Source organism: Papaver somniferum, chromosome 2 (genome assembly GCF_003573695.1).
Source record: "Papaver somniferum cultivar HN1 chromosome 2, ASM357369v1, whole genome shotgun sequence".
NCBI lineage: Eukaryota > Viridiplantae > Streptophyta > Magnoliopsida > Ranunculales > Papaveraceae > Papaver > Papaver somniferum.
The window spans coordinates 213,468,242-213,540,330 of record NC_039359.1 but is presented as its reverse complement, the minus strand read 5'-3'; the positions used below and the strand labels follow the sequence as shown (position 1 = coordinate 213,540,330).

The 72,089-nt window shown below is 36.2% G+C and overlaps 3 protein-coding genes and 2 long non-coding RNA genes across 7 annotated transcripts; 2 read left to right on the top strand and 3 right to left on the bottom strand.

Moving 5' to 3' along the window:
* Positions 1-7,180: 7,180 nt before the first annotated feature.
* LOC113354520 lies at positions 7,181-9,683 on the bottom strand. 2 transcript variants are annotated; one of them, XR_003361927.1, is made up of 4 exons: positions 9,442-9,683; positions 9,129-9,352; positions 7,700-8,838; positions 7,181-7,486 (listed from the first exon to the last, which is right to left on the bottom strand). XR_003361927.1 is itself a non-coding variant. In XM_026597832.1 (4 exons), exons 2-4 carry the CDS (start codon positions 9,322-9,324, stop codon positions 7,828-7,830), a joined length of 306 nt encoding a protein of 101 aa, XP_026453617.1. In that variant the 5' UTR covers positions 9,325-9,352; positions 9,442-9,683; the 3' UTR covers positions 7,623-7,827. The 2 variants fall into 2 exon arrangements, 1 of the variants encoding a protein (XP_026453617.1); XM_026597832.1 differs by lacking the exon at positions 7,181-7,486 and having other exon boundaries at positions 7,623-7,926; positions 8,722-8,838; positions 9,235-9,352.
* Positions 9,684-28,561: 18,878 nt separating this feature from the next.
* On the top strand, positions 28,562-29,599 carry LOC113354519. The gene is made up of 3 exons (XR_003361926.1): positions 28,562-28,657; positions 28,845-28,904; positions 29,542-29,599. It is a non-coding gene; the product is annotated as an uncharacterized LOC113354519 (long non-coding RNA).
* A 4,220-nt stretch (positions 29,600-33,819) lies between these two features.
* Positions 33,820-36,599, bottom strand: LOC113352797. Its single transcript, XM_026596569.1, has 4 exons — positions 35,170-36,599; positions 34,791-35,033; positions 34,575-34,659; positions 33,820-34,422 (listed from the first exon to the last, which is right to left on the bottom strand). The coding sequence occupies exons 1-4, from the start codon at positions 36,597-36,599 to the stop codon at positions 33,820-33,822; spliced, it is 2,361 nt and encodes a 786-aa protein (XP_026452354.1).
* Positions 36,600-45,696: 9,097 nt separating this feature from the next.
* LOC113350452 (ABC transporter G family member 22-like) lies at positions 45,697-50,576 on the bottom strand. Of its 2 annotated transcripts, XM_026594587.1 has the most exons (11): positions 50,479-50,576; positions 50,093-50,405; positions 49,440-49,507; positions 48,959-49,194; positions 48,682-48,837; positions 48,311-48,494; positions 47,871-48,179; positions 47,178-47,465; positions 46,757-47,041; positions 46,552-46,659; positions 45,697-46,273 (listed from the first exon to the last, which is right to left on the bottom strand). In XM_026594587.1, the coding sequence occupies exons 2-11, from the start codon at positions 50,403-50,405 to the stop codon at positions 46,061-46,063; spliced, it is 2,160 nt and encodes a 719-aa protein (XP_026450372.1). In that variant the 5' UTR covers positions 50,479-50,576; the 3' UTR covers positions 45,697-46,060. The 2 variants fall into 2 exon arrangements, with proteins under 2 accessions (XP_026450372.1, XP_026450371.1); XM_026594586.1 differs by having other exon boundaries at positions 50,093-50,562.
* On the top strand, positions 48,385-50,241 carry LOC113350453. Its single transcript, XR_003360849.1, has 3 exons — positions 48,385-48,506; positions 49,368-49,453; positions 50,121-50,241. It is a non-coding gene; the product is annotated as an uncharacterized LOC113350453 (long non-coding RNA).
* Positions 50,577-72,089: the final 21,513 nt, after the last annotated feature.

Genomic DNA, 72,089 nt, shown 5'->3' with positions numbered 1-72,089 from the left:
AGTCGTCTGTCTAATGTTGGAGAGGTACATGCAAATTTATCTCTTCAAATTGGAATCCGTCAAAAATGCATGAAGTCTGATAATATTATTTTTGCACATTTAATAGAGATAAATGTGCACGATTAGGAGTCTAAATTTTTTATGGATTGAACTTCTTATCACAATCACCAATAGTGTCAATTAATTTTTTACATTTGTTTTTCTTTTATTTTTTTAATTTTTTTTAAATTAAAATAAATATTAAAGGCCAGATTTTTATAGGGAGAAGATATATCAATAGTTGTAGTTTTAAGATTTGTCGGGGCGGGGCAGGAAAGAAGATGAAACCTATAAAAAACAATTGACCATATACAAGGTTATACGCGAACCAATTGTAATTGATTTAGTTTCTCATATCTCTCTCTATTCCCATTTTTTGTCATGATTTCTGTTTCTATCATTTCTCCTCGACTTCATGTGATTATGCATGATTGAGAAATAGTTCTTGATGATAAGTAAAGAGAGGAGATGAGTAGATAAAAAAAGAAATGGATCAAAAATTACAGATTATTAAACTTCGGGAAAATGAATAAACACAAATCTATTAAATTTGGAATAATTTATATCACCAAAGAGAGAAAAGTAATTCCTGAAGCTAACAGATTTTGTAAGATTAATCTGATTGATTTTGAAGTAATTTTGTGTTTTCAGTTTCCTTACAAATTTGCTGAACGACCTTTGATGATTTATTTCTTTTCGAAGTAGGGACACTACTTTGTTTTGAAGAAATGAATGAAGTAGTGTCCTACTACGCATATGCCCATAGGATTTTGAGGAGTTGATTAAAGATTAACCATTTTGTCCCAAAGGATTGTATGGATTACAAACATAATAGTAAAAGATTTGAGGCTAACGACATCTTTATTAACCAAGACCTCAAAAACAGTTAGACTTGGATCGACTGGATCGATTTTCCGCAAACATTTATGATAAATATGAAATACATACCCTTCTACATATGTAGTATCAATATTAACATGTAGTGGCAATATTAAAATCTTATCATAAAGCTCTACAGTCCATACATATTTCCAAGGCCGTGGCGTTATGGGTCAAGTTCTAGTAAATTACATAATAAACAAAGAAACACTTAGGAAATTTAACTAAATACAGTAAAATTTTAATAAATGAATAGTCTTGGGACTGCTAAATTCTATCAATTTAGCGAAGTATTAATTTATTGATAAATTAATAAGTTATTATTATATCGAAACATGCCAAGTTTAACTTTAAATTTATACAATAAGTGTGCAGTATCAAATATCTAGTGACTTTTGTCTTCAATTCTAAGTATTTTCTAATTATTTTATGGCATATTATGTGCATAAATGTATATGCTTTAATGTTAAAATCAAAATAAGAAAAAGAAAAGAAAATAAAATCATTTCGAAACTTCTCAGGGGAGTAAAAAACAATTAAAGATGAAGTCCAATGTATGATAAATGTGAACAAAAACAAATAACCTTGAACGCCTATTTTAATAAGCACCGTAAAAAAATGTTATCACACTGATTATTAATTTATATATTAGTTGAGACCTATTGGAAACTTAAAATTTTTATTATCTTATAAATTTAGCGGGGTTATTAATTTAGCACACTGGCCCAAGACGAGACTGACAAAAAATATTATCTTAGCGAAGTTATTAATTTATCGAGGATTAATTTAACGATGTTCTATTGTACAACCAAATAACTTGATCAAATGAAAAAAATTCACATCATAAATTATCATATTTAGTTAGGTTAAAAAAATATCAAATCTTCTCTACCATAATTGAAAAATTCTCCGTTTGTCTATCACCCAACAAATAGTTGTGTTCTTCCATACTTTTTATATTCCACGCCTTCATATACTACCAATTTAACAACTAAATATATTATTCAACTTTTTAAATTATTTTTTGAATTATTTAACACAAATACTATTATCGTAGAGGATAATGTCTTTTGCGTATCTGTTTCATTAATAAAATATTCGTATCTAATATCAATTATCCGAAATTTCAGATAATATTCTAAAAATTCGGAAGGACTAGGATGGAAAAATGCTAAGTTAGCCATTGAAAGATCTATTTTAGTTGTCAAGGTCTTTTAAGGAGAAGATATTTTAAGTTGTTTCAAGACAAAAGATTGATAGTTTTGTGAAAAAAATGTGAAAACTTAATTATAATAGTAGGATAGTCTCTAAAAACCTTAAATCTTCATCCAAACAGGCACAAATAAAGTAATAGATAACGATGAAACGAAAAGCTGAAACAATGTTCATTTAGTTATTTTATTTCCATGACCATGAGTACTCGTTTGTAACATCAACAACACTATTTGCCTATGGTAAGCAACATCAAAATTTTGAACAAACAATATTATGTGTATAGCTGGATCTTATATTTCACTCTGCATATATTGAGAGTGTTCGATCAAGTTCGTACGTAATCAAGCATTCACTAATCACTATGGCCAGGGATACACTAAATCATAAGCATCGCTATCCTTATTATTTTGATAGATACCGTCTCTGCGGACAGAATAGCGGCATTCGTTTTGGCACTTATACCAGTCTCTTTTCGCCGTGTAAATAGCATAACTACCTTCTGTGTATATTCCATTTACATCAGTCCACCACATTTTACACCAATATAGAGTTGTAAACCAAATATTTATCTTAAACTCCCAAACGAATTCATCACCATATGCTATTATGTGGTGTCCGAAATCTGTGTCTCTCGATTTGCACCAAGCATTTAACTCGACTCCTTGTGCTATATCATTCTTTATGGAGACGTGGGTGGGTTTCCAAACGGTAGGTCGAGATGAACACTCGCTCACCAACACTGCAAATATCACAATTGAGACAAGTGACGCACATCTCAGCATCCTGCTAGTAGTGATCATCATCATACTTGATGAGATTCAGATATACTTTTTTCTTCTGGTGAATGAGTTCCATGTACATGGGATGGAGTGCCTATAAATAGGCAAATGTTTTTCTCTCTCATTACATTTGTATCCAAAGAATCGTCGTCTTTATGCCTCAATTCAAAATGATATATGAAGATTCGTGATGTGCATGCCATAAATTCAAAACGAAGATTCCTTTTGGTTTCTTTCTTTGGTGTGTATTAGTAATATCATCATTTATCCATTCAAAATGAAGATTCTTGATATGCATGCCATAAATTCCCCGAATCACGTTTTTAACTTATACAAATGTACCCCAAATCAAGTGCATGTTTTAATTCTTCCCAGATCACTCCTTTTGACGCAATTTAAGACATTTGACATTCAAGTCAAAAATACTGGTCCGTAAAAGGGCTGAACTGAGCCAGATGTTGTGCACACTCCTTAAGGGAGTGTGCACGCGTTGTAAGAAGTGTGCAAGTACGCTTGATGTGAGTGGTAATACTTGCGGATCTTTGTCCTCATCAACCAATTCAAGGATCTTTGCCTTCTTCATTTTACCATTTTTCTCGCTTGCAGCATTTAAACCTCACACGCTGTCAACAAAATAACATTGACTATTCATTCTTTAATTTCCAACCTTAAAGATGTATTTTCTTGATTTTTGTTGAAATAAACTACAATCTAAAAGATTTAAACTCGCTTGATTTGAGTCCGACTATGTGCACCTCTAGTTAACCGGGGTGCACATTCCTCCCCACTCTATAAGCCGGATATTAACTGGGTTTTGAATTTTTCTAAGATTTCATTTTATTATAAAGTTTAATTCAGTAAATTGAAGTACAAATTTCTATGCCTTATTTTTATCTTTCTTTAATCCCATAATAACTTTTTATGTCTTTCCTTCCTTTCTGCGGTATGAATCAAAAATGAAAATAAAAACTAAGTAGAACAGAACATGGAGAAATGGGGCAAGATTATATTTTCGTTACAACTGGAAATGCTCAAAATCTAAGCCTGACGGGAGGTCCTCAAATGGTAATTGATGCTACGATGGTAGCTGTATTGGGTAAATTTAGGTTTTCTTACCATTGTTAGTAAACAGATTTCCTCTGAGATTATATGGATGGGATAGCTTGATTTGATTTACATGTTAATGGTTTTAGCTTTTCTTTGTATACCAAGATCAAATAGAAGATCTTTCTTTGTCATCAAAAGTCTTTGTTAGTCTAGTTGGATTCAATATATTCTGCATTTTTATTTCTCTTGGTTTTATCTCTTTTCTGCCTGGAATCAGTATGGACACGACAAAATCATGATCTTGATGATCAAATTAATCAATACTCAAAACTATAAGATATCAATTACAAATTTAGATTAAATGGCACAATGTTATTTTTGTTCAATAATGATGGATAACATAGTCTATTCACATTAGATCAAGTGGTTAACCATTTGACTACTAGCTATATTTTTATGCGGTGAATAACCTCGCATTTAGAAGATCAATGTCGTAGATTGTTTGACGGTTTTGAAAAATTGGAGATATTTTTTTTTTGAGTCGAATTGGTTGACCTTTGAAATGGCTCAACGTTTTATAATACGGTGACTTGGATAAATGAATTAGTATTTATTTGTGTTATTCGGATTCTAAAAACATACGATGTAGTATGTACTGTAGAGTCCACTCTGAATTTTAATCTTTTTGGACCATTTTTAAAGGGGACAAAATCAAGAAGAATCTTGACATTGTTAATACGTACACAATTATTTATGGGATGAATGAGTTCGAGTGTTGTAAAAAATTTTAACCTACATAGTTCGATATTTTAGTTTTACGCGGTCAATAAAGTAAGGGAGATACACAAGGGAAATACCATTTCAAATGATTGATAATATTTTTTTTTGTCTTTGCAAACTATAAAACATATCAAATATCGCTGGATTTTTGTGGAAGAGTACGTGAAAAATAATTCTGATAGGGTACGGCTTGGAAAGAGACATTACTTGGGAGAATGTCAAACTATCAAACATACTGAAAGAAATCATATATGAGTACATGATAAAAGATTAGTGGACTGAAGAATAAAAATATCTATTGATTTTCCCTTCACTCTTGTAATGATAAATAAACTCCATAATTAATAAAAATACTAAATTTAATATCCATATGAAAATTATGCCCGTGCCGAAACGACACGAGTTAAAAATTTTGAACACAAACTCCATAATTAATGTAGCAGCAGATTTTTGATCATTTTACAGCCGTAGATTTAGCTTTTCCAAGGAGAAATTTAGACCACTCTTTATCTTTCCCAAGTTGTCAAACTATCAATTAACTATGACGCAGTTGCCTTTTTGGGGGAGACAAAGAGTAGTCGGGATGGAGCTTTGGAAAGACAAATAGTGGTCGTGATCCTTTAGTTCAGTTGGAGAAGATCCACGTATCTAGTACAAAAGGTATGTGGAGACTTAAACTCATCTATCACTTGGAAGTCTCAACATGCCTTTTGTCGATAAAGTTCCACAAGCTCCCCTTAGGAGTTCTTCGTCTTCAAATGATGAACGTCGTGAAGTCTAAGCTCAACTACACAATCTTTTTCCTAGTCCGAGAAATCTATAAATAGGCTAGAAATTAAGACTTATAGTTTCTTCAATGTTTGTTATTCTTTATAAGGGAGACTAGGGTATCAACCAGGCCTTTGGCCTGGTCTCAACCTCTCGTGCGCCTTCGGCGCGTTGGACTTCATAATTTGATTACTCTTCCGGCAATTCCTTTGGCACCTAGGATGTTCAAGATGGTTAAATTGAAATGAATTAGGATTAACACTATAAACTACTTATATAGAAAAATTTGAATGTCGCGTCCAAAAGACTTCAATTCATAATTTTGCAGCGAACTTAAAATGTTTACTAATTCCGCACTTCATTCTTAGGTAATTAACAATAGATTGCAAACATGATTTGGTCGCGCTTTTGGCATATCCAAATCCTTTCCACTCATTTGATATACTTAATGATGTGAATCCATATTTTCACTACATATTAAATGATAAAAGTCATCAAAAAGTATTGATTTATGCGTCAGAAGCTGGTGTGAGCATATTATGGGTTCTGTAATCCAAGGCATAAAAAAGTGTACAATTTTGCTGAGCTTCAAATGTTTGCAACACAGTCCTTTACCTTATAGAAATGAATGTTTATTATTCCCCCGGTCACGTTTAATATTCAGAAGTCTCCCCATCAAGTTGATTTTCTGGCATTGTGTTAATGGGGAGACTTCTGAATGAACTTTGTTAATTGTTGTTCACTGTCATCATCTCCGGATTTTAGGACACTGGGATGCAGGGATATCAAGCTTCCCTTCACAATAAAGCGCTTATCTATTGATCTTCATTGTAATTGGTTTTATTGGTGTGTTTTACGTTGAAGCTGGAGGAGTTGGAGTCTAACAGTTAACAGTTAGCTCGAGGGAACCTTCCCCTGTCAGAAAATTTGGTAAGTCATGCTTCTGTTTCTTCAATGTTTGTTATTCTTTAAATTTTGCTAATAATCTTATTTTATTCTCTGGGTTCTCAGAATTTGTGTTTAGTATTATATATTTTCTTCAATCGGGTATGTATGCATCTGTGGAAACAGATCATACTGAGTTCCGCGTCTCTGGTGACATTTAATTTATCATCTACTGAATTTTATAGTTGGTGGATCATTCTACTTGAAGTTTTTTTTCTCATATTGCAGGCCGTCCGAAGGAAGTTGCTTGCTTGGTATTGATGAGTCCACAATGTCGCATGTATATTTCAGATCCTTTTTATATCAAAATTCAAAGATGGAGTCTCCATAATTAAACATTATATTGAGTTCAGGGTATCTGATGACATCTAAGTAATAATCCAGTGAATGCATAGTTTGTAAGTCATTCTCCTTGAGGTATTTTTTTCATATTGCAGGCTATCTTAAGGAATTTTCTTACTTGGTATTGATGATTCAACAGTGTCGTTGTGTCGTTATCTGCATAAAGAATTGATAAAAAACCAAGGAGTTGTTCACTTTTCACTTTCATATTGAGTTCATTATGTCAGGTTGTCGGATTCTTTGCCTTGGAACCTTTTTTACTTGAGATACAGATTAAAGGGGTTCATTTGATCAACATCTATAGGTGGAAATGCATTTGGACAGGGCGAGACGAAACCGAGCCACACCAAATCATAAATCCTAAGCATGGTTAAAAGTAAAGAAAAATGATGGTTTTCGGGTCCATCCAGAACATAGCACGGGCACAAAATCTAGTATCAATAAAAAAAAGCAAATGTCTTCGCAATAATATCTCACTATTTACCAAGAGCCTCGCTTGCTTTAAACTTTCTAGTTTCAATGTAAGGAGCTGTAAGAACTTGCCTCGACGCTTTCAAAATAGGGATACGATGAGTGGCATGAAAAAGACCAACATCAAACGAAACAGGCAAAAGGGAGAGACAGAGCCGACGTGAGAGAAGGCTCGGTTAGCACATGCCATTTATCTGATCATGAGTTCGTCGTACCACATCCTGCAACTCAAAAAAAAAAAAATGTTCGAACATCTTCAAACCCCCAAGGGATTGTAATTAATAAGTTTTTTATAGTTGAATATGAGAAACAATATTGATCATCAATAATACAGATAGAAAGATACCAAAGCCAAAAAAACAAAAGAAACACAAATAACTGTTATTAAAAATTTCAAGTTCCATAAATTCATGCGCATTAAAAGGAGAACCTACCCTGCCAAATGCAAAACCTTATTTCAATCTTTGGTCTAGTACTCAGCCAGAATACACCAATGAAGCGGCAATGTCAAATTAGCAACATTGAGGTGTTATGTGATAGGACGATTAGTAAGTATGGCTCATCACAGTAATTCCAAGAATATGTATCTCATTTTGTTTACTGGAAAATCGTTTTCTTTAAATATGCCTGATCCGGTACTAACGATGACCTCCATTTCAACCTGCAATGAACAAAAATTTAAATACTATAGGAAGCAGTCCAAAAGGTCATTAGCCCAAAGCGCACTGTACCATCAAAATTACGCTACGTTTCATTGAAAACTAAGAAAGTTAAAGTTTTTTCCTTTGGGCAACATGTTTTTCCTTACTGCTTTCTTCAAATATAATAGAGCATTAATGCATCCAATTATAAACCGAAAGAGAATACGACAAAAGAGAAAAATGGAAAAAAATAAAGGTCAAATAAAAACACTTCAACTCAACAACAACAAAATTAAGGGAAAGCAAGAGATTAAGTACTAAACAGTAAAATTTGAAACGGTATAAAAGTTAAATGTATGAAGAATTTCAATGATTCTAAAATCAACCATATATTTAGGGAAGATTCTATAAGCAATTCTTTTAGTGGCATCTTCTTTATTATTTCGTCACGTCGTCTTCAATGAGTGCAATTTTCGACTAAAAACTTCCCAGGGTGTGGTACATTTTAAGTTATGCTAGGAGTGCCCTCCTTGAAGCATCATTTAAGTATATTTTCAATGACGCGGACCTACATAAATTCCTTCGGGCACAGTAAGTAGTTCGGTGTGCATTTTGTGGATATTATTTTTGAAGAATTTCTGTGCTGGCTTGAGTACATTGAAGAGTACACCCAAAGTCTGTGATTCTGCAGGTACGTAATTGAGTAATTGATTTGCGAAACTCAGTTACATTTACAACAACTAACCATATGAACAAAATCCTGGGAAATAAAGGATGTTAAGAGGGACTAAAGAGAACTTCAGACTGAAAGTTACCCTTCTTTGTACAACAACACGATATACAACCCGAGTCTCCAATGGAGCCTGGGAGACCTCACAAACAAAATCTGCACGTGTTATCAGTTTATTGGTGTCCGAAATTTGTAATGGTTTCTGCGGTACAAAACAATAAATTTGTCAAAAGTGAGTAGTTTGAACAGACAAATAACTTGTTCTCTAAAATCTAATAGTAACTGAATTTTGCAACAATTCATAGAAATGTGGGAGAAGTTGCCGAAGAAAGCATTTTTATGAATGATTTTGGTCAGCAAATGACAATTAGTACAACAAAATTAAGTCGAAGCAGGAAATGATAATTATAGACGTTATCACCATTAGTAAAATCCACTATTGAACTGCAATACTTGTGAAAAATTGTATTTGAGAAGGAAGACTAATCTCACCTGTAAAATAAAGAAGAATTCCACCAGCGTATTAAGTCCACCAAGACCACTATATTTCTTTCTAAATTTCTCAACTTAATCATCATAAAATGAAATGGATGATTACCTGACTATAAATGTTAGCATTATCACGCCAACAAAACCCAAGTATGGATGTTTTTTTTTCATTCCTCTGCTCCTTAATAATGTTTTGCATTCCCCATTTTCACTGTTCCCACTCTCACCTGCAAAATTCACATCAACAAACTAAGTTCTTCTTTAATTACATCAAATCCACCGTTTGTAAATCGAAATCATGTGTGTAACTTATTACCTTGAACGGGAAGGTGGCTCATCATGTGCAAGATGAAGTTGGCCACCAGAAAACCCTCTCATTCTTCTCTGTATATGCTTTATGGATTTTGCGAGACGGTTGGTGGTGTAACTTATGCCCACACCAACGTCGCTACGGCAGAGAAAGAGAAAGAATCCAGAAACCCTGTAATACGGCCATTCAACTGTGAAGAAGAAATCAAATGCAAAAGAATTTTTCTGAAGTAATTGAGAGATAACTAATTACAATTTCCAAGGGATATAGGATTCCTAATTAACCGCTTGGGATTTGTACGCCTGGGCAAAATTTTGAACAACTTTTATGCAGCAGTTCTCCACGTATTAAAACTGCCAAAACGAACCACCAAGATTTGATTAGGTCGCGACATGTTTTAGAGTGTTAAAACTGTTTGGGATCGAAGAAACAAAGGACCGCGGATTAGTGCGCAAATCTGAAAATTGACGTTGCAGATCTTCTCCAACTGAACTAAAGGATCACGACCACTATTTGACTTTCCAAAGCTCCATTCGGACCACTCTTTGTCTCCCCCAAAAAGGAAACTGCGTCATAGTTAATTGATGTATGGACAAAGAAGGTCCACTTGTTTCTCTTTTGTTGTGTCATATATTGACCAAGAAAGAGAGAGAATGTATGAAGAAACTTTATGTTAATGAAATCAAAGAGATAGAGAGGAAATACTTTCCCCATCTCAATTTCAAACAAAATAAAATCAAACAATCAAATATATCAAGACCCAAATCTAACAATTGGTATCAGAGCATAGATCAAGTGAATCTGATCTTGGAGAGTGAAAAAATCAATTTCTATCCATTAAATAAAAAAATCAGCAGCATTCAAACTTTTCAAATTCTAGATAAAAAAAGAAAAAACCCAATTTTTTTCAATCAATTATCAACCAAATCAATGGCAAGTACTAGCAATTCAAGTTTATACATTCAACAACCATCAATACCTCTTTTCCATGGAGAAAATTATGATTTTTGGGCCATCAAAATGAAGACCTTGTTCATGTCACAAGATGTGTGGGAGATTGTAGAAGATGGGTATGATGAAATTGAAGATACATCAACTCTCAATCAAGACCAAAAGAATTTACTTAAGGAGAGTAGGAAGAAGAATGCTAAAGCATCCATGTACATCCAACAATGAGTTGGAGACACTATTCTACCAAGGGTAATTCATTTCCCTAAAGCTAAAGAGCTTGGGATATTCTTCAAAAAGAGTATGAAGGTAAGAAGAAGGTAAGAGAGCTAAAATTACAATCTTATAGAAGAGATTTTGAGAATCTTAAAATGAATGAAAATGAATTTTTGAATGAATTTTCATCAAGAGTTGTTGAAGTTGTTAATAATATGTTGATGTGTGGTGAGAAGATGGAAGAAAGAAGAATTTGTGAGAAGATATTGATTTGTTTGCCGAAGAAATTTGAACCCATTGTGGCGGTTTTGGAAGAGACTAAAGATTTCTCTACATTTAAGTCACAAGAATTATGGGCTTCCTTAAAGGTGTATGAGCAAAGGTTGTAAAGACACTCCGAAAAGACAATTGAGAGTGCTTTTCAATCAAAATTGAGTTTGAACTCAAAAAATTCAGCAATGAAGAAGAATGAGTACAAGGGTGAATCAACATCAAACTTCAAAGGAAAAGGAAAATGGAAGAAAGGAGGAGCAAGCTCCAACAACTACACAAAGAGTGATTCTTCACAAGGACCAAGATGCAATTTTTACAACAAGAATGGTCATTTGGAAAAGAATTGTTAACTTCTGGAGGGTGTTCTACCAACGAATCTTATTCGACGTAGATAAAGTATTTTTGCCGTGTACATTACAAAGAAAAAGATAACTACAAGGGAGACCAATCTATTATGTTTAAATGGTTGGTAGTTACTATTGGCTGAGTTTTCGTTTGATGATATGTAATGTTTAACACTGGGAACCTATGCATTATGTAATGTATTTTATAACTGACGAACAATCCCTTTGGTTTCTATATAAACTGATTAACTACCTACAAACCAAAAAGAGGGAAAAAAATACTGAAGGAAAAAACTCCATGTCCTGATGAATAAATTTGGAATAATTTGGGATTACTACTCATTCATTGGCTGCAACTATTTTCTCAATACGGTGATGGTTTTAGGTTTTAGCACTACGGGAAAAATATACATCTACAACTGGAGATTTACAACACTTCGCTATACATCGTAGAAAGTCCTATGTTTTACAACTGGTTTCAAAGGAAGAGTTGTCGTATATCATCACTACCAACCCTTAGGAACAAGGGGTTGCGCTAAGAAAACAAACAAAAACTCCTTTAGCAAAACTGTTGTGACGACATTTAGGTATAACAACTTTGTTTCATAAGTGTAGTGACTTAGCCTATCACAATTCTCACAAGTGTTGTTGAAGAACACAAAAATATGATAATGAAAAATACGTTAGAGGGGAGATTCGAACATGAACCTAATGCATGGATGTCTAGCTCATCGACCATCCTTACAGTTCACAAGTTTAGTTTTTTTTTTTTTTAATAGAAACGTATAACAACACTTATAAGTGTTGTTGAAGTTAAAATATAGAATGTGGGAAAAAATGAGGTTTGGGGGATTCTCATTTCTGCTAAATTTTTCTCACTTCTGCTAAAAATTATTTTGGTCTTCGGTTCTACTAAATTTTTCTCACTTATGCTAAAAACTATTTTCTCTAACACCCCCCACTAAATTCTAGAAATTTAGGCTTTTTGAGATTGGGTAGAAATATCCAAAAGAGGGTTTGTTTAAGGTTTCAGAGAATATTCTGATGGAATCTTACATGTGAAGGGTTCATCTTTACAAATTTTTAAGGTTTCGTAGAATATTCTGAATGAATCTTATCTGTAAATGGATGGATTCGTCGTTCTTACCAAATTTTTGACTTATAGTAGTCCACTCATGGCCAGGATCGATCTGGGAGCCTGTTATGCATACAATATGCAGAAATAGGGTTTGTTTAAGGTTTCGTAGAATATTATGAAGGAATCTTACCTGTAAATGGATGGGTTCGTCGTTCTTACCAAGTTATTGACTTATACTAGTCCACTCACGGCCATGTTTCGATCTCGGAGCCTGGTATGCATACAATATGCAGAAATAGGGTTTGTTTAAGGTTTCGTAGAATATTACAAAGGAATCTTACCTATAAATGGATGAATTCATCGTTCTTACCAAGTTTCTGTTTTAGAGTAGTCAACTCGCGGCCAGGTTTCGATCTCGGATCCTGGTATGCATACAATATGCAGAAGTAGGGTTTGTTTAAGGTTTCTTAGAATATTCCGAAGGAATTTTACCTGTAAATGGATGGATTCATCGTTCTTACCAAGTTTTTGACTTGTAGTAGTCAACTCCCGGCCAGGTTTCGATCTCGGAACCTGGTATGCATACAATATGCAAAAATAGGGTTTGTTTAAGGTTTCATAGAATATTCTGAAGGAATCTTACCTGTAAATGGATGTATTCGTCGTTCTTACCAAGTTTTTGACTTAGAGTAGTCAACTCGCGGCCAGGTTTCGATCTCAGATCCTGGTTTGCATACAATATGCAGAAATAGGGTTTGTTTAAGGTTTCGTAGAATATTCCGAAGGAATCTTACCTGTAAATGGATGGATTCGTCGTTCTTACCAAGTTTCTGACTTAGAGTAGTCAACTCGCGGTCAAGTTTTGACCTCGTAGCCTGGTATGCATACAATATGCAGAAATAGGGTTTGTTTAATGTTTCGTAGAATATTTCGAAGGAATCTTACCTGTAAATGGATGGATTCGTCGTTCTTACCAAGTTTCTGACTTATAGTAGTCCACTCCCGGCCAGGTTTCGATCTCAGAGCCTGGTATGCATACAATATGCAAAAATATATTTTGTTTAAGGTTTCATAGAATATTCCGAAGGAATCTTACCTGTAAATGGATGGATTCATCGTTCTTACCAAGTTTTGTTTGTGTTTAAGGTTTCGTAGAATATTTCCATGGAATCTTACCAGTAAATGGTTGGATTCATCGTTTTTGTGCACTTTGAAACTTCTTGGTTCATAGTTTGTAACTCGTTATACCGAACTTGAAGTTTGAATCGACACTGAGCTTCATTTTCATAAATTTCGATGATGTATCATGCTAATTTTGAAGTCAGAACTCTCTCAGAGCTTCGTGGTTCATAGATTATATGCCATTATACAAAGTTTGAAGTTCGAATCGACATTGAGCTTCATATTTATCGATTTTGATGATGTATCATGCTAAGTTTGAAGTCAGAACCCTCTCAGAGCTTCTTGGTTCATAGTTTGTATGTCGTTATACCACATTTGAAGTTTGAATCGACACTGAGCTTCATATTTATCGATTTCAATGATGTATCATGCTACTAATGTGAACTAAAGCTACTTCATGACCTGTATGACTAGTCGATATTACTTCATGACCTATGTAACTAGTCGAAATTCTAACCGGAAGCACAAAGAGAAAGCAAAAAAGCACAAAGAAACACACCAATTATCGAATTCATTTCTTATTTTTCAGCTTCATTCTTATACATTTTTTGGATTTTTTTATATCAGAATGTCGATAACAATATGCTAAATTTATTCATTTTTTTTTTGGATTTTTTTCGTGTCGAAGGTTGATAATAAAACCGAATACATGAGTGCGTATTAGCACAAAGAAAAACACACATGCTTCTTAATCCGTATGAGCATCCCAAAATACAATCTCAACCGTGAAATTATTTTCCCAATCCGTATGAGTGGATCAAACAAAATCTGGTCCGTCCAACATTTTCATTCACCCACCAAACCCTCCCTCAACCACTCGAACTCTATCTCTTTCTCTCTTTCTTCCTCTCCTCTTTCTCTCCCCCGAAGAACACCTCTCTTCTTCTCTCAATCCCTCTTCTTCATCTTCATTACTTGATTGAATCGACCCATATTAGTTCTCATCTGCAATTTCCGGTGAGAAACATCACAACCTCAGTCACAGAAACTCATCAATCGAATACCTCAGATCCACCTTCTACAATCCCTAAATCAAACGAAACCCAACTTTAATCGTAATATGCTACCGATTTCTTCTTTCACTGATTCAATCTCAGAACCCCTTTCAATTCGTAATATGCGATTTAGGGATCAAATATGGATGAATTTGCATATTTGTTGTTGTTGATATTCATGGGAAGTTAGGGTTTTTTTAAGATGATACTGTGGATTTGATGGAGATTGCTTAAGGGTGTGTTAATGACTAGATTTCGAAGTTTATAAGGAAACTGAAGATTGGGTTCAAGTTAGTTCTGAAATCAGTAAAAAGGTGAGATCAAGATTAAAGATGGTGAAGAATCAGAGGAGAAGAATTTAAAATTCTCAGGAGTGAGGGTTTGAGAGTAAAGTTTGGGGTTTCTCTCGATTTGATTGTTGTTGTAGCCGAGAACAAAAAATCCAGGGTTTGATTGAGATATGGGTTATGGCTTGAATGAATTTGAGTTGATGAATTGAACCGAGATAGAAGAGATGGTAGTGGATTTGATTGCAGAAGGTGGTGCTGTGTTTTATACCAATTGTTTTTATGGGAAAGAGGACTAGCTTGGAGTTGAGATCGATGGGGGTTTCATATTTGTTTAGTCAAGAACAAAAGATGAAGAAGATACATCTACTGAGAAGGTAGATTTGTCATGATCTCAAGAACAAGAGTAGGATTAAGTTTATGAAACCGAAATAGAGTGAATTTGATGTATGGTTAGGACAGGTGAAGCTCCAGAATGTGATGCTGTGTGAGTTGTAAGCAATATTGCAGAGCTGAAGAACAATGTGTTGGTGGTGTTAATTCACAACAAAGATGAAGTCCATATGGTAGTGGTGACTTATTATGATTAGCTTCTGGTGGTGCTGTGTTTTTGTATGCAGTGAAAGAAAGATGGGTTTGGTTTGTTTCTGCTGTTACCTGTGATGGCAAGCTGGTGTTGCAGGTGATGTTGCAATGGAATTGGAATGGGTATTTGCAGTGAGGTTGTATCTGCAGTTGAATATGTGTATGTTGCTTATGAACACAAGTTGCAATGATGGTTAATGGGTGAGCGGAATGTATAGCTTCGCTTGGCCGGTCTCAGCAATCTCCGCAACCAGTCGGTATAATTCTTCAAGACCCTTGTGATTTTTGTTTTCTTACTTTTCAGTTTCTATTCCCTTGGAAATGACTTATTACCCTTGAGTTTGGGTGGTGGAGTCACTTTTCTTACTAATTTGTGCCTTTAAGCTTATGAAATTTGCTATGATTAATAATTTGCTGAATTAAGTCTGGAATCCTTTTAGATCAAAGCTTTCTGCTGCTGTACTTGGTGGTGTTGACAATATTTGGATTGTAAGTATTAATTGTGTATAATGTTTGGGATTTTTCACTTTGTGTTTTTACTTTTTTTTTTCTTTATCATTGTTTTAACATAATGGTGTTTGATTTGCAATTTCAGGTACCGCCTGAGTTAGACCTAGAGGTGGTGCTAGTGGAGGAGGAGGAGGTAGATGGAGTGCTAGTGGTGGTGGTAGTAGTGGTGGTGGTGGGAGAAGGACTTATGAGCCAAACCCATTTGATGTTGCTGACAAATTTGCTGAATTAAGTGCTACCGAAATTGAAGGAGGAGAGGAGGGTATCTAGAGAGTTGTCTTGCCGGGTGAAAATTGCTAAGTTCTTTGTTTGAGTTTCTGTTTAATGATTGTTATTAGTGATGTAGATACACTTTTCTAATTTCTAATTACTCATTTTTGGTTTTGTGGTCCTGTAGATACATGATGAAGCGAAAAAGTTCTCTTATCAGACTGGTGTTAAACTGGCTATGTTAGTTGGTATAATTCTTTGAGTAGATTTTGGTAGTGCAGTTGATTTTTTTCAGCATTTTAAAATGTCGTATATCACATAATTTGTAGTTGTACTATGTTCTTCGTTCACACACATACAGGAGTTCCATGTTTTATTTTTTTGTAGGTTCATTTGATCTTAAGTAGTGAATGTGGCTTTTTATTGATTGTCCATGGATTGAGTCTAACAATCCATAATTATAGCCTATGGTATTGACATCTGCTAACTATTGAGAGAGGCACTGCCTGTTTTTTAATTGAGGCGCAGTTGCTCTTTTCTACCCTGTCGTTTGTTAAATACTATGAACATCTGTGTGTCATCTATAAAGCAAATAAATTTGTTTGTTTCAGAAGAAGATTTAAGTCTGAATATTTTAGAGTAGCTAAAGATTATAAACATTAACCTTGCAGTACTTGCACAGAACTGTTACATTTTCAGCTCGAGTTTGTTTCAACTTCAGCTCTCGCTTATGGCTTGTGTGAGACAATGACATTACAAAGTTTTGGTGGAATATTTTTTCTTTCCTTCACTTTTTTATTATTGAATGCCTTAACCCTGTTGCAGTTTCTTTGTTAATGGTTGGTCAAGTGCAAATATGGGTTTTAAAACTGTGATATGTTTGTTTGAGCGTTACCTTTTCTGGTTGTGCAGGGATGCCATTCATGCTAGAGATTTAGAACACCAGCAGGCATGGTCTCGAGTTCAAAGTCCATAATCTTAACTGGATGAACATGGCTTGGAGATCTGGTTTACAATCTCCTATGCGTTCAAGAGATGCAGCTCCAATACAGACACCTCCTGTCGTTGAGCCTTGGTGCCGAGATATTCTTAGTTTGTCTACGGAATGTCAACTGATAGTGCATTACTTTTCACAAAATCTCAAGGATGTGGTGCAGCAGCAACAAGTAACAACTTATGTAACGGAAAGATTATTGGTGCACAACATTTTGCAGCAGCTGCTGTTACTTAAATGGTTTTTTCCATAAACTAAGCATCTCCTCTTGATGGTGATGGGCACGAAAGGTTTGTGTTTGTCTCGGATTCTCAGCACTGATACCAGCAAGTCAATGGTGAGCAGTTACACGATTCCAAATTCGAATCAGCACAGTTGCATACTAGGGTGAATGTTCTCATATACATTTTAATCTTTTTAGAGTGTGTTTTGGAAACTCCACTTTTGTAACAAACATCTATATCACTGCCATTTTTTGAATGTGTGTTTAAGACTAGCAGGTTAACTTGAATGAATGTAAATGTGTTACACTGGTACGTTAATGTGAATGTGAATTATTTTCGGCAATTCGGTTTCGGCCCTAATTTTTTTTTTCAAAATAGTATTATGCACACAACTCCAAACAAAAGTTGTATTTTCGTATTCATCTACTGAAAACAGAAGTTGTTACTTTAAATATTACAATCCTTAAGGGTGTTGTGTTAGACATTACGACTATACTGGTAATTGTTGTTGCATATGTTTCTACGATACGCTACTTATGTTGTCCACGATTTTTCTACAATACAAGCAAGAGTTGTGTTAGGTTATCAAAAAAAATCGAAAGAGAATCACAACATTGACAAACTATTGTCGAACCATGAATCACATCACCCTTTACAACACTTGTCAACCATTGTAGAAAAACTTGGACTTTCTACAATACCCCCGTTCCACAATGCATGAAATGGAGTTGTCGTAGGGGTACTGCAACTCTTATCTTGTGTCGTCAATGATGATTTTTCCCGTAGTGTAGACAGAATCACCTAATCAAACGATTTCTGACTTTCATCTTCGATATCACAAGTTCTCATGAATAATAACGCGGGGAAAAATTTTGGGGTTTCAATGGTTTTAATATGTGGATGGAAGGGAAATTGGGGTTTGCAGTTTCATTTTGCCACCATTTAGTATGAATATGCCGATGGTTACTGGATGTAAGAAATGTGGGCTTAATGGTGGTGATGAACCTAAAAATTATGTTTTCAGAAACTTAGGTTATAACGATAAAAATGAACGACATTAGCTCCAAGAAATAAGAATATAATTTAATAAGGGAAATGGGTATATAAGCTGCTACCTGTCATGAAAGAATATTAGGAAATACTATTGTAAAACACGATTTTAGCAAATATTAGACATGAGAGTCTCACTAACTGAATTAGCTACTACCAAGAAGTGAGATAAGAACATACTTCCCTGATCACTATCGTAACAATGCTTTTTGTGGATAGTACTTGGAACTTTTTAAGTTTTATGTGCATTTTTGATAATGCCCGATGAGAATATTACGTCTTCCAACCAAATTTTAAGCGCCTACTGTGTAGACACTCCCGAACCAGCCGGTGTGTATGCGCCGGGTTAGATGCTTGTTTCAATAATTATCCTCACGATGAACTGCAAATCGAACCTGAGAAATATATAAGAGTTTACAGAAAAAACTTCAACAATCACTTATTACTGACAACAATCAAACTCCCGGGCCATTTAGGCACGGGTTATATACTAGTAAACGTTACAGTATTAGATATCTTGTTGCTTTACTTAATGGATCTTTTGTTAGCTAAAGCAGAAGTAGCTGAAAGAATATACATCTCTTTTACCATTTAGTGCTTGGAAGTGTGTTTTTTTCTTTATTAAATCAAGTTTTGCCATTTGAGTTCTCGAATAGAGAAACAATGTGAAGCTATTCTAGGATTTATTATGGTCCACCTACTAATATAGGTATGATTTCCGGTGTTTATGATAATGCTGGAAACTTAGTTGTTTGACCATTCTTTAGTCTATATGTATTTCGGTTTACCTTCATTGCAAACCAATGGATTCTTTCTCTGTTTTACTGTTATGCGTTGAACAAAAATTACTGTTATGCGTTGAACAAAACACTTGCTAGGTAGAGGATTTGGTTCCCATAAGAAAATTAGATATTCACAAACCATATATGTTTCAGAGATTTAGGAGGTCTGACATAGGTATTTTAAAGTGTTTTTATTGATTATATTTGTGGGGGTGGAGTCCTATATTGTCACTCACATACGTCTTTGCTTCGAGCATCTCTCGATTATGTATGAATTTAGTATAGTAGCTAGGGATTATAATGCAGTAGTATATTTGAAAGGCAGGGTATCGATATACTGTATGTACACATAATGAGTCTGTTGGCAGGGGAAAAAAAACAACTACCCGAACATCTCTCAATTATGTTTCTCTATTTCCATTCTCTTTTCTCTGTTTCTGCTGTGCATTATATTTCTTTTGATGTTTGTGTGGTGCTTTGGCAGTTGTTGGTCTGGATTTAATTTATGAGGATCAGGAGATGACGAAATTTTTACAGTCTTTACATAACTATCACAGTCGTGTCTCTGTCTGCAATTGAGGGTGAAATAAAATAGAAAAAGTAGATGTTCACAAACTTATTTTTTATGGTTCCAGTAAATCTATGAAATTATCTCATTTAGTTTTGGAGATTTAGGTAGACCGAATTAGGTAATTTCTCACTCCTAAAATGACATGACATAGCGATAGTGTAATGCATCAGGATAAATGACTGGCAGAATCAAATTTATTGTAGCTACGCTTGGTGAATTTTTTGACAGGTCACAAGTAGCGGAAAGATATGTCTTTATCACAAATTTTGATTGGATGAATTGAGCAAAGATGAGATTATGTAATCGGTTAATATTTTTTTTATTTTAGCTTGCTCGTTGTTTTCATGTGTATAACTGATTCACTTGAAATCGATTTATCATTCGGTGTAGGAAATGGAATTCTCGGATAAATATTTTATATGAAGATATTGTAGGATTTATCAAAGCAGTCTTGTTGTCATATTTCAGTTTATTATGTTCCACCTACTAGTATAGGTCGATGTCCATGACAATGCTGGAAACATAGTTGTTTTGTTGCTTGATCGTTCTAAAGTCCTTGTGTATTTGGATTATTTACCTTGATCGCGAACCAATGTATCCTTTCTATGTAATACTGTTCTGTATTGAACAATAACTTGCTAGGTGGCGGAGTTATTTGTTTCTTGTAGGCCGTAGGAAAAAATAGACATTCTCAATTAAATTAAATCTTATATAAGTCAAAATGATAATTGTAGGTTCGAGCAAGAGAGGGGAGAGTACACGCGGAAGCAAATAAAACGATTACATTGGTAATAAGTTTGGTGTACATTAATTCATGACTTAACATCCTACTTATAGTCTCACAAGCTTGATGATCACTCAAACTACTTTCCTAATAAAAGCAAACTTTAAATAAAGCACACATTACTAACATAAACAAAACTCTAAATAGAACTTTTCTAAAACTCTCTAGAACCGGCACAACTTGCTTCGACTTCCAAATATGACACAATGTATCAACAACGTATGTTGATCCACCCTGACATGTCAACAATACTTGTTCATCCATGCACTGTATCAACAATACTTGTTGACCCACGAACCAAATTACCATATCTTGGTTTAACTTCCAACAATAACGGTTAATTAAACATTGTTGGGATCATACAAAGCAGTAAACTTAACTGCTATTAAACATTCTCAATCTGGTATTGTTTGCAGTAAACTTAACTGATATTTATCTCTTTTGGAGATTTAGGAGTACTGAATCAGGTAATTTAAGACGACGGTGGAGGCATACATTGTCACTTGCATATGTTTTTACTTTGTATATCTCTGAATTTATGTAGCAGTAGAGTATTTGAAAGGCAGGGTGTCAAATATACTCGGTGTACAGACTCTATGCTTTATGAATCTGTTGGCAGGGAAAATACACAACTACCTGAACATCTATCTATTGTATTCCCCTTTTCTTTATATCTTCTGGGAATTATGTGTTGTTTGTTTTTGTGTGGTGCTTTTTTTTCTTTTTTTTTTTGCCTCAACTGGCTTTTATTACGACACCTTTAAAAACAATTGCAGAAACAAAGTAATGTTGTGGATATTTATTACATTCGTTAGACTCGTTACAGAAACAATTGGAGTCAATGTCTTGAGGGAACATTCAGGACTTTGAGCATTTGTTTCTCTTATAGGGCTGGTGTTTGCTTCACCGGGATATAGAGCTATTATTATCTATATACTAAAATGGATCGGATAGTACTTCGGGTAGGAATAAGTACCTTACAGCTATTATTATCTATATACTAGAATGGATCGGATAGTACTTCGGGTAGGAATAAGTACCTCCACCTTTAGAAAGTGGAAATCTTTCAATATCTAGCTCAATCTTTTCCTTTAAATAAAAAGAGAAAAACTATGTTTACTTTCCTACAAATACACCGCCTATGTAGCTTTGAACAACACAAATGAGTATAGTTGTCCCAATATGGTCTAATGTGCATTATATGATCTCATCTTATGCTAGTCACATTTTTCAAATGACATGAAATTATTTGATTATCATCCAATTTGGTTACCTTCTTAAGCGAGCTGATATCAAATGTGCATTACCTTGATGTAGGTCTGCCTCTGGCCTGGATCAACCTAAGTTAAATGGAGTCTTTTATCGCTCTGCTCAAAATATGAAACTTCATACACCTTGAAGTTTATAGTACGAAAAGATGTTTTTTTGAGGTCCTTATACTCATTATGCCTAGCATTGAATGGGGATTAGTATATCATTCAAGCAAACACAGCAATATGCCAATATCCCTTTCGAAATAAAAAAAGAATAACCTATTTCGAGGGGGGTTTAGAGATTTTTTTTTCCAACACAAGGAATTATTTGATTCTCACATCCCAAAGAATATCCATGATCCATCGGAACAATTATTTACGGGATTTAATGATTCCTAAGAGCAGATTCATCATTTTACCTTAACTCCGGTAAATACTTCTGCTACGAAGAAGGGTTGTGGTAAGAACGCTCAATTTTTCGTGTTCTTGCTACGGTTAAACAATCCTCTTCAGATAATTCGTCCAACCCAAGGATAGCTATAATATCCTGAAGTCCTTTTAACGTTGTGAAGTTTGCTCAAGTCTTTTGCGCAATTTCATAGGTAGAGAAAATGCCTCGAGCCAATATCTGAGTACCAGGCGCTACGGCGCTAAAGTAACTCATGCCATACTCCCAGGAAAAGCTCGAACGGATTAGACGGTGACCAGGTTTTTAAAGAACAAAATTCGCAAATAAATAAGTAAATTCCCAACTTTAATCTATCCAAACTCTTTCAACTCCATTCATGAAATTTTTGTCCGGTCTTTCTATTGAATGGATTATTCACATTCGTACTTTTTTTAGGAAGAGTGCCACTGTGGTCAGGCATTTCTACTGTTTTCGGCAGGTGAAGCTCTGTCGCCTTTCCATGTGCTGCAATGGCTACACCAAAATCTGCTATCCACTGTTTGTGTTCACACAGATCGTAGGCAATTAGCAGAAAGTGTCAATCACCATTCACCGGTGCAGAAATGTTTTCACTGACAAATTACAGGCAATGTGTGACCTCATAACACATACTTCCCACACTGCTGGCATAGATATTTTCTTTCAAGGAAGCGAAAACTCAAATACATAAATTGTGTGAAATAGTGTTTGATCCCGTATTTCTAACTGATTTTCTTTTGTGTCTAGATTACAAGCAGTAAAAAATATAAATAGATAGAATAAATGTTCAAGATTTCCATTTTAATTCATCTGTATTCAACAATATCAACGCTGGACAGAATAAGAGTGGAACTGACCTAAAATAGGCTTAGTTGATTAGAGGTCCACTTGTCTAGTTTATCCTTCACTAAACTAACCACAGCGATATGAAAAGAGCTTATGATGACATGCTCGATGAGTCGATGTTATTTTATAACCTAGTTGGTGTATACATGAGCATGAAGACCTTTTAATTTAGTATCTCGTCACCAAATGATGCTATTTTAGGCAACCAGAATTAGGAGATAGAATGAAAACATAAACAACTGTTTGAGTCTTGAGTGATGGAAATAGTAGAAACATGATACAGGATATCCTTTCCGAATATGTCTGATGGTGTATTTCCACGCCATGCAACAATTACCATAGCCTGCAACCGAAAATTATAAGAAGATAACTTATAGTGTATCCTTGACAAATTAAGAATTTGAAACTTTAGATAACCAGGTTATGTTTGGTGATTCTTATGCTAAGAGACAGGTAACAATGTGCAGTACTAGCAGTACCCGTCAAATACCAATAATACCTGAAATGCCAACAAATACAATATCCACCACATCCGATCAAAACTTCTGAATTTAGCCCATTTCAATGAATTACGTGGATATCGCCTCAGAGATTGTTTATTATTATCTCCTCCTGAGGGTACTGATTCAATCGTTTTTCTCCTTTATACTCACCGAGATTATTATACTCGCGAAGATTTTGGTTATTATACTCCACCTGAGATTCTTATGTATTGTCACCCTGGTGCAAAACAATGGAGAGCATACGAGTTTTCAGGTGTGGGATTTTCCAATAAAGTTTCATTAGTTTATATTTTGATTATAAATTACTGGAAATGGGGTGTAATCATAATTTGGTCCAAGAGATTGAATTAGTATATGGATTGGACGGTTATTCTGTTAAGAAAGGACCACTTATACATTCCAAGGACAGTCTGGGTGTCTTTTGGGGAAGTATTTCGAATCGAAATATATTACATTCCAAGAGGTTGTTATCAGAGCTTTGTAACCGAAACTGTAATATCGAAATTGGATGGCCGCTGTAAGAATTGGGTAAAAGTGGAAAGTTTGGGTGACCGTGTCATCATACACAGCTTTCTTGCAGAGCCTCAGACTTGGGTCTTTCAGAGAGTTGTGTTTTATACGCAAGTGGACGATATAGGCTTGTACAGATATTCTTTGGAAGGCGACAGTATTTCGTTATTTGTACCATGTCCTGATATTAGTTCCCCATGGCTCGCTGCTGAATGGCTCATGATTAATGCAACTGAGACAGTTGATGATAGTTTGGATAAGGATGAAGTCATGGGTCAAGTTGTAAAGGCAACGGAATGCAGAGCTAATGTAGATGACAAGAATGACGAGAAAGGGGATGCCACAGAACTGAGATCGTTTACAACCAAGATAAATGAGAATAATCTCCTAATGGTAAATGAGAATTATCTTCTAACGGTAAATAAGGTAACCGGATAATATAAACTCTATTACATCCCGTTAGTTTGTGGGGGAGAGGAACAAACGCTGAGACTAGAACGAAACCGAATAAATAATTATCGAGGAAGTCCTTTGGTGAAGATGTCAGCATACTGGTTCTCAGAGGGGACGTGTAAGACTTGAATGGCACCAATACGACCTCGTTCATGAACAAAATGTATATCAGTCTCCACATGATGTTTGGTACGTTGATGTTGAACAGGATCTCCAAACATACATATCGCACTTACATTGTCACAGTAGACAATAGTAGCACGTCGTAGAGGTAGATGGAGCTCTAGAAGAAGGTTGCGAAGCCATGTTGTTTCAGCAGCTGCATTTGCTACTCCCCGGTGTTCGGCTTCACCGCTGGATCGAGAAACTGTTGCTTGACGCTTGGAGGACCAGGAGATGAGATTGTCACCAAGAAAGACACAAAAACCAGATGTCGATCGTCGAGAATCGGGACACACCGCCCAGTCAGCATCAGAATATGTTGTTAAGCCAGAGATAGAGGAGACCGAGAGAAACAATCTGTGGTTGACGGTGCCCTGAAGATAGCGAAGGATTCGCTTGAGGGAATGCATGTGAGGCTCACGGGGGTCATGCATAAATAGACGTACCTGCTGAACTGCTTATGCAGTATTCAGCCGAGTAAAGGTGAGGTACTGAAGAGCACCTGCTAGGCTTCTATATAGAGTGGGATCCGAAAATGGCGGACCAGAGGTTGCACTGAGCTTCAAATCGGTGTCGACTGGAGTAGCCACTGGATTACATTTTTTCATGGTGGCACGGGCGATGATATCCTGTGCATATAAGGACTGAGACAAAAATAATCATGAGGATGAACGAGTAAAGTGATACCCAGAAAATGATGTAGTGGGCCAAGGTCAGACATAGCAAACTCTCTCTTCATCAAATCAATGAAGCGGCACAGGAGAGCATCAGTAGAGGCAGTCAAAATAATGTCATCAACATATAAAAGTAAGTATGCTGTTTCGGATCCTGATTGATAAACAAAAAGTGAGGGATCACATACACTACCACGGAAACCACAACCTGTGATAAACTTGGCAAACCTCTTAAACCATGCCCTGGGAGCCTGCTTGAGGCCATAGAGAGATCTACGTAATCTACATACGTAATCAGGGTGAGCAGAGTCAACAAATCCTGGAGGATGATGCATGCAAACTGTCTCGGTTAGATCACCATGAAGAAAAGCATTCTTGACATCTAGTTGATGTATGGTCCAAGATCGTGATGTAGCAATAGTGAGAACAGTACGAATAGTAGCAGGTTTAACAACCGGACTAAACGTTTCAAAACAGTCAACTCCAACTTGTTGAGATTTGCCATTGGCAACAAGACGAGCCTTGTGTCGCTGTAGGGATCCATCAGCATTATATTTATGACGAAACAGCCACATGTAACGAATAACATGAGCATCACGTGGTCATGGTACAAGTTCCCAAATATTAGTTTTCATCATAGCATTGTACTCATCTTTCATGGCAGCATTCCAGTTTATGTCCCTAAGAGCATACAAGTGAGAACGAGGAATAGGCGAAATATGACGTAAGGTTTGAACATGAAGATTAAGACGATTTATAGGGCGGAAAATGCCACGAGAGGCACGAGTGATAGGTCGGGTGGGATCTGTAGGAATGGTAGTAGACGAAGGTGCTGTGGCTGAGGGTGTATTGGGAGTGGTAGTTAGATCTGTAGTAGAAGCAGGAGGTGGAAGTATGGTCTGCTGTGAAGTGGAGTGAGGAGAAGGAGTGGGATTTGGATTTGCTGTAGAAGTACGAGGTGGCAGTACGGTTTGTGGAAGAGTGGAGAAGGAAGACGAAGTTGAATCGTCGGTAGTGGGGAAAGAAGAAGATGAAGTGGAATTGTCAGTAGTGGGCAAAGGAGGAGTGGGCAGGATGCTGTGGAGTGGGGAAGCAGGACGTGGAAGATTGCTGGACATGGAGTGGAGTGGGACAGATTGCTGGATGGTGCAAGCAGGGCGTGGAAGATTGCTGCGTAGAAGATGATTGGGAGTGGGAGCGGTGGGAAAGGCGTAAAGGTGCCGATGAGGTGGAGTGTAGGTATTTACAGTGGGTGAGGGACTATTGACAGTCGGAGTAGTATGAGTAGAACCGTAGGAAATATGGTGTGAATGAAGGGGAGAAGCAGTGGAGGAATCATTTTCAGACACGGGTGTTGGAGGATTAGTGAAAGGAAATACATTCTCGTCAAAAATTACGTGACGGGAAATGATTATTTTGTTCGTGGAAAGGTCAAGGCAGCGGTATCCACGGTGGTTGGGAGGAAAATCAAGAAAAACACATTTAGTGGAGCGGGAGCAAGTTTGTGAGGAGTTGTGGAAGAGAGATTTAGATAGCAAAGAAAACCAAAAGTATGAAGATGGTCATAAGTTGGTTGGCGTTGATAGAGAATAGACACAGGAGAAGAAAAATTTAGGATTTTTGTGGGGAAAATATTATGAAGATAAACAACCATAAAGAGAGAATAAACCCAAAATTTTGGTGGAACGGAAGCGTGAGACATAAGGGTGCGGGTTATATCATTGACACGGCGGATCATGCGTTCGGCCTTGCCATTTTGAGAGGAAGTTTGGGGGCAGAAGAAGAGAAAAATTAGACCATTAGTACGAGCAAAATTTTGAAAAGAAGAGTTGTCAAATTCACGTCCCATGTCGCATTGAAAGCTTTTACGCTCAAATTGTGTTTGAACAACAGATCGAAATTCTAAAAATTTGTCATAGACTTGGGATTTAAATTTTAGAGGATAAACCCAAAGATAGTTAATGAAATCATCCAGTAAGATAAGAACGAAAACCGGTATCAACATGTAGAGGAGAGGTCCATAAATAGCTGTGAATGATATCAAACGGAGCAAAAGTATTGGAATTTGATTCATAAAAAGGTAATCGAACATGTTTACTAACTTGACATGAATGACAAAGTTTAGAATGTTGATTCTTATTACAATGAATATAATTATCGGTACGAAGAACATCTAAAACAGCCTTGCCGGGATGACCAAGGCGGCTATGCCAAATATCTGGCGAAAAGACAGCAAGAGAAATGGGGGAAGACTGGGACGATATTTGTGGTAGCACGGCAGAGTTGGTGATCGGGTAGAGCTACCCAGAACTATTACATCGAAGGATAATCTTCCTCGAACTCAGATCCTTCACAGAAAAACCAGAAGGATCAAAATCTACAGAAACACGATTATCAGTGGTGAACTTACGAAAGGATACTAAGTTTTTGATAATATCGGGAAAAACAAGAGTATTTTTGAGTTGAGGAGTACGAGAGCGAAAGGTTATGAACTTGGTACCACTAGCAGTAACTGGAATACTATTGACATTGCCAACTAAGATAGATCGTACATTGCTAGAATTGAAAACGTTGCGTAGATTATCTGGATCAGCAGTAAGGTGTGATGTAGCACCGGTATCCATGTAGAAAGCATCATCGGGTTGTTGTAGATGCATAGAACTATTTGCCTCAACAATGTCTGTGAGCTTCAGTTGTTCCTTCGCCATTGATTTTAATGATTTAGAGAAAATAGGATCGTAGGGGGCTGATACCATCTTGGATTTGATGATAATTTCCTTGAGGAGAAATGTTCTCCTTGGAAATAATATATATAAAACCTTAACAATATCTCTTGTGTTTACAACCAAGATAAATGAGAATAATCTCCTAACCGTAAATGAGAATTATCTTTTGACGATAAATAAGGTAATCGGATAATATAAACTCTGTTAGTTATGTTTAAGGGTGCAGAGGAACCGAGCCGGAGCGATGGACCGAACCGGAATCGGTGGAACCGTACCTGGTTTTGGACCGAACCGAGGTACAAGGTACAGGTACCGGTCCAAAAAATAGGAACCGAGGTCTGGGGGTACAGGTACACGGTCATGTACAAGTACCGTGCCGTACCGGACCGAATTTCCCGAATGATTAGAGCCGTTAGATTTAGGGGATAAGGGATCAGTATTAGCCGTTAGATTAGATGGGGGTATATAAGCGAACATTATAGGGTTTCCGTTTCTCTTCTCATTTTCTTCTTCTTCTTTTTTTCGTCTCCTCTCTGTCTGAGAAGGGACGAGCGACAATCTTCTCCATTACAAATGTTGATTAACAGAGACGAGCGACAATCTTCTCTTCTCCATTACAAGTGTTGATTCAAAGGGTAAGTGTTGATTCAAACGGTAAGTAATTAAGATTTGTAAGCGAACTGAACCTACTTTGAATCTCAAGTGTTGATTCAAAGGGTAAGCGAACTGAACCTAGGGTTTTGTAATTGAGATTTGTAATAATTCTGAATCTTCTGAGAATCTGAATCTAATAATTCTACCTTTAATCTTTTGATTTTTCAGATTTGTAATTAAGACTTGTTCATCAGATTTGCAAGAGTTGATTGATTTGGCTTGGATTTGGTAAGAATTCTATCTTCTTAATCTTTTCTTTTGATTTTTCATTACTTTTGTTAATGAAATTAGGGTGTTAAATAAAATCTGGGTTTTGCTTTAGTTTTGTTGTTTAATGTTTGAAAGATTGAGATCTTATCTAATTGATGTGTGTTTCATTGAATTGTGATGATATGCTCTGTTTTATGTTACTGAATTTGTGATTTTAGGGTTAGGGTTTTGTTTTTGGATTTGTTTGGATGAGAATTGATCAATTGAATGATGTTGAGAAGATCCAGATGTTATCTTGATTTTGAGTATGAGCTGCAAAATCTTTGGATTGAAAGTTTAGCTGAATTGCTAATAACAAGCTAGTACTTGTCTTAATTCAGGGTTCATGTTTTGTTATTGATCTGGTAATGTGTATCTTGATGTGTGTAGTTAATTTGAGAAATTAGGGTGTTAATTTGTTTTGGTGGTGGTTTTGTAGTTCTCATCTTAATTATGAATTGAAGTTTGGTCTTCTGGATGTTGATCGTTCTAGGATGTTTAGCTGATTAATGAATTGAGTCTAATGAAGAGTTGTTATGTATGTTGATGGGTTAAATGAGTTGTGATGCAAGCTGAGATGATATTGAGTTACTAACTACTATTATTTGTTTGGCAGCGTTACTTGGTCCTATCAACACTGATGACACCACAAGTGCTGCTGATATGGATTAGAAGATCAAGATTCAAGACTACTGCATCACTAGCTGCACTGCTAGTTGTTCTTTTTCAGATTTTCTCATTTTCAAGACTTAGTGTGTGTGTCTGTGGCTACTGCCTACTGCTAATTGTTGCTTTTTCGGATTTCCCAGACTTTAGTGTGTGTGATTGTGAGATTGTCAGTTTGTGTGCTACATTGCTACTGCCTACTGCTACTCAGGTTTTCAAGACTTTGTTTGTTTGGTTTGCTAGTAATATAGCTACTTATTGATTGTTGCTTTGTTCTAAGTATGAGTTATTGCTTAATATATTGAAAAACAGGTAAAAAACATGTACTTAGATTGTCAGAGAAAAAGACATATTTCTTTCTGGAAAAGAACCGATTGGAACCGGTACCGTACCTGGTACTGGATGGAACCGGAACCGAGGTACAAGGTACAGGTACCGGTCCAAAATTTTGGAACCGAGGCTAGGGAGGTACAGGTACTCGGTCTCGTCAAAAAACCGAGCCGAACCGTACCGTGTGCACCCTTAGTTATGTTCCACTGTGATATCATGTGGTTGATATCAGATTTTCTTCGTCTAGTAGATTACGTGCATTTACGTGCTGTGAGTACAAACTGTCGGTCAGCAATAAACCTGACAAGATCCTTTTCTACTCGGACTTTTGCGGACCACAAATATGTCCCCATGGCTGGTTTTTCCTGTCCGCGGTCAAGCCTCCTACGTTTGTAAACCCAATGCATGACAACGAGAGCTACCTTATGAAAATTCCTGGATTGCTGAAAGGTTCTAGAATTCGATTCTGTCGCTGAGCTTAGGCCAGCTAGGTGACGGCTTAGAGTCCCCAAATCTTAAGGGCCCCCAGATCCTATCTATTTCCCATTAAGTGCTTGATTAATTTTTTTTCTTTCTTTAGTTCTTTTTCTTTCTGGTTTGATTTCCCATCTAGCCCACTATGCTGTTTTTCGGTCCTTATACTTACTTCAATATTCAAGTTCTAAGATTTCTCCTTCCATAATTAGAAAATAAGAACTAGATTTTTGCCATTGAAATCAAAGTAAATTTTACCATTTGACATTTAATTCTTCTATGATTTTCTCCATTGAAATCAAAGTAAATTTTACCATTTGACTTTTAATTCTTCTATCTAGTTTCCACTTCCAAAAACTTTGAATTTAAAAATCTGCTGCCTCAAAAAAGAAAGAAAATCAACAATTCAATTTAGTTGTTTTGTATGAATATGATGCAAGTGCTTCAGAAAAATATATGTCAAGTTGGGCAATTGGCAAACAACTAATTTTACAGTTTGTTATATCAACTTGAAAGTTATCCAAGGCATGATATGGGTCCTCATATATTAACGGGCAAACTTATATGCAAAATTGAAACCTTTTGAAGTTTTTGCCTGCCAAACAAGATATCCAAATAAAAAATTTGTTGATTTACTTAAAAGATATGGAAAACTGATATCTTAATGTATGTCATGCAAAATTTTATTGACATTTATACCAACAATTTGCTTGTCCAAACACAGTTTGGAAGTTGATAAAGTTATTTCATATGATTTTGATTCGAAAAGGGCATGAATATCGATCTTTGTAAGATAAGGTGGTTTTCCGGGTTTTTTAGACATCTTTTCTGGGCCAATTTTATCATTTGATTATCAAAGGAGAGAAAAAACTGGCCTACAGAGGCCCCTGTTAATCTAACTTCGCCTAGAGCCCCCATATAATTTTCTACGGCCCTGCCAAAGATGGATGGTTGCTCATGTCAAAATTCCAGAAGATATTCTTCTACAATCCTTCCACAAGATCAACCGTCGAACTTCCTGAAATTCCATTCGAGATTCTCTTCTCAGGTATCTCATTCTCGTCTTTGCCGACTTCTTCAGATTGCATAGTCGTTGGCATTGGTAAAACATCGACTAATAGGGTAGTAATCCTTTCTATCAAACGTGGAGATGAGTCGTGGACATCCAATGACTTTGGTTATAATCCGTATTCATCTCCCGGTAGGAAATAGGGTATTAAGAGAAATATGTGGATTTCCAGATAAACTTTAACAATCCAGTTTTCCGGAGGAGTTTTTTATTGCTTAGACCTTAACGGAGTTTTGGGGTATTTAAGTTTGAACATGGCATAATTTGGGAAGTTATATCCATAGTTGCCCTGCCAGATTGTGAGTTTATCTACATGAGTTTCTTGGTGGAGTGTGGCGCACTACAAAACATAAGGCCTCTTGGGACGGTCAAAAAACGTCCCAAAAGGCCTAAAATTGTCCCAAAAAGGTATTAGGGACGGTTCTTTTACCGTCCCAAGATCCACCGTCACTAATACTACTAAGGACGGTTCTAACAGGCCGTCACTAATACTTCTAGGAACGGTTCTGAGTTTTAGGGACAGTTCTGATAGGCCGTCCCAAATGTTTTCTCGACGTCTAGAAAACCGTTTCTAGAAGAAAATTCCAACGGTAGCATAATTACCCAATAATAACGCTTAAAAAACGTTGCTAAAGTTTGAAAATTTGGAAATGTACTTTTTTAGTTTCTTTGGCAGGATGCCTTTCCCTTTACCCTTTTATACATTCATTCACACACCTTTTCGTCCCAAAATACGTTCTCATTTATGAAATCAAGTTCACAAAAATGATCCAGTCATTTACAGCAACAAGAAAAAAACACTCTCCAAAAACAATCAAAAGGTGATGCTCTCAGACTACCAAAGTTGTACACAACTTGGACATAAATGGTGCACCATCTACAGTGGAAATGTATTTGATTGCTTCTGGTCCAGAACGACCCTTTATTGCTCCGTAGCATTTAATTCCTACCATCTATCATCATCGAAAATCTACAACAAACCAAAGTTAGTATAGAACGTCATTGATTGATGGAATCTTAACTTGCATACTCAGTTCATGGTTACGAGAAAATGGAAATGAACAAAACAAATAGGCATACCAATAAATAGTATTGGGACAGGGATGGAGGAATAAATACTCAGTTTATGGGTTTGCATTTCTAGTTTGTGTTATGCCTTTGGAGGAGTTCTAACTCACCTCAATTAGAACATTTGGGATAAGGCCCACATCGTTGGCACATGGCACCAAAATTTCCATCGATCTCCCAGTCGCTGTCGCATTTACTATCACGTAACTCATGATAAAGCGAGTTGGATACAGGTTTTGTAGGATACCTCGAGTCCTTCGTTTTTGCCGTTTGGTAGCATTACTGCAAACTTTAGCACTTATTTCCCATATTTACGCCACCAATGACCACCGACAATACTTTACACTCTGTTTGAACAACAATGAAGTGATCGCAAATGAACTACTAAGAAAAACATTTTTCATAGGCGAAGTTTTTACCTGAAAAACAAGATTCCATATCTCAATGCATGTTGGGTCATAATTGTTATCAATTGAAATTCTGAGTGAAGTGACCAGTATTTCCCATCTCCCAGAAGTTATCCTAATGAAGGCATAATAAGGGGAAAAAAATAAACGTGAACTCGACATACTACTAGCAGTCTCATTTTTGAATCGCATATTCCATCAATCATGTCACAGAATTGTTATACCTATGCTATTCTTTATTCCATTCATTTTAAAATAGAATAGCACACAACAATCATCAATCATGTTATAGAGAGATAGAGAGGCAGAGAGATTTATACCATCCAGAGAGAAGGCAATTGAGCAAGGTCATGATGTAAGGAACACCTGAGAATTGTTGAGTCCGTTTGTTTTTTCTGATTCCACGGAATGTCACTATGCAGATTATGATGGTCATTATCAAGAAATAGAAGTAGATTGAAATCGTTGGTTAAATTAAATTACTAAGAGGAATTAACGATCACCATTGGTGTCGGTAAAACAAGAAAGATGATAATTCAAGAAACCTAATTAAGCAAAGCATGAACCATAATTAACCCAAAATTTGCTATTAGATTCTGAAAGAAGACATTAATGTCTAAATTCTGTAAGACCTTGATGAAATTTATCATCCCTTTAATGGACAAGATCAAAAGAACATAGGGAGAGAGATAACTTACAGTGGAGACAAGAAGAGAAACAGAGCAGTTGCATTCCCGTTTCAGAGAGACATCATACTCTATAATTAACAAAATCAACAAAGAAAATCACATACACAAATAACAAAAGGAAAGAAGCTATTTAGCTAATGATTAAATTTTTATAAACCTACCACAGATTCCAAAGACGAAATGAAGGATATTCATACATATTCATAATTGATTAACTTGAATGGTTCTCCTCTAAGATCTTTTATCGAATAAATTGAATGCCATTCTTGATATGCCTCACTAGCACTCGAGGTTTCTATTTCAGTCTCCCCAACCGAATCTATTTCTGGAATATTGAAAGACCGACGAGGTTGTGTTTTTATAACCACTTCCTTTTGTTGATTATATACATCCTTGATATAGAAAACCTGTTGGGCTTGAGATGCTAATATAAACGGTTCATTCACATAATATCTTCTACTCATATGGACACTAGTAAATCCAAACTCATCTGTTCCTGCAATCGTCCGCCAATCGCATTTGAAAAGAAGAACTCGGAGTTGACCCACATACCGGGCCTCGATAATATTATTCACAACTCCATAAAAATCATTTTCATCTTCAGCTACACCTTCGTCTTCCCGATGGACACATAGTCCACTATTCTGTGACTTTCGTCGACTCTCCCACTCTCTTGTATGAAATCTAAACCCGTTGATAATGTAGCCATTGTAACTCAAACATTCTTTAGCAGGACCTTGACTCAAAGAATATAGTTTATCACTCACCTGACCATCTTTATGCAATTGGTATATCTATTCATACATACATAGAGATGTTCTTAAATGACGAAAAAAACGAAGTGAAAATCATTAAAATCGCAAAGGAAATTGTGTTACAATGATATATCGATACTTAATTTAGTTTCAAACCAATCAGGAAATTCTTTGGTGTGTCTTCTATTAACCTCGGCATCTCTTAGGCCACGGCTTCGCAGCTCTCCTTTGTGCTCCCTGCAGGTGCAGTGCTTAACATAGTTAACCACAACAGTGCTAAAATATTAATAGATCATGAACAAGTTAATGGCTATCAGAACACAAATAAATCACACGCGTACTCCTCATATGGCTGCACTTCTTTGGTATTCAGCAAAGCATAAAGTTAGATTTGTTTCATCTCTGACTCCGTAAGTTGTCCCCAAGTTTCAGCTCCAAGGGGACTACCGAATTGTTTGAAAACTATAAATCGATCATCAGGTTGTGGCGCCTCATCATCATCGTTCCTTTCAAGTTTATTAAATTTTGTAACAACACTATTCAAGTAACGCGTACAAAAAGTGATACATTCATCTATGAGGTATGCTTCAGCCATCGATCCTTCGAGGCAAGCTTTATTCCGCACAAAAGACTTCAACTTACGCATATACCTAAAGTAATTACAATAAGATTTCAAAGGATGCAAAAATAGCGATCATATATTAAGATTTTACAAAAATAAATATTAACCCAAGTCATCAATGTAGTTAGACAAGTATTGTACATAAAATAAATGAATACCCTTACCTCTCGATCGGATACATCCACCTATACTGAACTGGACCTGCATCCTTTGCTTGTTGTGGTAGATGAATGGGCAAATGCATCATCACAACAAAAAAAGATGGGGGAAATATTCTTTCCAACTTGCACAAAGTAATTGCAATTCTATCTTGTAGTTTATCCAGATCCTCTATCTTGAGAACCCGTGTGCACAACACTTTGAAAAACATACATAACCCACTCAATGCTTCCAATATATACCCATACAAGTGTCCATGTAACGCAATCGGCAATAAATACTCCATTAGTACATGATAGTCATGACTTTTCAGACCCATAATCTTTCGATCCTTAACGTTCACACACCGAGAAATGTTTGATGAGTATCCATCGGGAACCTTAATATCCTTCAAAGTTCTACAAAAAGATTCCTTTTCTTTTGGCGACATGGCAAAAGAAGCTGTTGGCACCACTACTTTGTCTCCCTCTTGTCTCAAATGTAACTCAGGTCGTAATCCCCAGTCCATCAGATCCGACCGGGCCTTAAGATTGTCTTTCGTTTTCCCTTCTACATTCATCACTGTGCCCAATACAGTTTCACAAATATTCTTCTCAACGTGCATCACATCGACATTATGAAAACATATAATTGAGCTTAAGTACGGAAACTCATGAAATATGCTCTTTTTTTTCCAGTTGTGTTCAAAAGTAGCCGGTGTTGTTTCTGTCAGACCAGTCTGTTTGGCGTTCTTACCAAACTGAACTTGTCGAAAATGAGTCAGTTGTTGATCGATTTCATCCCCATTCATCAGATGTGGTGGTTCTCGAAGTTCTTTCTCTCCATTAAAGGCTGACTTCTGGTGGCACCAATGATGACCAGCAGGCAAGTATCGGCGATAACAATACTTGTCCCCATTGCTCAGTCGTTCTGAACATCGGTCAGGCCCACAGCACGGACAAGCAAATTCCCCTTTGGTGCTCCACCCGAAAAGCATATCTAGTGCAGGAAAATCACTGATGATGCCAAGTAATGCTGCACGACATTTAAAATTCTCTTTCTTTGAAATGTCGTAAGTTTCAACACCTTCATCCCACAATTCCTTCGATTCCTCTATGAGTGGTTGCAAATACACATCGATGTCGTTTCCTGGGGATTTAGGTCCATGAATTATCATAGCCAAAATAAAATTTTCCTCTTTCATACACAACCGTGGTGGTAAGTTATAATTGATGAGAACCACTGGCCATGTACTATGTGGATGCAACATATTCCCAAACGGATTCATCCCATCAGTTGCTAATGCAAGTCTTACATTGCGAGGATCAGTTGCAAATGTTGGGTGCTTCATATCAAAGGTCTTCCATGTCTCTGCATCACATGGATGCCTCAAAACTCCATCTTTGGAAAGTCTTTTGGCATGATATTGCATATCAGAAGCGGTCTTCGAAGACATAAATAACCTCTGAAGTCTTGGCTTCAATGGAAGTATCGCAATTGCTTTACCGGAATGTTTTTACCCCTTGGTGTCCTTCTGATTGATTCGTTATCTACATTCAATTAAGTAGTTTTACATCTTGAAGCATGACATACCGGGCAAGAAGTTTTATCTGTATTTTCTTTCCAGAACAAAACACAGTCATTCTCGCAAGCATCGATCAAAATGTAGCCAAGACCCAAGCCCTTGATTGTTGTTCTCGCTTCATAAAAATTCTTTGGTAGTTTGGCATCCGGAATTGGTCAAGAGACTCAACAACGCGGCAATCCCCTTGATGTTCAATCCACCTAGGGACTTGACATGAAGCAAGTGCACAATGAAGGATAATCTTGAAAACTTTTCACAGCCAGGATATAGTGACACCTGCGCATCGTTCAACAACTTGTAAAAATTGGAGGAGTCGCAGTTCATTTCTTGTAGCAAATCAGACATTTCTTCATCATCGTCCTGCACCACATTTCTAGTATTGGTTGTTTCCCTCAACTGGTCCTCCCCTTCTCCATGGTATACCCAATCGACATATCCCCGCATAAACCCATTCCACATAATATGTCCGTGCACTACAGACACAAGATCGCTCCTGTTGTTATTTCACTTATTACAAGGACAAATGATTTTCTGGTCGGGTTCTAAATCCGGACTCGCATAGTCTATGAACTTTCGAACTCCTGCTTTGAATGCATCGTCGTCTCTCGGCAGTCACTACACCAAAATCAGGATTTTGTAACAGTGCAACCTGTCATAGTTTATTTTTTCGTCACAGATACGCCTATGATAAGTCCAGCAACAGTTATAATTGTTATTAAATCATGTATTCGTGATAATAATTTAGGAATATTCAATTCTTTTATTAGTCACAAACATATTTGTTGACAATTTTACAGACAATCACAATTAACTCTCCATAATTAATCCATCTAATTAATTTTACCCTCATCGGAAATAAGTAAATATTACAAACTGTGAATATAACCATACAACCCATATAAGAAATAAGTAAAGTAAATATTACATATTGTGAAAATGACCATTTTACCCTTACTGGAAATAAGTGCAATAAATATTATGCAGACTATGAAAATGACCAAACTACCCTTATCGGAAATAAGTAAAGTAAATATTACATACTATGAAAATGATTATTTTACCCTTACTGGAAATAAGTGTAATACATATTCTAGAGACTATGAAAATGACCAGACTACCCTTATCAAAAATAAGTAAAGTAAATATTACAGACTGTGAAAATGATCATATTACCTAGGGCTGTCAATGGGTACTCATTACCAGGAACCGGAACCGGATCCGGTAGACTTGCGTCCGGTTCCGGGTCCTAAAATTGGACCCATTAGCAACTTAGGACCCGACGGGTAATTACCCGATTGGACCCGAATCTAAACGGGTCCAAACGACTAATACCCGTTGGGTACCCGCGGGTATCGGGTACCCGTTTATTCATACTTTTTTTCATGTTTTTGCTAGTTTTAGCTTTGATATTTTACTCGTTTTAAATTTTTCTCTTACATTTAATCTTTATTTTGTACATTAATAAGAAATAATAATAAATTTTATAAAAGTTATTTAAATCCAAGCCAAAAAGAGACAAATATTAAGTTTTTGAGGTTTTTTTAATAGTTTTCTTAAGACCCAATGGATACCCGGCACCGGCGGGTACCCGGATATTTAAACGGGTCCGGTTCTGGGTCCACAAGTGTAGGAACCGGAACCATTAGGACCCGGATCCGACCTTTATAAGTAGGGTCCGGGTCTAGTGATACCCGGGAGGACCCGGACCCGTTCACACCCCTAATATTACCCTTACTAAAAATAAATACAATAAATATCATGGAGACCACGAAAATGACCAAACTACCCTTATCAAAAATAAGTAAAGTAAATATTACAGACTGAAAATGACCATATTACCCTTACTGGAAATAAGTGCAATAAATATCATGCAGACTATGAAAATTACCAAACTACCCTTATCAAAAATAAGTAAAGTAAATATTACAGACTATGAAAATGACCACTTTACCCTTATTGGAAACAAATGCAATAAATATTATGGAGACTGTGAAAATGGCCAGACTGCCCTTATTGGAAATAAGTAAAGTAAATATTACAGACTGTGAAAATGACCATATTAACCTTACTGGAAATTAGTGCAATAAATAATATTGAGTGTGTGAAAATGACCAGACTACCCTTATTAAAAATAAGTAAAGTTAATATTTTAGACTGTGAAATTGACCATATTACCCTTACTAGAAATTAATGCAATAAAACATCATGGAGACTATAAAATGACCAAACTGCCCTTATCAAAAATAAGTCAAGTAAATATTATAGTCTGTGAAAAGGACCATTTTACCCTTATTGGAAATAAAGTTAATAAATATTATGGAGACTGTGAAAATGACCAAACTACCCTTATTGGAAATAAGTACAGTAAATATTACAAACTGTAAAAATGACCATATTACCCTTAATGGAAATTAGTGCAATACATATTATGGAAACTGTGAAAATGACCATTTTTTTCTAAAACGGTCATTTTCCAGTAAGTGTAAAATGGTCATTTTCACAGTCTATAATTATTTACTTAACTTATTTCCGACAATGGTAGTCTGGTCATTTTCTTTGTCACCATGATATTTATTGCTCTAATTTCTAGTAAGGGTAATTTGGTCATTTTCACTGTTAGTGATATTTACTTTACTTATTTCCGATAAGTGTAGTCTGGTCATTTTCACAGTCTTCATAACATTTGTTGCACTTATTTCCCCCAATGGTAAAATGGTCATTTTCACATACTGTAATATTTACATTACTCGTATCCAATAAGGGTGGTCTGGTCATTTTCACAATCTCCATAATATTTATTGCACTTATTACCTGTAAGGGTAGTAAGGTCATTTTCACTGTCTGTAATATTCACTTTACTTATTTCCGATAAGGGTAGTCTGGTTATTTTGACAGTCCCCATAATATTTATTGCACTTATTTCTAGTAAGGATAAAATAGTCATTTTCATAGTCTGTAATATTTATTTTTGATAAGGGTAGTCTGGACATTTTCATAGACTGCATAATATTTATTTCACTAATTTCCAGTAAGGGTGGTATGGTCATTTTCACAGTCTGTGTGATATTTATTGCACTTATTTCAATAAGAGTAGTTTGGTCATTTTGACAGTCTCCATAACATTTGTTGCACTTATTTCCCCAAAGGATAAAATGGACATTTTCACAGACTGTAATATTTACTTTACTCATATACGATAAGAGTGGTCTGGTCATTTTGACAGTCTCCATAATATTTATTCCACTTAATTCCAGTAAGGGTAAAATAGTCATTTTCATTGTATGTAATATTTACTTTACTTATTTTTGATAAGGGTAGTCTGGTCATTTTCACAGTCTCCGTACTATTTATTTCACTAATTTCCAGTAAGGGTAGTATGGTCATTTTCACCGTCTACGTGATATTTATTGCACTTATTTCCAATAAGGGTAGTTTGGTCATTTTGAAAGTCTCCATAACATTTATTAAAGTGGTCATTTTTACAGACTGTAATATTTATTTTACTCATATACGATAAGAGTGGTCTGGTAATTTTCACAGTCTCCATAATATTTATTGCATTTATTTCCAGTAAGGGTAAAATAGTAATTTTCACAGTCTATAATATTTACTTTACTTATTTTTTATAAGAGTAGTCTGGTCATTTTCACAGTTTCCATAATATTTATTTCACTAATTTCCAGTAAGGGTAGTATGGTCATTTTCACAGTCTGTGTGATATTTATTGCACTTATTTCCAATAAGGGTAGCTTGGTTATTTTGATTAGTCTCCATAATATTTATTGCACTTACTTCCAGAAAGGGTAAAATAGTCATTTTCACAGTCTACTTATTTTTGATAAGGCTAGTTTGGTCATTTTCACTGTCTCTGTGATATTTATTGACTTATTTCTAGTAAGGGTAATATGGTCATTTTAACAATATGTAATATTTACTTTACTTATTTTCGATAAGGGTAATATGGTCATTTTAATTGTCTCCATGATATTTATTGCACAAATTTCTAATAAGGGTAATACGGTCATTGTTATTGTCTGTGTGATATTAATTGCACTTATTTCCAATGAGGGTAATATGGTCATTTTTACAATCTTTAATATTTATTTCACTTATTTCTCATAAAGGTAGTGTGGTCATTTTCACTATCTCCATGATACTTATTACACTAATTTCTAGTAAGGGTAATATGATCATTTCACTTTCTAACTCTAGTAATCTGATATATTTCGTCTTCAGTTCATCCGAATGAGAAACTCAGGTCTAACTCTAGCAATCTTTGAACCTATGATTTTCCAATCCGATATATTTCGTCTGCAGTTCATCCGAACGAGAAACTCAGGTCTAAATCTACCAATCTTTGAACCTGTGATGTTCCATTCTGATATATTTCGTCTCATGTTCATCCGAACGAGAAACTCAGGTCTAACTCTAGTTATCTTCGAACCTGGGATGTTCAATTCTTATATATTTCCTCTCCAGTTCATCCGAATGAGAAACTCGGGTCTAACTCTAATAATCTTTGAACCTGCGATGTTCAATTCTGATATATTTCCTCTCCAGTTCACCCGGATGAGAAACTCAGGTCTAACTCTAGTAATCTTAGAACCTGAGATGTTCAATTCTGATATATTTCCTCTCCAGTTCATTCGGATGAGAAACTCAGGTCTAACTCTAGTAGTCTTCGAACCTGTGATGTTCAATTATGATATATTTTTCTCCAGTTCATCCGGATGAGAAACTCGGATCTAACTCTAGTAATCTTTTAACCTGTGATGTTCAATTATGATATATGTCCTCTCCAGTTCATCCGGATGAGAAACTCCGGTCTAACTCTAGTAATATGTGAACCTGGATGGTGGGTTAGGCATTTATAGTATCTCTGACACAAGCAATTACTGCTTCCTTGCTTCTTGGTCCCAAACGAAGACTTTACAAGACAAGATTTTGCGTAATGCTGACGTGAATAGCTATATCTCCTCTTTTCAATTTGCTCTTGACCAATACACCCAGGTATGTAGTTCCATGCCTTATTCCTTTCGCATCGACGATGTTGTCCCCCATCTTTTGAGTACCTTGTCAGCCCCATACTTCGAAGCGAACCAGATACCATATGTATGACCGTGATTCGGTTCTTTGGCAGTGCAACAAGATTAAACACGCACAAGATTACTTATTAGCTTGTCCAATTAGTGGGCTTAATCAAAGCATAGGACCAAGCAAATTTAGTTCGGTTCTTTGCTATCGTCTGGGTATTCCACTTTTTGAAGCTCGTAGTCTATGTCCTTGTTGTAACAGGGGGATGGATATATTTGGTGATCACGCCTTACAATGCGCTAGTGGGGTTGGTTTTAAATTTCTTCATGACCTAGTACGTGACACCTTGGTGGACGTCTGTTTCAGAGAGGGTGTCCCTGCCAGGAAGGAGGTTGTCCTCGATTTTCTTTCTGATGGTAGTTCGGAGTTGCGTTCTGATGATATCCTTGTTTGTAACTTGGACCGTGGTAAAGACATATGCCTTGATGTTATGGTGTTTCCCCTTTCACTGGAGTTGGTGTTCCTGCTTTTAGGCCTGGTCATGTTGTTTCCATTGTCGTTACCCGCAAGCGGAACAAATACTTGGATCAATGCAAAACACATGGGTATAGTTTTGGTGTTCTAGCCTTCTCAACACTTGGTGAACTCAGTGATGACATGGTGGACCTTCTGAAAAGATTGAAGAACTGTATTCAAGGCCATGATTTCAATGTTTAAATTAGCAATTACCTGTTTCTTAGAATAGGCGTTGTCATTCAGAACGGGGTTGGGGCTCAGCTCGTTGCTCGGCTTCCAACCAACTCTTTGTAGTTCCATTTGTTGGTGTAATGATTACAAAAATTAATGTGTTTACTAAACAAAAAAAAAATCAATAATTGACCAGAATAATGATTCTTTTGTGCTATGTTATGTAATATTTTATACACATTATAACGTGTTTTTTCTTAGCGTGTTGTGTGATGCCGTGCCACGTATTTATCTGTGCTGCGTGATGGGCTGGGCTCTTACGCCGATTAGTCAAATCCATCCCGTCTCATAAAATTAACGTGATGTGCCGCACTGGGATAAGTCACATGTTGGGATAGGTTGTGCTCGAATCTTAGCGTGCCGGACTGTGTTGTGCTGGCACAAACCAAATTACAACTCTACATCCATGCTCGATAGTATCGCGCAGTCCAGCCTGGCCCGAAATTTGGCCTTATGGCTTCCGGAATTCGGGATTCCGGGTTGTCATAAATTCACAACAGCACTCCGTAAAATCCTTTTACTTCACCGGAACAAAAACCCTAACTTTTCTATCCTCATCACGAAACTCCTAATTTTTTTCTCATTCAAGGAAAATCGAAGGATATTAAGAGCAATGTCAACCCTCTGGAAGGAAATTTACCTAGAGATTAAGAGCAAGTCTGTTAGAAAGTCTTGGTTTAAACTAATCTCTGATGTTAATTTAGCCAAAATGCATCTTAATCTCTCTATTCATAAGAACAATTGTGATCTCATGCTTTTAAAAATTGAATGAACTACGAAATGATAAAATCTACACCATAGGTCATGATTCATTAGACTCATTATTATCAGATGAATTTTACACACATTCCTTGGAAATGAATTACCCATGGCAAGGTTCTTCTATTAATGGCATTAACTTATTGGGATCTTGTAATGGTCTGGTTTGTCTATGGTTGGTTGATTATGGGTTCTATCGTCTGTGGAACCCAGCCTCTACAGAGTACAAACAAATACCTGAACCGTCTGATATATATGATCCGGCTAATTTCTTTATTTGTGCTTTTGGTTACGATTGCAAGAATGATGATTACAAGTTTGTAGGCGGTGAAGACGACTACTATTATCTAAGTGATTATAAATCAGTAGTTCAATTTTATACTGTAAGATCGAATTCGTGGAAAAGCAGTCGAACCATCCCATATAGGTTTCATGCTGACCAAATATCATTATGACATGTGCTGGAGTATGATATTGAAGCTAATTCTTCCTTTCTGGGCTAGAGTTCAATATGTTAATAGGTTACTGATTAGGTGGAGATAGCGGTGATTCTTCTGGATGGTTCTCTTGGTGATCAATGATGGAGTCTGTGCAAGGATTCGTTGATAGTGATTGAAGATTTTCATGGTGTTTGTCAAGCGTGGCCAGTTTCACAAGTGTTCTTCATAAAGATGATGGTTTGAAGACTTTTATCAATGTCATGGTGTTTTGGTCGAAGAGATGGTTCTATGAAGATGGAAGTTCGGGTCTGATCTTCAAAAGTAATTCTACAGGTATATAGAGATGGTGAATAACTCTTGTGGAAGACGAATGTGATTTCCTGTGATCGTCTCATACTTGAAAGTATGATCTGAGGTGGAGATTGTTAGGAAATTAAGTGTGATTTCCTGTTTTGGGCCTTTTCCATATTGAGATGGGTTTCCCATTCTAGAATTCATAAAGTTTAGGAAGAGTTAGTTTCCTAGTTGGAGACTTGTGTTCTCTATATATAAGACTAGAATTGTAGGTTTGTAGATATCCAAACTAGAAGAGTGGCAAGTCCTTGTGCCTAGGATTTTGGTCTCTTTGGTAGGGAGGATCGTGTGCTACCGTGAAGGTCAATATCGGTGTGAAAGAAAAACTTGTAGAGAGAGGATTTTGGTGTTCTAGTGGTTAGGGTTTGGGGATTTGTCCGAAACCTAGTTTCTAGTGTTTCCATGTTTCTCCTTTGTTAGTAGCATCTATGAAGACGGTGTAGAAGAGAAGACATGAGGCTGGTTTAGAGAGTTGGTTCCTATGGTTTCTTCGATGGTGTTCTGGAGTATGTCTTGTTAACTCTTGGGTCGTGTCTTGGGTTGTGAAAAGAGCATGTAATGGTCTTTGATTTTGTGTTGTGGTTGTGTGTTCTTCTTTATCTTCTGTCTCTTTCTTATTATTTCTTTCACGTTTGGTTCAAATCACCAATTGTCCTTTGTGATCCTGATTTCCGCTGCGCTCGGGGTGCCAATTTTCCCCACATTAGTATCATTGGAGATTAATGAAGAGGTATTTTTGGGATTGCAACTACCAAAAGAATTTTTTGAAGAATAAGCATTTGTGTATGAGTGTGGAGGTGTTGGAAGGATGCCTTTGTGTGCTTGTCTATGTTATGAATGCTCAGTTTGAATTATGGGTAATGCAGAATTATGGAGTTCGAGAATCTTGGACTAGACGTTGTGTCATCACCCATGAAAGAATTCTGAAAAACATACCGGTGAGGTTTATTTGTTCTTTGAAGAATGGTAATATGTTATTTTATGGGTGTGGTGATCTACTCTTATACCGTACGACCGTAAGAACAGAAGTGTTATAGAATGGAAAATTCTTAGGTCAGATTACCAAGAAGCATGGTACTTTGAAAGCCTCGTTTCCCTTGACTCTGGGACTTATGCAGGGAGCAGGAAGGATAAATTGAAGCATCAGTAGAATGTTGAAGGCAACAGACCAGGATGGATGAACTAATCTCTCTTCTTCATTTCGAGAACTGCCGAAGATGGGTTCGCTATTGTTTAAGGTAAACTTTCTTTAATGAACTTTTCTCATATACTTGTAGTCCTACTATAGATTACTTTAAGAGACTGAGAAACTACAAATGTCTGCACTATTTTCATCCCATTGTACTTTACTAATACAGTTACACAAGAAATAGCAAGATTTAGTACCAAATTTGGAGTACCCCTTTCCATGTATTGTGCACTAGACCCATTTGTTCAGTACAATTATTGCTTTTCAGTAATGTTAACTCTGTGATGATTGCATTGTTCGTGTTTGATAAAATGTCACAATAAAGTTTAAGTAATTTTGAAAGAGGGTAGTTTCTGAATTCTGATGTTTTTCATAGTAAGATACGGGTGCGTTCTTATATTAACTTGACATGATTATGTTTTTACCAATTAAAACTTTAAGTATGTCGAGAAATTGCAATGTATTACAAACAAAACAAACCTTGATATGAATTAGAGGTGCACAATAGTTTACAGTAAGATGTATGCTTCTCTGAGTTCTCTCACTACCCCCATGTTAACCATACATACAAATTGCGACACATGTTTACAAGAACTTTAGGATTTACACACTTCCACTTTCTTTAGATATATCAGATAAACATACAGTCTTTAGAAGACAAAAAAATTGAAAACAGAACCACATGAACCTCGCAGATCATGTGTTTCGATGTAATTGAAATGAGAAATAAACTCTCCCTGCGGTCAGTGGAAATTGGAACTGAATTATGTCGCTTTGAACTCAAATTAAGTCTTAATAGTTCAATATTCCTAAGCTAGGTTCATATTCCGCAGAGAAATGTATGCCAAAAGTCTGTACCCCACTACCATTGCAAGCATGGCAGTGATTTCCGTAAAACCACGATCCTGTTGAATGCCAGTTAGAGCTGGAGGGATGTGATCGTATTGAACCTTGAGAAGAAGCCTATAGGTGTGATAATTGAAAGAAATATAACGGATCCACGATATAAATGCTGGAACTTTCTGCAAATTTGCATTTCCAGTTGTTAGTATGTGCACTATATGATTGTTAGCTCTAGCGATAAGTTGCAGTCTCATTAAATTCGATTGAGTTTGATTTCTCTTATGTGATGAACCCCTTCATATTTGGTAAATACTTCCACTTTGGGTTCAAATATTTGAACAGAAGTTCAAAGGAAATGTCTGATTTTCTTGTTCATTTTGAAACATGAAGTTTAGTTTGCATTAAGGATGGTTTTGACAATTCTGAGGTTAACCCCAAGAAGAACATGTTTTGTTACCTTTACGAAGAAACCACCAGCTAGCATGAAAGTCATTGCAGTTATTGAAGCCAAGGTAGTTGCCTTCTTAACATCCATTAGCGTAGCACCAATTGCCAACCCAAGTCCCTGCCAACTCTATTTTTAGTAACATTGCTAGAGAATATTGAATGTATTTTTTTCGGAGTTCCATCCGATATTAAATATATAATAGGAATGTTGGTACCTGAGCTGCTATGATGCTAAGGAACACAATAAGCATGCTTAAGATGAACGGAGCAACACTTAATCTTAAGCCTGCCATGAAGTAGACAATAAGAAGGAACAATACTGGTAGGATGATATCAAGTGGTAGGTCACTTGTGGTCCTTGCCATAAAATATGCACTTAACCTATACATGTCGACTGCTCGTTCCTTATTTAACATTGCTCTCTCTTGCGGGAACGTAAATATAGCAGTAAAAACAGGAAAGAATCCCCAAAAGACAGCAATGAAGAACAACAACCCTGCCTGTGTAAACAGTGTAGGTTAGTTGGGTTAATTTTCGCCATATCCTCTTCAAATTAATGATGTTGTGTGATTATGAGTCCTACAAGTAGATGTAACCTAAATAAATATGGATTTATGAACATTCATGTTTTCGAACCTGGTCTTGTAGGCCCCTAGGAGTAGAGCTGTCTGAGCGCCACCACAGCAATCCTAGTACAATTGCAGTTGAGAGAACTTGAGTGATTCTCAGCCAGCTTAAGTAGTCATGCTTTCTCTCTTTAAGTCCTCTAAAAAATAGGATCGAAAATTGTTCAGACCAGCCTGCACCCCATTCTCTATTTGGCGAAAACACCATTGATTTCAAACTCTCGTCAATGGGGATTGGCGCCATAAGTTTCTGTTTTTCCTTCTCTGCAACTCGTGTCTCGTACGCCTCAACTAGATACTGTTGTTGTCCAGCATTTATGACGATCAGTTGAGTGACCATTTTATGATTAGTAAAAATTAAAACCAAACTCTTGCATTTGTTAAAAAGTTCACTTAGTGTGGAAACCTGATTTTTTAGGTCTAGTTTCCTACTGTAACTAGCTTGTGGAATGCATTCTTTCTGAGTTAATTTTAGTCTTTGCTCTGTTGTTTGAATTTTATGACACTCAAAGTCTCAAATTACAGGAAACCAAAATCTTTACCTAGTGTGGGAACCTGATATTTTTCGGTCTAGTTTCCTATTGTAACTAGCTTGTGGAGTGCATTCCTTCTTTGTTCTTTCTGAGTTCATTGTAGTCTTTGCTCATGTTGTTTGATATTATGAAACTCAAAGTCCCAAATTACAGGAAACCAAATTTTTTACCTCATGTATAACTGTTGGTGATGGTTTTCCATTTTTTGTTTCACGTGTTGAATCATCCATCTGAACTTTGTCTTTTAACTCCAATGGTACTGAAACATCATTTATATTTCCATTTGCAAGGTCCACTAAAAACTCTGCAGGGTTCATTGCAATGAGTGGAGTGCACCCAATGGATGAGAAATAGACCATTGCTTCCGATGCATTGCCAAAGTACAACAGGCTTCCTTTCCCCAAAAGGATCAACTTGTCAAACTTATGGAAAAGTCTGCTCGATGGCTGATGGATGGTCGTCACCACTGTTTTCCCAGCCTGTTAGAAGATTTCCATGATAACTTAAGCTTTTTCTGAAACCCTTCAATGGTAAACACCTACAAATCTTAATTGTCATCGCTTCTCCTGGACTTAATACATTCTCGAGTCAGATATCAAATTCTGCATACCTTTGCTATTTCATGTAACATTCGAACCATCCTCAAGGCTGTCGTTGAATCCAAGCCTGATGTCGGCTCATCAAGGAACAGAAGAGAAGGGTTGAGCAAAATCTCATTTCCTATGCACACTCTTTTCCTCTCGCCACCTGAAATTCCTCGCACGAATGTACCTCCGATCCTTGTGTCTTGACACCTATATGCACCGGTATGTTTCTATATCAGATATTGCTTTTGAGTAGATGAATCTTCTTTTCCTTCATCATCATTTAACCAGTAGAAATATTTCTATTTCAAGTACAGTTCACCTTGTCTAGTCAAGTTATTTATAAATAAACTTAATAGCATCAAAAATCAGAACAATAAGGTATAAGATATTTTACCTCTCTAATCCAAGGTCGCAGATGATATCCACGGCTCGTTGTGCCTTGTGTTGTTTCGTTAAGGTTTTTGGCAACCGTAACAGCGCAGCATATGTTAACGTTTCCCTCACCGTGAGGTGGGGAAATAGAACATCATCTTGAGTGACAAACCCTATCCTGCCATGAACTCAATTTGCTGCGTCTCTTAAATTCTTTCTGAACAAGTTCACTAATCCGAGTTCTTGGATGCTTTAACTAAGGTTCTAGGAAAACAAATACATATGCTAATCCTTTATACCTGCGTTTAAGTGACTTGCTATATTGCTGATCATTGTATGTGATTGAACCTCCTGAAGCGGATTCAATCAACCTACCACTCAGTAGGTTAAGAAGTGTTGTCTTTCCACTCCCTGAAGGCCCCATTAGTGCTAAAACTTCTCCGGGACTTGCTGAACCTGTAATACCATTTAAAATATTCTTCTCCATTATCGTTCTTACACCTCTGAGCACCACCTTGTACTTTACATCTGTGAACTGCAACAAAAAAAAATGATTGAATGGAAACTATCTTGTTAGCAACTCACTAGCATTAACATTCATGAGATCATTCTCCTTTATAACCTTCTAATTAGTTTGAATTTGTTGTTTATATTTATTTTTGTATAGGTGAATGTAAATAGAAATTGATGTGATTACAGTTTTTACAGTGATTATTAGAGACGAATGCACAGTCCAGAATGGGCTAAGCATATGTTTGGGCATCGTTGATGAAAGTTTACCTTGAGATATATTGGTAAGGTAGGCTCCATATGGATCTTTTTTCGTGTATTCGCTTCAATATCCTCTGCTGCAAAACACATAAAACACATAACAACGAAATGGAAACAAACATACCATTAGCCTTCACATTTATTTGTTATTGTGTAACTAAAAACTGACGACGACTACCAGTTCAGGTTGGGCACTGGCACGCATTGGTCTAAGATACTTTACCAGTTAAGTATATACAGTACATAATATGTATAGCGTGTCTGTATGTGTGTATGCACTATTCCTTTTTACATGAAATTTTTACACCACTCTCATGGCTCCACATTAGGAAAGATGTATATGGCAATTGTTTGACGATGATATTCATCCTTATCTCTATGCGTAAACTCTATTACATTTCCGTCTCACAAAGGTTCAAAGTGTCCAAACACTAGGTTGCTTTCATATCAGTTTGTCTATCTGTCCCTATTTGCAGTTTTTCCTTTAGTCTTTGTCTATCCAATATCTCTTTAGAAGCCTCATATACGTGTTCTCATGTACTTCTCTCCTTTTAGAAAGTCATGTCATGGATGTGTTAGAAACCATTTTTTTAAAAACTCAAAAGGTTCTTGAATCGGCCAATCAGGCCTCAAAGAAAAATAAAATGTCTAATTTTGCTTACGGATGTCATCATCACTGATTTCTTGTAGGTTAGCAATGTCTTCAGGTGGCACAGTGAGTCCTGCAGAAGAAAAGAAGCCAAAGCTAGCGCTGGATGTTCGGCTCAGGGCTCCACCGCTGCTCCGTTCGTCAATCTGTCCGCTCCTTGAGTGCTTCCTTGTATGTACCCTTGGACCAGGTGAGGAACCAATTCTCAACTTCCTAGCTAGGCTGATTGCACTTTCAGCACTTGGTGATTTCCTCAACATTGTTTCTAGTTGATCTGATTTTGATCGAGGTAGCACCGTTGAAGACGATGCCATTTCCATCTTCATCTGTGCAATCACTACTTTTCGGTTTTTGTAATCAAATTTTTAGAACAGGAGTTTTGAAGAACAGATATATTACCTTAAAATTATAAGACAAGAAAGGAGAAAAACTGAAATTTTAGAAGAGGAGTTTTGAAGCTCTGATTTGGAACTGATTGACTGGGTATGGTCACATAAATATATATATATATAGATAGATAGATAGGAGCGCACCTCCTATATGAATGGAAGAACAATCACATTACTACTTTTCCAACTGTATCATTAATGTGAAAATGACTAGCCATGATATGAGATTTTTGTTAGACTATACTTGAAATCTTCTGTTTTATGATTCGTCCACGTGTACGACTGTATATCATGTCATGTTCCACTAATAAAGCTTCACACCATACACGTGTATCAGCTCCTCGGCTTCTTTTGTGTATCCATTGATAAAATCTGGTTATTATGGGGCATCATTATGTTATGACTCATCACCACTTGAATAGATGGATGAGATATTAAATCTTAGTGTTTGTCCTCTGTATCATTTTGGTGTCCAAGTATGTCGGAATTGGCTTAGTTTTTCTTTTGCCATGTCATGAATGATTTGTGAGGACTTGTTGAGACTCTAGGAACAAGTCATGCTTGGTTTGTCTTTTGTTGGTGTGATTTTTTTCACTTACACGTTGTTTTCTTTTTGTCTGACTCGTTTAAATCTGACTCAAAAATTACTACTCCTATGTAATAAAATTGTAACTTTTTTGATCTTGTCAGATTTATTTTTAATGAGTCTGCTACGTTTCTTTGTAGTAGTACCTAACTCAAATAGCTTCTGAGTCAGTTACATGAGTTGAGTTAGATGGATATCTGAGTTTGTTAACTTGAATGATGCTCGACTCTTTGTGCTTGTTAACTTCAATACTCATTTCTATCCTTTTACTGGCGGCTTGGGTTGAGACAAAAGTTACCCTTAGCTCTTAAGCAGAACCAGGAGATAAGGATAGTGAGATAGTCAGACCCTAGTTAGTAAGTTCGCGAATGATTCGCGAATCATTCGCGTATTTTTCCGTATCACGAATTTTACCGTTTTATTCGCGTATGTTTGCAACTCCGAACCCAAGTCGCGTATTATGTGGCATTTCCGGATTATTCGCGAACCGTTCACGAATTTTACGTATTCCGATTGATACGTCCGCTTAATTCGTCATAAATTCTTTAGCTTTTACTTTTCAAAGACTCCACTTTTTGGGCTTTACTGCCTTCCGAGCATACACGACCGAATATTAGACGTGTAACGTGTTGTAATTTTTATTAAACAAAAACGACTGAAGAGATTTGAAGGTGAAGGTGAGAGAGATCTCAAACTCACTAACCAAGCATCTAAACCACCATACGACGTCCTCTTGGATAACTAATGTTGTATATATTATTAATATCATCATATTAAGTTTATTTTTTCTTTAAATAACTCACACATATGCATAAAAATTGGTCTATGACCTCATAAATACAAATTATTTGTTATATATAGATACCGAATTTTCAGAACCGAACTCACATTTATAAATCGAATTATACACGTACGTATGTTGTTCCGAATTACTGACGAATCACGTCCCGTTGACCGAATTTTGGACCGAATCTGGATTTTACAAAACCGTATGATACTCGTACGTTTGCCGTTCCGTATGTTTGCCGAATCCCGAATTGCTAACTAGGAGTCAGACTGATCACATGTTTGAAAACCAAAAGGAGTAGGGTCAACTCCAAAACAAGAGGCATACATATCTTCAAAAGACCGTCCAAGTGTACGACCGTAAATCGTGTATCAACTCCTCATCTTCTTCTTCTTCTGTGGATGCATTGATAAATCTGGTTAGCATGGTTATAGTTTTTGCGTTGTAGGGCAGCATATGCTATGACTCGGCTAGTTATCGACCACTCAAATTTCATACCTATACAAGTTCCACTGGTAAATAGATATGCTATTAAAATCTTAGTGTTTGTTTGTGCATTATTGAGGTGTCCAAGTATGTGTCGGAATTGGCTTGGTTTTTTTTTTGCCATGTTATTGGCATGACTTGTTACCATTGAAAGAATGAGTAGGAATCACCTTGCGTATTTTTTAAAACTAAGCTTGGTTTGTCTTCTGTTTTAGTTTAACACTTATTAGGCGTGTAATTAGACTTCCGCCTTAGTTATATCGGAGTTTTGCCTGCAAAGCTCAACATCCTAAGTTCTAGAGTATGTGCCTTAAGCCCATCGGAGTTGGGTTCGATGTAGCTCTTGACAGCAACAAACCCTGCATAACAAGTCATATCTTTGTTGTCGGAAGCTGGGTGTTAATTAAGATATAGTCTGTGATCAGGACTTAAATCATGATCTTCACCAATCCCTCCCAGGTCCAAAACTCTAGGAACAAAAAAGATTTAGAGCCTGTTTGGTACAGTTTTTAAAAATAGATTTCCACCGTTTTAAAAACATACCATTTTTTCATTGTTTTCATTTTCTAAAAATTGTTTGGTGAACTGTTTTTGAAAACAAGAAAAATTAATTAAATCGGATCAAACGTAAACATTCGTCAAGAGATAGTGATATTAGTCATGGCTCACTTGCAGTCATTCCTCCGATCTCTTACTTTATTTTGAAAAAAAAAGAAGAACAAAAAAAAAAGAGAAAATACAGAAAATAACAATTTGTTGTTTTCATTTTTTTTTGTTTTCAAAAACAGAAAATAGTTTTTGAAAACAAAAAACTTTTTTGAAAACAATACCAAACATGACCTTAGTACATCTTACATGATGTGATGCAACCCTTTTTATGTTCTCAAAAGTAAATTTACAGAGCCATACAGAGATCTAACCAAACTTTGCAAAAGAGTGACAATCATATATGTATTCATACGGAAAGTAGACTGACATGATTCTTATGATTCACCTCATGAAACAATTAACATGTGTACGATCTGGAATAATCCTAGACTCTATTTTCTTTCATATTCAATCAATCCCATCCTTTTACTAGCGGCTTTAAGAAATACAAAAGGGTTGAGTTAAGTTATTCCTTAGCCTTTTTCTCATTAGTTTACGTAATTACTGATTTAAGCAGATCTTAAGTAGAACTAGGAGATAAGGAGAGTCACATGTGTGAAAATTAAGATCAGTGGAGTCAACTCCAAAACAAGAGGCACATGCATCTTTAAAAGACAATGAAATCAAATCTGTCATTTCTACTTTTTTAAAAACAAGATCTTCAGATGAACAGAAAAGGCACATTTGGTCGTCGCATAATTTAACCGCAGAGACAGATATTTGTCTCTCGTTTGCACTTTGAAGCAGTAGGAGGGGTTGTTTTAGATATTTAAGTTAGGATAGGCTTGGTTTGCTTGCAATTTATGTTCACTGTGGGGCGTTATGGTTGTCAATTTATTTATTCTTTACGGTGTCAAACAAAGTTAAAACTTAAAAGCCCTTTTTAACATAAAAGTGCATGAATGTTATTAGGGGTACCAGTTTGTGGGCGGTGTGCCATTCTATAGCTAAACTGCATCATTCCTACACTTTTTTAATATTGCTAACAAGGGTACCAATTTATTTGAGATGTATCAAATTCCATATAAGATTCATTTTCCAGCATCTTACACAATTAGCCCGTGGTACGACCCTTTTCATGTTCTCTAATATAAGCAACAAAGGTCTAACCAAACTTTGAAAAGAGGTCATGACAATCATATCAAAAGTAGTAGATTGATATGATTCTTATGATTCAACCTCTTGAAAGAACCAACCAGTACAATCCTTGTACCAGAATGATCCTCTTGAGTCTTGACTCATTTTCTCTTGTGCTATCCTTTTACTGGGGGCTTTTAGAAAAAAAGGGGACGTCGAGTTCAGTTACTTGTTACCCTTTTCTTATTACTGCAGCATCTCATAAGTAAAAGAACCAGGAGGTTAGGAGTCACATGCCAAAATCAAAACAAGAGGCACATCTTCAAATGACGGTGCTGCTATTTTAGCTCGGTGAGATGATGAACACACGACAATGGAATGAAGTCTCTCATTTCATACTTTTTCTTTAAAACAGGAGCTTCAGTGACTGAAAAGGCGCATTTGGTCGTTGCCTAAGTAAACCACAGACAGATATTTGTCTCTTGCTTGTGCAGTTTATGTTCATTGTCGGGGAAAGATATGGTTGGCAACGTTGATTAATTTACTCTTAATTTATTCCAAAGGTTACCAAATCCTACATTGGTCCCAACTTACGGCCTGGTAAGTTCGATGTATAACAGGTCATATCATTGTTCTAGCGGCGGGTAATACAGTCAGTGAATAGGACTTAAATCATGGTCGGGAGTCTGGACGAATCCCATGTCCAAAAATCTAGGAACAGAAAAGGTTCAGTACATTTTACACGATTAAGCCGTGATACAACCCTTTTCATGTTCTCAAAAGTAAATCAACAGAGAGCTCTAACCAAACTTTGTAAAGAGGTTATGACAATCATATCAAAAGTCAGTATTGACATGATTTCTATGATTCAACCCCTAGAAACAACCAACCAGTACTATCCTTGTACCAGAATGATCCTCTTGACTCATTTTTCTTGTGTATAAGGGTCAACTCAAAAACAAGAGGCACATCTTTACTAGTTACCCTTTTTACTCATTAGTTGACGTGATTAGTGCATCAGCTCTTAAGGAGAACCAGGAGATGAGGAGAGTCACATGTATGAAATGAGTAGGGTCAACTCCAAAACAAGAGGCAGTTTTTACAAGACTTCTGTTTAGAGCAGGGGAGTTGGCACATGTTCATAACCGAATTGTTTAGCGCAGGGAGTTGGCACATGTGATAATCAGACTGATCACATGTTTGAAAACCAAAAGGAGTACAAGAGGCATACATATCTTCAAAAGACCGTCCAAGTGTACGACCGTAAATCAAGTCCTCATCTTCTTCTTTTGTGTATGCATTGATAAATTTGGTTAGTTTAGTTATAGTTTTTGCGTAATCTACATGATTTATAAAGGAGATATCAGTATTACTCGCGTGATACCAATCCATATAGGATAATAAAATATTAACAGATCCTGACCGTCGGATCGCTTAATTGGTATTTATCCCGTTAATAGTGGTATCCTCTTTATAAATCATGATAATGCAGGGCAGCGTACGTTATGACTCAGTTAGTTATCCACCACTCAATTCCATACCTACACAAGTTCCACTGATAAATAGATAAGATGGGATATTAAAATCTTAGTGTTTGTTTTGTGCACTATTGAGGTGTCCAGGTATGTTGGGATTGGCCTGGTTTTTCTTTTGCCATGTTATGATTCTTATGAATGAATTTTATGAGTTGTACCACTGTGTCGACTCGGTGTGTCTTCTGTTTTAGTTTTACACTCACCAAGTCTAATTAGACTTCTCCTTAGAACCTAAAAATGTGTTACGTGCCTAGGAATCTATCAAAGTTTTTGCCTTCACGTCTCATGACTCTCAACATTCTCAACTCCTAGTGTATGTGCCTAAATGTTAGGTTCGATGTAGCTCTCGCCCAGAACAACCCTGTATAGCAAGTCATGTCATTGTTTTAGGCAGCTGATCAGTCTTACTTATGAATACAGTCAGTGATTAGGACTTACAAAATCATGATCAGGATTCAGGACCACCTCCGGTCCAAAACTCCAGGAACAGAAAAGATTCATTTTCCTACATCTTACACGATTAACCCGTGAAACACGACCCTTTTAATGTTCTCTAAAATAAGCAACAGAGGTCTAACCAAACTCAAAGAGGTGACAATCATGTGAAAAGTAAACTGTCGTGATTCTTATGATTCCGCCTCTTAAAAGAACCTACATGTACGATCTTGTACTAGAATGATCCTCGACTTATTTTTTTTTCTCTTGTGCATGCAATCCCATCTTTTTACCAGGGCTTTTAGAAAGGGTCGTGTAGGAGTGAAATATCGCACATTCATTATGTATGCGAAGTAACGGTCATCAAATCTAAGCGAAGACCATCGCATATACTAAAATTAGGATGACGTATTTAATGATGTCAGCATAGTCACGAGTAAAGTGTGATGATCTGTGTGAAAGAGTAGAGTGTGTGAAGTTGAGCGAATGTACATGAGCGATTGTAACACACAGTGATTCCGAAAATAGGGGATCTATTAGCTGTCATCCACTATGTATTATCCTATATAAGGGGAAGGAAACTGTGTATTGGGAGAGATCTCTAAGGTGAGTATTAGACAAGAAATTAGGAGAGAGAAAGTTTATTTGGAGAACAAGTAAGGTCTTTGTAATATTTTGTATTCGATATCAAGATCTTGATTAATAAACGAGTGATTTCCATCATGATTACTTAGAGAATTATATAATATAGAATGCATGTGGTTGTAGGATTTCCTGCAACTACATTTTGGCGCTAGAAACAGGTTGGAGTGATATATCCTGTTGGTGAATTCATTTAGAAATCAAGTTTCCAGAATTAAACATCTAGCATTTTTCTTTAAACATTTGAATTTTCATCATCGCATTTTTTCAATCTGTTAATACAAGAAACTGGTGATGGTAAGAATCGGATCTATTGTTGAGCAAGCGGCAGCAGCTAGAAGAAGTAAAAGAATTGCCGAACGAAGAAGAGGTGAAATTCATGAACAACTAGAGGAAAGAGAAAGAGAAAATCAAAGAAATGATGTTCTGAATGAACTACAACGCACACAAGAGCAAAATAATGGTATTGATTATGATAGAGTGAGTATTCGTACTGCACATACGAATTCTACCGAAGAAGAGATACAAAGAACTGGAGATGAAGGAAGGATTGAAGGAAATGAATAAAATATGACACTTGAAGAACTTAGACAAAGATTGATTGCAGAACGACGAAGAGAGGATAAAGAGCGTGCGAATTTGATACGTCAGAATGATGACTTAAGAGAAGAGAATCTCAGATTGCAAGCACAGAGATCAAGAAGCGCTACGCGATCAAGATCAAGGACCAGTAGAAGTTCGTCAAGACAAAGTCAGTTAATCGAAGAGATGCAAGGAGAGAAGTAACATTAGGTAATATTGAGGAGAACTTACACGTAGATGATAATCTAAAACATCAACGTGATGAGAGACGCACAATATATGACCGATACTAACAACCGCGTGAACGCCATCCCGACAAGAAGGTCAAAGGAACAACATATTTCAAGATGCAGCCGAACGTCATCGCACTCACCATGAATTAGATAATGACGAAGAAGATGATCAGGAACAAGGGAGAATTCTATTACATGGTAGAGAAATATTGAGGGATCAATATGCACGCAAACAAGAGGAAGAGAGAAACATTGTTGTTCTTGAACGTGCGAGATCTGAAAGAGAAAGACGTAGAAGAATAAGAGAAGAAGCTGAAGAAAGAGAGATTGAAGAGGCCATGCATCAGAATAATCATGAGAATAGATTAAGGCAAGCCAGATTAAAAAGACCTATGTGACAGGATTTAGACCAAACTATGAGTGAAGAAATGCTCAGAGAGATGGCAGAATTGAGAGAAATGATGACTACGCGAAAAAATGGTAGAAGGAAACAGTTAGAGGAAGCAGTAGAGGAAGCTGGAAAAACACCTTTTGCAAGGCAAATTCAAATTGCAATAATACCACCAAAATGCAATTTACCTGCATTCACTAGTATATTTGATGGTAGTTCCTGTGCAATACAACACATAAAAGCTTATAGCAGATCTCTATTGCAATGGGAAGAAAATGATGTGGTCCTTTGTAATTTTTTCCTGCGAGCTTGACAGGAGAAGACTTGCAGTGGTTTGAAGGATTTCCAGTAGGAACTATTAGATCATTCCGTCATCTACAGAACGTCTTCCGAGGACAATATATCAGCAATAATATGATGCGACCAGGAATTGAAACAACATTTGGACATCGTAGAAGAGTCAATGAAAGTTTGCGTCATCTAAAAACACGTTGGAGAACCATTTTTAGTGAAATGGAAAGACGATTAGATGAACGATACCTTATACTAGCCTTCATCAATGCTTTTTTTCCTACGGATTTATTATATACACATATTTTCAGGATAAAAGACACCATAACAATGTCGGAGTTGCGTGAATTTCAAGAAGAGTATATAGTGCTTGAGGAGAAGCAGAGATAAATGGAATCTTACCCAGTTGTGATCCCTAATGCGAACAATGGGAATGGAAGCCTACTCCCAAGGATGACAAATGTTGTTGCGAGTACGTCGCAGGGAAATCAAGGAAAGAAAATTACAGAAGTAGAACAAAAGCTGGTAGCCATGGGTAGTGGAGATCAAGAGGAACTAGAAAGAGAATACAAAGAAAGAAAATCCCAAATTCGAGAAGGAAACAATAAGATTCAAAGAATGGACAATCCTACAGAAGGTTATGGAGGTCAACAACCATATTATAGTAAAAGACAAGGGACTGGAAAGGTGGTCTGGGAACAAATAAGCTTGTCAAAGTTGAATACTACAATAGACAAAGTCTGGGAGGCTGTTATACTAATGGAAGAAATTCCTGAACCACACAATGTAGGAGATGAACCACCACCGGGCAGAAGGAGCAAAGAATTCTGTGTATATCATAGGTTTCATGGTCACACAACAAGTAATTGCAGAAATGTGAGGAAAATCATACTGAGAATGATTGAGCAAGGAAAACTAAACCACTTCTTAGTACAGCAGCCACCGAATCTACCACCACCACCAGGGGGAAATACATATGGTGAGGAGAAAGGAAAGAATACATTTGTAATTGAAGTAGGTGCGAAGGCAAAAAAAACTTATATTGCAATTCGATTATACACTCTTTCAAAAATATAGAAGATTTTCATGACAACATCTTAAGTCGTGTATATGCGAGAGATAATGATGGAAGAGAAATCCTTAACCTTGCGAAGATATCACCATTAAAGGATTGGAAAAAACAGACCATTTCGTTCAGTGAGGAAGAAACACCAGGAGGAGGAGATTTACATGAGTGTTCATTAGTGGTGAAGTTGGGAATTAATCCGAAAGCAATAGATGATGACAATGAAGAAGAAGATGAAGTGAATACTTGGGCTATAAATAGAATACTCATAGATCCTGGTAGTTCTGTTGATATTCTCTTCTATCATACATACAAGACTATGAGAGGCAGGGATGATGAGTTAATTCCTTCAACTTACAAAATTTTTGGATTTAATGGAGCTGTGAACAAGCCAAAAGGAGAAGTCAAAATGCGAATTCCTCTGCGAAGTCTGCCAACAGAAATTGTATTTTGTGTTGTTGATGTTGAATCACCTTATAATGCTTTGATTGGGAGACCATGGTTACATATTATCTTGGGCGTGGCTTCAACATTTCATCAATGCATAAAATTTCCTTTACCTCAAGGTCTTGGAATAATAAGAGGAGATACAGATGAAGGTATAAATTGATATCGACAAGTACGAAGAGCGAGAATATAAAAGAAGAAATTGGAAGCAGCATGCTAAGGATAGTCAAAGAGGTGAAAGATTAATGGTGGATGAAGTGTCTAAATCTGGGAAAATAGACAAGAAGGATATTGAAGAAAAATCTCCTGCGAATAACGACACCAAGCGAGTCAGAAAGATTACTTCTAAAGAGGGAGAGAGAATGCAGAGATAGAAGTTGTGTTCTCAGCAGAAAAGTAACTTCTGCGATGATTCTCACACAGAGGAGATTGAAGATATCATGCGAAATAATTTTCTAAGAAGCATCAGTGAACTTAGAGAAATACAAAAGATGACTTGAGTAGACGAGTAATATGAATATCTTCCTTCATGTGTGAGAGATCAGTAAGAATTCTATGTACTAGAGTTATATAACTCAAAAATAAGAATGGAATGAGAAATTCCTATTTTCATTAGATGATATCATATCAAGAAAATAAAGGCAAATGTAAGACCTTAAAGTAAGACCTTAATATAAGGCAAAAGAATATATAACCACAGAAGAGAGGCATCCAATTGTGGTGTGCACCCTAGTTCGCATAAATGCAAGAGGCAAAAAGTAAGACTTATCGCACGTCACATTTGGGGAAACCTGATAAGCATGACTCAAGGGAAAGCTACATCGAACCTGGAACTTGAGTCATGGAGATTTGGGGTGAGAAAAAAATGAAAAATCCCATCCAGGAGATGTGCCTTAAATTTTCAGTCTAAGTTCATTGCCTTAGATTGGAAGACCAAGGTAACAAAGTCTCTCCTAAGAAGTGCATGTACTCGATCAGGGCGCCGAGTTACACAGTTGAGTCAAGAGTGCTCGGGGCTTCTGGAGCGTACCTTGCCACTCTTGACAAGTCCTGACTATGATGCACTCGGTCCGAAGAGACCCCACTTAGGGTGCGGTCTCGTAACCATAAACCTTATTGGTGGAAGGATAAGAGACTGCAAAATCTACTGGTTGTTGTATTACCGGATGGGAGGAGCCAACCTTAACCCGGTAGAGGTAAGCTTCTTTGAAGGGGCAACCAGGGGGAAAATAAGGACATCACCCTCCATTAGGGAGCTGAATTGTATCAAAAGACGTAAATGTCATGAGGCTTTTTACTCACGGGAGTATTAAGGCTTGTCATATTTACGCACAACAAAAACCTGAAGAGGCAATAATAAAAGAAAAAGATAAGGCGAGATCAATGGGTCGATATACTACAATATAAAGACTTCCTGCGATTTCGTCGCACAAGAACAAAGAAAATTTTGGACAAAATAAGACATTTAATTAGGAAGGAAAAATGAGACCTCATGAGAAAAATAAGATATAAATTTGCTTCGAAATGTTTCGCATGATACAAAATGTAATTAGTTAGAGAGCGACACTATGTTCATTATCCTATCAATCTGTGCCAACTAGCAGGGACAAGAATGGGAATGCAAACATAAAGAGAGTGCTATTTGCCCCATTTGTAGTCTAATGCACATGCGAAAAGGATGGAACTCTACTTTTTGTGAATGAAAATTAACATTTGAAAGGTATATATTGAAGAATAAATTTTAGAAGACATGAAGATAAACAAGAGGCAGAAAAAAATTTACATCAAGCAAAAAATAATTAATTTTTTCCTAAATTATCTTTATCATTATGTTCGGCCTCTGAATCACTTACTTCTTCTTCTTCATATTCTTCATATTCCTCTTCACTATCAATAATATCAAGAACGATTTCATTGGGAGGAACGTCTGCGAATTTATACTTTGAGAGAGGAATGTTATTATCAACACAGACTTTCTTAACTGTTGCATCACGAGCACGGATGGCATCCTTACTATTATATTAAACAGTGAGGATATAGTTCTTTTTTAACTGCTGATACTTGGAGTTGCGAGCAGATAACTTTTCGGGTTCCTCAAGACGTTTTTTCTCTTCAGCAACAAGTTGTGTCTTTAATTCTTCAATCTTCTCAAGATAGTCCTTTTCCTTATCTGCGAAGTGTAAACAAAATGGTTAGAGTTAAAAGAGATATCATCTTCAAGAAATGACAAATATGAAAGAAAAAGAAAATAACCTTCGTGACTAGAAATAATGTCTTTAACCAGCGCAGAATGTTCAAATTGAAGGCTCCATTTACGACTAAATTCTCCCTAGCATCATTCAGAATTCTAGCAGCCCAACTAAATTCAGCTTAACTTTCTATGAGAAGTCGAGAACGGATTAAATTTCTTTCTTCAATGACTGCGTTCTTTTTGCTCAAAGCTAAATCACGTTCATCTTGAACTTTAAGGATAGCTTCTTGGAATTTTTCTAGTGATTTCACACTCTTGAGAGCGATCTCATCTTTTTCACTAATGAGTTTATTCTTCTTTACTTCCAAAAGTTGAATTGTCTTCTTATTTTCATGAAGACGACGTTTGAAGTTATCAAGTCTAGTTAATAAGGGCCTGTGATCCATTATAAGAGCAGTATGCTTCAATATTAATTCCTCCAGGTTAAGGTTCTCAAATCCTTTGGTTGGGTAATTGTTTAAAGAATAATTAAGATGTTCTAAAAGAGTTTCCTCGTCAGGAAAGTTAGATGCCTCATCAGAAAGATTATAAATATCTGCGAATATAAAGAAATGAGGAGTGCGAATTATCACGTAAAACAAGGAGAATGAAAAGGCTAAAGATTACATACCAATAAGCTCATCATTTCTTTCTCGAGTCATGCGAAGTAATTGAGTGTTGGTAGAATTTTCAGACTTAAGTTTGGTATTTTCTTTCCTCAAACTGAGAAGTTTCCTTTGGTAATCCGAAGAAACCGCATAGGATAAGCGAGATACCTGCAAAAATATAAGAAAGATATTATGTGTCGGAGAGGAAGACTAGAAAGAATATAAAAGAAAATATGAAGATATAGATATTACCAAAGAGACAATTGCATATTGGAAGCTTGGATTTACTGGAGAAAAAGCTCCGCGAAGAAATAGATCATCCAAAATAGGAGCATCGCAGACTTTCGAGATCATACCAAAAGTGCGTTGTAGATCATCATCATTAAGAGCCGACATTGGATCAGAGAAAATGTTGGATACTTCTTTCATTGAAGAAGATATTGATGGATCTTCGGAAGCAAGAATATCGTCGTCACTGGATTCAGAACTTGAGGAAAGGTAGAATTCTTTACGTTTCTTGGAAAGATCAGAGGAAGAAATTTTGGACCCAGATTTAGATGCGAGTTTCTTGGGTTGTTTCTTGGCTTTCCCAGTATTCTTTATACCCGAAGCTTCAACCTACGCGAATAATCAAGATAAGAAACAGGGCAACAATATTGTTTAAGACAAGAGAAAATGTTTCTTACTTCATTATTCTGCGAAGATGACGCATTATGTGATGTCTTGACCTTCTTAGAAGCCTGAAATCAGAGGAGTAAGAAAATGAGAAATAAAAAATAAAATAAAAAGAGGTTATGCGAAATTAGGAACATTTGTACGAAGATTTCGTACCATCTTCTTATTCTCATCATCAGATAAGACAAACTTCCAAGGTTGATAAGCAGAAAGTTTCACAGGAAGGGGAAGATTAGAACCATCAGCAGCTCTTCTAGATACATAAGGACCTACTAAAATGACAGGAAAATTAAGCCAGCATGAATCATTAGATCTGCGGTCAGTACTATTAGACTTATCGTTCCAATCAACATCTCTCATAATTTTCTGGTCTTCAGTGATACCATCTTTTCTTCTTAAACGAATGGCCCATTTTGTCGATTCGTTTTTCATAATCACAACATAGTAGTTTTTGAAGAAATTATCAATAGTGTACTCTGTAGGGTTGATAGATTTATCACGGTATGATGCATTTTGCACTTCATAAGAATAAGAGGTTCCTAATCCTGCTGCGCGACGAGAGTATTCTAAAGCTATTCTAATAGCATCTCCACTCAATTGGAATATACCTCTTGTGAATCGATCATCAGATATAATTTCATAGAATAAGGGAATTTCTGGATTATACATCGGGATGGGACGATTATTCAAAAGTTGTCCTAATGAAATGATGATCTTTTGATTAGACCACTGTTCAGAATTTATTAATTCAAGATTGAGTTTGGATGAATAATCAGAATGGGAAGGAAGAGTAAGTGAAAAACCTCTTGTGCCAAATTCTCTTTTCAATCTTGTGAATTCAGTTTCCATCTTTTTACCAGCTGGAGCCATTATAAGAATGGGAATGATGGATATATAGTGTATCTTAATCAGATCAATGAAATCACAGTTAAAATGCAGAGCGGAGAAAAATAAAGAAGAAGGTAAAAAGAAGAAAGAAGAAGATGGAAGAAGATATATAAGAAAAATTTACTCTCGTTTTTCGAGATTTTACCTCATTAATGCGAAGAATAAATGGATAGAAACAGACAGTTATAAGGACGTGTCAGATAACGAGTGGATAAGAAGACACACGTAAGTTAGGAAAGCTCAAATTCTGGAAATATGTCGGCAAAGCAGAATATGAAAAGTTGAACATGTGCGATAAGTTGGATTGAGAATTTCTCACATCGCTCACTCTATAAAGTGAACGGTGTGAGAAGAGGAAAAATGTAGGAGTGGAATATCGCACATTCATTATGTATGCGAAGTAAAGGTCATCAAATCTAAGTGAAGACCATCACATATACTAAAATTAGGATGACGTATTTAATGATGTTAGCATATTCTCGAGTAAAGTGTGATGATCTGTGCGAAAGAGTAGAGTGTGCGAAGTTGAGCGAATGTAGATGAGCGATTGTAATGCACAGTGATTCCGAAAATAGGGGATCTATTAGCTGTCATCCACTATGTATTACCTTATATAAGGGGAAGGGAACTGTGTATTGGGAGAGATTTCTAAGGTGAGTATTAGACAAGAAATTAGGAGAATGAAAGTTTATTTGGAGAACAAGTAAGGTCTTTCTAAAATTTTGTATTCGACATCAAGATCTTGATTAATAAACGAGTGATTTCCATCATGATTACTTAGAGAATTATATAATATAGAATGGATTAATAAACGAGTGATTTCCATCATGATTACTTAGAGAATTATATAATATAGAATGGATGTGATTGTAGAATTTCCTGCAACTACGGGTCGAGTTAAGCTGTTTCCCTTTTCATTATTGTAGCAGGTGACTATAAGTAGAACCAAGAGGTTAGCAGTCACATGACTATGTGTGGAAAACGAAATTATAAGGCATTGGCTTAGTTTTTCTTTTTCCATGACTTGTTATCAGTGAAGGAACAAGTTCAGAGCTATGCTTGGGGTATCTTATGTTTTGGTTTAACACTTAGGTCTAATTAGACTTCTGCCTTAGAACGTGAACATGTTCTTTATCGGATCTCAAAATCTTCAGTTCTGATGTATGTGGTGCCTTAAGGCCTTCAAATATAGGTTCGATGTAGCTCTCGCCAAGAACAAACCCTGGACAACAACAAGTCATACCACTCCCAGGTCCAAAACTCGAGGAACAGAATCAGTACATTTTTCATGATTAAGGTGTGATACAATCCTTTTTATGTTCTTAAAAGTAAACTAACAGAACCACAGAGGTCTTAGTCTAACCAAACTTTGTAAATGAGGTGACAATCATATCAAAAGTAGATTGACATGAGTGTTATGATTCACCCTCTCATGAAACAAAAATTGACCTTATACCAGAATGATCGATCCTCGACTCTTTTTTCTTGTTACCCTTTTTCTCATCTGTTGGCGTGAACGTGATTACTGCATCAGCACTGAAGTATAGAACCAGGAGATTATCGGAGTAGTCACATGTGTGAAAATCAAAATGAGTAAGGTCGACTCCAATTCATGAGACATTTATTTTAAAAGACGGGGTGGTGTGGTTTAGCTCGTGACATGATCAATGCACGACAATGAAATGAAATCTGTCATTTCTACTTTCTTTTTAAACAAGATCCTCAGGTGAACAGAAAAAGGCACATTTGGTCGTTGACTAATTTAATCACAGACAGAAAATTGTCTCTGGTTTTTGGCATTTGCAAATTATGTTCATTGTTGGATGGAGATATGGTTAGCAATATTGGTATTTTTACTCTTTATGGGGACAAAGCCCCACAGTAAAACAAAGTGGTGACTTTTTACTTGGAAATTCCAAGGGTTATCAAGAAAATTACAATTTTTACACTGAAGCCTTTTGGGATTTGCTTGTTTCATTTCATGTTTGTTGGATTCAAAACTGAAAGTTTACGAGTTGAGATATAGTTGAATCCGTAGACTATTGATCTTGTATGTTTTAGATTCAACTTGATTCTGCAAGAAAAACTTTAGCAATGAGTTATGAGATGACACTTCAGCTGTTTATCAAACATGGACTCAAAAAACGGTGAAAGTTGGACACTTACTACATTTTGAACATTTTATAACATTTTTATATCTTTTTTACCCCCATTGTAAATCTTTTACTACATTTTTTTTAGACAAAGTCCAGTTGACTGATGAAGGACAAAAGAAAATTATCCTTTGTCAGTCAAATGATATCAGTTGACCAGTCGAGGAAGGGAGTGCACTCCTACTCAACTCATATATACTGCACACTCACAAATAGTAATATTTAGTTAGTCGATTTTTGGAGCGCACTGTTAGTGCAGACCAAAAATTGTTCATGTTGTATTCGTCCTGCAGCCATATACGTTATCATTTCAGGGACATGTACAATATTTTTTGGTTATATTTGTGTTCTTGTTTTAAAATCGACTAGGACTATGAGGGACGGAGAATTTCACCTTTTGTTATTAAATCCCTTTACCGTAAAAAATCTCAATAATTGACTAGTCATGTTCTTTGTAGTTGTAGGAAATTCTATAACACACCCCTTGTATTATCATGACTATGATTTCTACATTTAAATTTATTTGATATGAAAATAAAGAAAAAAAAATAATGAAAATAGAAAATAAGACACAAGATTTACGTGGTTCAATCAATATGATCTACATCCACGGGGTTAGGGATCTTCACTATGATTGTTTGTAATTACATATGGATTACAATTGAAACTCCATTAATGAGTATTTGAAGCTCTTGGTTGAAGAAAAAAGAAGAAGATAATAATACAAATTATGCTCTCTCTCTCTCTCTCTCTCTCTCTCTCTCTCTACAAATGTGTCCTCCCTAAAGTGTCTCTCTCCTTTTTCTTTTTTGATTATCCTCCTTTTTCTCTCTTGTCTTTCTCTTTATATAGGTATTTACATAATGGATGACAACTCATATATGGTGGGGGTACAACTAACATTTCCCCTAATTTCGGATCCCGTGCTACGTTCTCTCTGGCTCTCATTACAATTTCGCAGGCTCTGATACATTCTCGCAAGCTTTACTATTGTGCGATATGTGGATCCTACATCTTGCCTCTCTTTCCTTGAATATTGCTTGAAGAGCGATCTTTAAGAAAAAAATCCACTTTGTAGTAGTAGTTGTTGGAGGACCGAGCGAAAGAATACTGGACTTGAAAGTACGTACTTGCCTCTATTCTTTGTGAAGTTCCGGAGCGTTGTGAAGTAAATAAGAAGTATCAACCCTTGAAGTATGCGAAGTATGAAGTATCCTTGAAGAAGTATAAGAAGTACTCAATCCTCGAAATATAAGAAGTATCCGTTCTTGAATGAGAATACTAAGTATTGCCTCTATTCGTGCGAAATTATTATTCCATTTTTGGTGAGGATTCTTGTTGTTCATTAGTGAGCGTCCACTTTGGAAATGATTCTTTCCGAGGAGATAAAGAACATATAATGTTTTCTTGGTAATCCATAGTTGCCTCTGTTCTTTATCTATGAGGGTAGAATCTTTGAGAAAATGTTGAATGTACGAATTGTTTCTTCAGTCTCATCTTGCCTCTGTCTCATGTTTTGTGCTTATGCGATAGTATAATCTCTTCAAGTTGCTTATAATTGTGTGAAATAATTGAGCGAAATAATCATATCGTTCGGAATAATCACATTCTGCGAAATAATCACACTCTGCAAAATTCGGACACACTCTGCGAAATTCTGAATATTCCTGCGAAATTCTAAATACTCCTGCGAAATTCTGAATAGTTCTGCGAAATTCTGAATAGTTCTGCTAAATTCTGCGATATTATTGCGAACTTCTGCAATATTATTCCGTACAGTTTTGTAAAGTACTTGTGCGAATATAATGCTTATGTGATGATTATGTTATGAAATGTGTATGCAATGTTTATGCCATGAAATGCTTATGCAATGCTTTTATGATGCGAGTATGATGCATGTATGATGAGAATGCTTATCTATTGCAATGTCTAGCTAATGTTTGTGTTACTTAGCTCATTTTGCATGCTAAAATTGATGTAGCTTTAAATTGCCTCCATTATCCATTTCTCTGGCTTTTTCTTTAGCGTATGCATTCCTCTTCGTGTAGTTATTGTTCCTCACAAGTTCTTACTTGTGTTTCATCTTTCCTCTTTCCTGCACTATTAGTATCTCATAACAGTATGATCATAGTATCAAGTCTGCGGCATTTTCACTGCCTCAGTTTCATTTCCATGTACATATTCGCAAGCTTGTTTGCTTACATATAATCATTCTTGCAAGCTTACTTGCTTACTCATTTTCTTACGTGGTCTTATTTTTCCTTCCTAGTTAAAGGTCTTATTTTTCCACCTATTGTCATTGCGACAAAATCGCAGGATGTCTTTGCACTTTCATGCAAAAATCCATTGATCTTGCCTTAACTTTTTCTTTTGTATTATTGCCTCTTCAGGAATGTTGCGACAATATGACAGGCCTAAATATTCTTGCGAAAATAAAGCCCCATGACATTCTCGTCTTGCGACGAAATCGCAGGACGTCTTCACACTTTCATGTAATGACCCATTGATCTCGTCTTATCTTTCTCTTTAGTATTATTGCCTCTTCAGGATTGTCGCACAAATATGACAAGCCTTAATACCCTTGTGAGTAAAAAGCCTCATGACATTTCTGTCTTAAGACAGTTATCAGCTCCCTAATGGAGGGTGTCGCCCTTATCTCCCCCTGGTTTCCCCTTCAAGGAGGCGTACTTCTACCAAATAAGGTTAGCTCCTCCCATCCATTCTTAAAAACAACCAGTTGTTTTCGCATCCTCTTATCCCTTTTACCTATAGGGCTTATGGTTACGAGACTGCACCCTAAGTGGGGTTTTCTTCGGTCCGAGTGCAGTATAAGCCAAGACTTGTCAAGAATGGCAAGGTACGCTTCAAACGCCCCTGGCACTCTTGACTCAACCGTGTACCTCGGCGCCTTGATCAGATTCTGCACTCCTTGGGAGAGTCCTTATTACCTTAGTCGCCCAACCTAAGTCATATGCTTAAGCTGAGAATCCAAGGTGCCTCTCCCGGATGGGCTTTATTGACCCCAAATCTCCATGACTCAGGTTCCAGGGCGGTGTAACCTTTTCCTTGAGTCATGCTACAGGTACCCCCTTCTATGACGTACTTTAGGTCTTGCATTTGCCTCTTGCGAAATTTTATTCACGAACTAGGGTGTACGCCATAAAGGTTCGCCCCACTCTAATCTTAGATTTTTATGGATCTTAGATTGTCTCTTACGAAATTTTCGCGTTTCTTTGTTCTTTTATTCTTTCATTCATTCTTTCATTTATGTCATTTCTTTCATCCACTCTTTCATTCTCATAATATCATATCATTTGAAGGAAAGTAAATATTCAAGAGAAATTCTAATACATTATAATTCTGAAATCTTTGTAATTCTGCGACTGTTTCGCATTTTGTAAATCAAATCAAAAAAAAAAATTATTCTCTTCGAAAGAAATATTCTAGAGAAACATATAAATTAAATTTTCTCAGTTTTCTGTAATTTTTAAATCTCGCAATCTTTGTAATTTTGAAGTCTTTGTAATCTTGAAATCTTAGTAATCTTTATAATCTTTGAAATCTTTGTAATCGTGCGCCTTGAATCGCTTTTTGCTGTGAACTTCGAACTTGCGACCACGAACGTACATATTATTCTCTTGACCAACTGTTCAAGAATCTCTTTGCGAAATAAACGCACAATGTTTTTCTCTTATTCTTTTATTCTCCCATGCAAATGAGAAGAAAATAAAAAATATGTGTTTCTGCGAAATTCGAACCCGTGACCTATCGCTTACTCGCTCCAGCTCAAACCATTTGTGCGAATTTCTGTTTGTGATAGAAATTGCAGCATTTGCCTCTTATATTTTCTTCGTCCTTCCTTAACTTCTTTCACATTTGCCTTCTTCTCCTGAACATGAAAATCTTCCACTGAAACTTTCATTTTCTCCTTAAATTCACCACAACAACTAATTTTTCTCTCTCACTCTTTTCATGTCTTTGAATTGTTGATGATGTTTACTCCCTGAAAGTGTGATTTCTTCCATAAAATTTCCATTTTTGAACCTAAATTTTGTAGATCTAGAAAAATATGAACAGTAGTTAATCTTCATGAAAATTTCTTGAATCAAAAAGTTACAGGAAGGATAAATCCTTTACTCGTTCCCTGTTTCTAGCGCCAAAATGTAGTTGCAGGAAATCCTACAACACACCCCTTGTATTATCATGACTATGATTTCTATATCTAAACTTATTTGATATGAAAATAAAGATAAAAATAATGAAAATAGAAAATAAGACACAAGATTTACGTGGTTCGATCAATATGATCTACATCCACGGGGTTAGGGATCTTCACTATGATTGTTTGTAATTGCATATGTATTACAATTGATACTCCATTAATGAGTATTTAGAGCTCTTGGTTGAAGAAGAAAGAAGAAAATAATAATACAAATTCTGCTCTCTCTACAAATGTGTCTTCTCTAAGTGTCTCTCTCCTTTTTCTTTTTTGATTATCCTCCTTTCTATCTCTTTCCTTTCTCTTTATATAGGTATTTACATAATGGATGACAGCTCATATATGGTGGGGTACAACTAACATTTCCCCTAATTTCGGATCCCGTGCTACGTTCTCTCAGGCTCTCATTACAATTTCGCAGGCTCTGCTACATTCTCGCAAGCTTTACTATTGTGCGATATTTGGATCCTAAATCTGAATTTCAAAAAAAATAAACTGTAATATATAAGTGGTCCAATCTACCGCCTGGTTGGATGTAGCTCTCTCCAAGAACAAACACTGTATAACAGGGCATATCGTTGTTCTAGCAGCTGGGTCTTACTCAGGACTTAAATCATGATCGGGACAGTCTGGACCATTAAAAAAAGGATTCAGTGCATCTTACACGATTAGACGGTGATTCAACCCTTTTCATGTTCTCGAAAGTAAACCAACAGACAGGTCTAACCAAACTTTGAAAAGTGGTCATGACAATCATATCAAAAGTAGTATATTGATATGATTCTTATGATTCAACCTAACCTCTTGAAGAACTAACCAATCCTTGTACCAGAATGATGGCTCGCCTCATTTTTATAATATGTAATACATTATGAGTATCGAGGGATCATGGACCAAAGAGAAATCGTGACATGAGACAGAGATTTAACGTGGTTCGGTCAACTCGACCTACGTCCACGGACAAAAATCCGAAGGAAGAAATATTATTGTTCACCAATTTTGATGTCACTGGGATGATTTACAATTACAATGGCACTCTTTATTTATAGATGAATATGTAAATAATTAATTAATCAAGATAGTATCTTATTCTTGAGTATATCTTAATTAACTATAAGATATCCTAATTAATTAGAATATAGAAAATATATGAAATTAATTAGATACTTTCCTCTATAGAAAATAAGCTAAATTATACAAGATCTCCTATTCGCGTAAACTTAGCTCGATCTATGTCAATCTTCTGTATTGCTTGATCTACGTCGATCCTCTAGTAGCTTGAGTCTCGACTACTTCATTTTGACCTTTGACGTATGACTTGAGTCTTGGTCACTTTACCTTGATCGTTGACTTCATCTTGATCTTGACCACCTCGACATATTCTAACACCCCCCGCAAGTTGGACACGGAGAGAATCAAAGTGTTCAACTTGAATACTGACTTAACGAACACAATTTCAATCACGTATTAGATGTTATCTATAAATTCTTTGATATCTTGATCACATTTGGAAGAAAGTGATGAAAAGTGTTCTTGTCGAAGTATATTTGATCATCTACGTCACTTCAACTGAAAAGAATCGCTAGAATATCGATGGAAAACATTATTTTTATGAGTAACGACATCAAACATGAAATCAAAA

Coding starts and splice junctions, on each gene's coding strand:
- LOC113350452 (XM_026594587.1), bottom strand. CDS start 50,405: ATGAAGATGGAAATGGCATCGTCTTCAACGGTGCTACCTCGATCAAAA. Junction 49,508..50,092: donor AATCAGTGATGATGACATCC/GTAAGCAAAATT, acceptor TGTGTTTTGCAG/CAGAGGATATTGAAGCGAAT. Junction 46,660..46,756: donor TTAGCATCATAGCAGCTCAG/GTACCAACATTC, acceptor TAGAGTTGGCAG/GGACTTGGGTTGGCAATTGG.
- LOC113352797 (XM_026596569.1), bottom strand. CDS start 36,599: ATGTCTTCGAAGACCGCTTCTGATATGCAATATCATGCCAAAAGACTT. Junction 35,034..35,169: donor TGGATGTATCCGATCGAGAG/GTAAGGGTATTC, acceptor TAATTACTTTAG/GTATATGCGTAAGTTGAAGT. Junction 34,423..34,574: donor GTGGCCTAAGAGATGCCGAG/GTTAATAGAAGA, acceptor ATGTATGAATAG/ATATACCAATTGCATAAAGA.
- LOC113354520 (XM_026597832.1), bottom strand. CDS start 9,324: ATGCAAAACATTATTAAGGAGCAGAGGAATGAAAAAAAAACATCCATA. Junction 8,839..9,234: donor ATGCTAACATTTATAGTCAG/GTAATCATCCAT, acceptor TTTGTACCGCAG/AAACCATTACAAATTTCGGA. Junction 7,927..8,721: donor GTGTTGTTGTACAAAGAAGG/GTAACTTTCAGT, acceptor TGTTCATTGCAG/GTTGAAATGGAGGTCATCGT.